Below are 72,089 nucleotides of genomic sequence, written 5' to 3'. Positions count from 1 at the left end.
TCCCCTGCATCGGCAGGTGGACTCTCAACCACTGCGCCACCAGGGAAGCCCCAGAGCTAATCTTTTTGCATGACCACTTTAATGTATAACATAGCACTAGGAATTATGAGAACAATGCATTACATTTATGTATAACCGTAATCACATAATGCAGTTGTACATAGACTATTTTGCTGTTTACAGACAAGTTGTATCTATTTAGTTTTAGAATTTTTGATGCTAGTAAAAGTATCTCTCAAGTCATAAACCATGTTTCTTCCATGTTTTGCTGTTTTACTGTATATATTGAACTTTTAAAAATAGAACTTTATTATGATTTAATTTTAAAATTATCAACGTCCTTATTTAATGTTCCTTGAACATTCATGAGCACAGTAAATATGTGTGTCTCATCACTTACTTTTGTGCTTTTTAGAGTACCTAATAGTGCATCATAAATATGAATAAATAAGTACATCAGTCAAGAATACCTTAAAAAGTTTAGAGTTTCTATAATTCCAAACATACATGTAATATTTTGGTATTACAATGTACTTTTCTGTAACAGATAAAAACATGTTTTGGTAAAGTGCTTTTTAAACCTATAAATAAGGAGTTATCTGTATTTATTAATACTCAATTTGATAAACTGATCGTTATAGGAGACTTTCACTTTGCTGTCCTTCAAGGAATCAAGCTTCCCTGATTGAAACCCTTATGTTGTCCCTTTCCATGTTGACATTGGCCTTGGTCACATGGCTGGTTTTGGCCTAATTGTCTGACATTTACTAATTGCATGAACTAGGAGAAATTACTTAAATTTGCTGAAGTTCAGTTACTCAACTGTTAAAAATAAGTATTTACCTTAGAAGTTTGGCCTAATGATTATATACCTGATAACTCCTAAAACAGTCTAATACTTTTGCCCTCAGTGCCTAAATTACTGGCAGCTATGATGTAGACATTGGGAGCAACTGAGTCCAAACCATTAAAATAAATTATTTTGTTTAGCTTGAAAATAATTAACTTAATGCATAAATATTAATAGATTCAAACATTTAATTTGAATATGCTGAATGTAAGATTATTAGTTTTATGTAATTGTGTAGTATTGGTCTAAGCTCATAAATATGTGTTTCCTGAATGTATATAGTGACTCAGAAAAGTATCTCCATTCTTTCATTCTGTAACTCCACAGGGAATTATATTTGATAACATCATCAGTATGAAATAGGCCTGAAACAGTGACCCTGTCTCATTGACCTTTTAAAGTGAATTCTGAGTTTCTGATTGAAGCCATGGTCCTTGTAAAGACTGCAGGGTTACTGAAAATGACTGCCAAGGTGAAGAATGAGAAAGACAACGTGTTCATCAAATACAGCCTGGCTAAATTTTGGTGGAAGCTAATTGTCAGGAATCTAGTATCATTTTACACTGATACTGGATATATTCTTGGGCTTTTCATTTAAAACTGTCATGCTATCTTGAACCTACTATTAAAAATAAAGCAAGAGATTCCCTGGTGGCACAGTGGTTGAGAGTCTGCCTGCCGATGCAGGGGACGCAGGTTCGTGCCCCGGTCCGGGTGGATCCCACATGCCGCGGAGTGGCTGGGCCCGTGAGCCATGGCCGCTGAGCCTGTGCGTCCGGAGCCTGTGCTCCGCAACGGGAGAGGCCACAACAGTGAGAGTCCTGTGTACCGAAAAAAAAAAAAAAAAAAAAAAGCAAGCATTCTTAGGATGGATAATTGGATGGATGCAACCTTTTATGAGGCATTTAGCACTTTCTACCTGTAATATACCTATTTGTAGGTATGTATCTATATCATCTATTTGTCTTAGTTCAAGCTACTATAACAGAATACTGTAGATCGGATGGCTTCTAATCAACAGAAATTTATTTCTCAGAGTTGTGAAGGCTGAAGTTGAAGATCAGAGTGCCAGCATGGTGGGATTCTTATGAGAGTCAGCTTCTGGGTTGTAGATATTTTTCTCATTGTATTCTCACATGCAGAAAGAAAGCCAGCAAGCTCTCTGGGATCACTTTTTTTTTTTTTTTTTGCGGTATGCATGCCTCTCACTGCTGTGGCCTCTCCCATTGCGGAGCACAGGGTCCGGACGCGCAGGATCAGTGGCCATGGCTCACAGGCCCAGCCGCTCCGCGGCATGTGGGATCCTACCGGACCGGGGCACGAACCCGTGTCCCCTGCATTGGCAGACGGACTCTCAACCACTGCGCCACCAGGGAAGCCCATGGGATCACTTTTTAAAGGCCACTAGTCCTATTCATGAGAACTCTACCCTCTTGACCTAATTACCTCTCAAAGGCCCCATCACTTTATACTATCATATTGGGGGTTAGAATTTAAGCATATGAATTTTAGGGAAATACAGTCAGTCCATACCACTATTTTTTTCATATACCCGACAAGTAACAATCTGAAGGCAGGTGTTATTCATTTTGTAATCTTCTAAGAATTTTAAGTATTGTAGATATCCAGTAACTATTATAAAATATTATGAAAGTAAAAGTGTAAAGAACTAGAAAAGGAAAGTTATGAATGAGGGAAGGCTAGAGGGAAGAAGGAAAGTAATATGCATATATATATTCTTTATATATCAAAATATTCCTAGAATAACAAAGTGGTCCAATTCATTGAATCTTTGAGATCCTGCCTATAGCCGAGCAATTAGGACCAAAACACGTAAATTTAAATTTATGCATATTTTTTGAAAAATTTGCCTTATTTAAAAAGCAATATCCATATCCATTGATCCTATAATGCTACTTCTAGAAATTGACCCTAAGAAAATTGTAAAATATGCATTTAAAGATGCGAGTCCAATAACGTTTATTGTAACATTTTTAAGTAGTGGAGAAAAAAAACAACTACATGCCCAACAATAAGGGATCAATTTAATATGAAAGGGCAAGAAGTATAAAGTTGGGTTCTATGTGGCCATAAAGTCATATATTAGAAGAATATCTAATAATATGGTTAAAAAAAAGACTCGTGACTTAATAGTTGAGGGAAATAAAGGACAGTGAGGTTGGTGAGGTTGAGTAGTTTTAAGGTGACACAATGTGTATATGAAGAACTGGAAATAAAATTAGATTTATTTAATTTTACATGTATGTATGAAAGCAGGATTCAATTGCAAGTATTTTCTACCTACTTGTTTTCAAGTTCACGAATCTTAAATTCACAATGCCCTATGGGAGATAGTTATATATATGTGTGTGTGTGTGTGTGTGTATACACATATAAAATCATATATATATATATATAATCACATTGTACATTTTAAATATATGCAATGACATTTGTCAATTATTCATCAATAAAGTTAAAAAAATACAAAAGAGTAAAAAATTTAATGTAGGAAAAATAAAACCAAGATACTTTGTGTCAAAATGAAATAATGTAAGAATAAGGACATTTTAGTATATAAACTATTCAAATATATATTTTAAATATTGCAAAATTTGGATAATAAAGTTACTTAACAACGTGCAAAAAAAAAAGGCCATATGGAGAAAAATTTAGGAATATAAAATACCAATGAATATGGCTGTTGATGTCATTAGAGAGAAACTGAAGTGACTGAACAAAATCTTCCACATTTTTACATAATAATTTATGTACTTTTAGTGAAAAGTAATGAGGAGAAACAGTAGAGTGATTTTCTTCTTGAATTACAGCCATTCTCTGAGAAAAATTAAGGGCATTACACTGGATATTTGAAAAACAAGAAGAAAAACCTATGGCTGTGTCACTAAATAACACAAAGTTAAAAAGAAGTCCCATATGTCAAACAATTTACTTTTATTTTGATGTCATTTCTTTTTATCAAAAATATTCTCCCACTTGATGTCTCTATGTCTCTATCTTGTGATTTAGAGCTTTCTGCCAAGATGACTTCGGGGTCATCCTGGAATCAAGCCTTGACCTTGTTATACAGGTGAGTTTTGAATTAGAACTTGCTCACAGAAGTGCAAAGGCAGTGTATTGTTTAAGCTATGCTGAGTGAGTAAAGGCTAAGGTTGTAATAACATGGTTGTGTTTCTTCTTATCCTGATGCAATTATCTGCATCTGCTTAGACTTTATTTAGGGTAAACCTGCACTGTGCTGTAATTGTGTCAATATTCTTGATAGTTTTCAATCTTCCAACCTAGTCGTTTACCACCTTCTAGCTATCACAGCTTTAACCTCAGTAATGCATATGTTTTCTTTTTTGAAAGTCAAGTGATATAGGAATCCTTAGGCATACTCTGAAGACTCAGTGTCCCTGGCATGATAATCTGATATAAAACACTAATTTAAATCAGTTTTTGAGTAGTCAGCCCCCAGGTATCATGAGGGAAGACATAATATCCTAGTAATTTTTATTTAGCACCATTTCACATTGTTATTTGTGCTGGTTCCTTGTTCAGGGCCTTGCTGTCAGCAATAAATAAATTACTTCCTAGCTAGTAAATCACAAAACTCTCCTGAGCTTCTCAGAGAAACAAAGCAGAATGATGAAACTGTAGCCCTAAGAGGTTTATTCATAAATATCCATTTTGTTTAAGGCACTTTGGGTCTACTCAATGGAAGATCAGTTTTCTTCCATAAACCACTGGAAAAGTGTTTATCTGGAAAGAAACGTAAATGAAATAGTGTTCATTCTCTGATCTCCATCTAATTTCACGGTTTCCATATGGCATTAATAGTATGGAAAAAAAATGACTTGTTTTTGAGTGGATATTTTAGGTGAGGACAGATATGTAAAAATCAGAAGAAATAAACCCCCTCCCCCAACAAAAATTGAGTCGTCACAGATTTTTTTTTTCTCTTTCAACTTTTCCCACCTTTAAGAAACATTCCTAGATTTTCTGGGAGAGGAATAGCTCTCATTTTTCATATTTGAAGTGAAAAATAGAGAAAGTACTGGTAGTCAGGGCCATATATCTTAAGTGACTCAGATAATAGTTTTAGTAAGTACCTTTTTCTTTAGAGATTCAAGCCCAGACCAGGAGCAACTAAGAGCCTTTCCTCACTGACAATGTCTGAACTCACAAGGGAAATATATTTTGTCACTGTGAACTTATTCGTAAATGGGATAAAATTTTCTGACTAGCATTTAGCTTCTTAAAATTCAGTTGACTAGGTACAGTATTTTATGATTGCAAAGCATAAATCATGTCAGTGAGGCAGCCCTAGGTATTACTATATTAACTATTTTCTAAATTTTTAGGGAGGAGAGACTTGTGGGAAAAAATACAGAAGATATTTTTACGAATAATTTGTTCTAAGTCCATGCTATCTATTGGTATAAATACTTAGAAAGAAATAGCTGGTTGTTTAATATAAAGATGATATGAATTAATTTGTATATTATAGAGCATAGTGACAATCTAGAGCTATCTTTTAGCTCTAGTTTTATCCTGAGCGCTTTTGCACAAGAATACTTAACCAATTAAAATCAATGTATTATTTATGTGATTTTGAAAAAATACCAAATATTAATATTTTATTTCAACTTAGGTTAAAACTGATGTTTCATTTACCTTAGTCAAAAAGGTTAAGAGTCAAAAAAAAAGTCAAAAAGGTGAGAAAGGAAACAAAGAGCTATATGTGACTTTTATTGTGCATATTGAAAGTATTCTAAAGAATGAGGAACACATATGAATTAAGGACAACGATAACCTAGCTTTGGGCCCTTGCAGATGTAATAGATTTTAGTTTCTATCTTCTGTGGTCAGAGTATACTTTGTTCTGGGGAACAATATTGATGAGGCAGTAATTTTGTTCTTATATAAAAAGCATTTTATATTTGCAGAATCCTTGGTTATTTATTTGTTTGATTTCACCTCATAAGGTGAGTGACAAAAGCTATTATTTTCATAAAGAAAAGGCCACTGTCAGCTTTAACTCAAGGTCAGTGTGCTTTATTCATGGTCACTGGGGTTTATATTTCCATTATAGCCTCTGCCTTAGAACATAACTGAGGAAGACATCTCAGAATTGAAATCCCAAAATTCAATTAACCACTTGTAATTCATGTTATATCAAATCATGTCTTTGGAGTATAGGAAATGCCATTCTGGGTCTGACAAAGACCCACTAATATACGCAAAGACATTTTACTGAGCCCTTGAGAAAGTCATAAAATTAACTAGCATACGGTCTTGCCCTCAAGGGGCTTGCCTACAGGGGACTCACACCCTGGCTATATGTTAGAACTGCCTGAATAGCTTATAAAAATTGCTAATGCCCAGCTACTAACAAGGATTCTGGTTTGCCTTGCATGCAAGCTGGGTTGAGAACTGCTGATCTAGAGTGTCTTTACTTTTAGTTCACACGTGAATCATTTGAGGATATGTTTAAAATGGAAAAGCTGTAGGTTTGGGGTGACCCCTGATAGTCTGCATTTCTAGTAAGTTAACATATGATGTTAGTTTAAAAATAAAAGTTATAAAGGTGAATACATATAAATGAATGTCTCAGGCTCCCATTCCAAATACATGTAAGCAAAACTACATCAAATGTAATTGGGTTCTTACCAGTGAAATAATAATTTTTAAAAATACAGGAAGTTCCTTACTGGCCTGTGATTGCTATCAGAATAAAGGGCCACAAAGAGAATCCTAGGTGACCTAAAACAAAAGTCAAAAAAAAAAAAAAAAAGTAGAAAAGGAAGATAAGGAAGTGGGGATTTTTTTTAAAGTATTGGGAATTTACATTAAAAAAAAACCTCAAGTGTAAATTAAAATATTTATCTTTAGTAAAAATGAAGTCAAATTATAAGTAGAAACTTATCTTTAACACAAACAATAAACTAAGAATATTTTGTGGTAGTATTTATTTGACAAAATTTATGATAGTATCATGGATAGAATGGTAAATTTGTATAGTTGATTTTTACAGCTTAATGGCAATTTGATCAGTTTTTAAAAATTATTTCACAGTTTTATCAATGAATTCCTTTAATTTTTTGATAGTCAAACCATCTTCTTTTGAAAAGATATCCTCATTTATATTCATTTTTTCTACTTCAGTTTTTAGCTGGTCTCATCGTTAGATCTTCATTTGCCAAAATCTTGGTGTGGTATAAATCTGTTCTCTCAGATCCTCTGAGCTAATTTCAACTTAGCCCCAAACTTTTTCAGGCATTTGCAGCTTCCTTCTGTAGCAGTTTTCTCTTGGTATACTTTTTTTTTTTTTTCTGTTTCTACAGTTGCTCCAATCAGGTAGAGAATGACCTACACATAAATTATTTGGAAAGTGATGTTATATGTTGATTTAAGTAAGAGGAGAAATGATTGAGAAGTGATTAATTTCATAAATGGTCCAGTTTTTAGTGAATATTTTAGTGCTATGACAGCTTTGATTTCATCAGCACACTGGTACTTGGCATATCACCACTTATGTAATGAAGGCCTTTCTGCTCTAGAGTTCCTTTATTCACATTCATCATTAATCCGACTGCACTGTGAATCTTTTTATGGTATTGAGCCAAGTGGAAGGAACCAGTGCATTAAGACTCTGCCACTTAACAGAAGCTTGAGAGTCAAAAAAGAAAAGGATATTGGCTGGGCCAATGCAGACTTTTTTTTTTTTTGAATTTTATTTTATTTTTTTTTTACACAGCAGATTCTTATTAGTCATCAGTTTTATACACATCAGTGTATACATGTCAATCCCAATCGCCCAGTTCATCACACCCCCACCCCCACCCCACTGCCGCTGTCCCCCCTTGGTGTCCATACATTTGTTCTATGCATCTGTGTGTCAGTTTCTGCCCTGCAAACCAGTTCATCTGTACCATTTTTCTACGTTCCACAATACACGTTAATATACGATATTTGTTTTTCTCTTTCTGACTTCACTCTGTATGACAGTCTCTAGATCCATCCACGTCTCAACAATGACCCAATATCGTTACTTTTTATGGCTGAGTAATATTCCATTGTATATATGTGTCACAACTTCTTTATCCATTCGCCTGTCGGTGGGCATTTAAGTTGCTTCCATGACCTGGCTATTGTAAATAGTGCTGCAGTGAACACTGGGGTGCATGTGTCTTTTTGAATTATCGTTTTCTCTGGCTATATGCCCAGTAGTGGGATTGCTGGATCATATGGTAATTCTATTTTCAGTTTTTTAAGGAACGTCCATACTGTTCTCCATAGTGGCTGTATCAATTTACATTCCCACCAACAGTGCAAGAGGGTTCCCTTTTCTCCACACCCTTTCCAGCATTTGTTGTTTGTAGATTTTCTGACGATGTCCATTCTAACTGGTGTGAGGTGATACCTCATTGTAGTTTTGATTTGCATTTCTCTAATAATTAGTGATGTTGAGCAGCTTTTCATGTGCTTCTTGGCCATCTGTGTGTCTTCTTTGGAGAAATGTCTATTTAGGTCTTCTGCCTATTTTTGGATTGGGTTGTTCATTTTTTTAATATTGAGCTGCATGATCTGTTTATATATTTTGCAGATTAATGCTTTGTCCATTGATTCGTTTGCAAATATTTTCTCCCATTCTGAGGGTTGTCTTTTCGTCTTGCTTATGGTTTCCTTTGCTGTGCAAAAGCTTTGAAGTTTCATTAGGTCCCATTTGTTTATTTTTGTTTTTATTTCCATTACTCTAGGAGGTAGATCAAAACAGATCTTGCTGTGATTTATGTCAAAGAGTGTTCTTCCTATGTTTTCCTCTAAGAGTTTTATAGTGTCTGGTCTTACAGTTTAGGTCTCGAATCCATTTTGAGTTTGTTTTTATATATGGTGTTAGGGAGTGTTCTAATTTCATTCTTTTACACGTAGCTGTCCAGTTTTCCCAGCACAACTTATTGAAGAGACTGTCTTTTCTCCATTATGTATCCTTACCTCCTTTGTCATAGATTAGTTGACCATAGGTGCATGGGTTTATCTTTGGGCTTTCTGTCTTGTTCCATTGATCTATGTTTCTTTTTGTGCCAGTACCATATTGTCTTGATTACTGTAGCTTTGTGGTGTAGGTTGAAGTCAGAGAGTTTGATTCCTCCAGATCCGTTTTTTTCCCTCAAGACTGCTTTGGCTATTCGGGGTCTTCGGTGTCTCCATACAAATTTTAAGATTTTTTTGTTCTGGTTCCGTAAAAAATGCCATTGGTAATTTGATAGGGATTGCACTGAATCTGTAGATTGCTTTGGGTAGTATAGTCATTTTCACAATATTCATTCTTCCAATCCAAGAACATGGTATATCTCTCCATCAGTTGGTATCATCTTTAATTTCTTTCATCAGTGTCTTATAGTTTTCTGCATACAGGTCTTTTGTCTCCCTTGGTAGGTTTATTCCTAGGTATTTTATTTTTTTGTTGCAGTGGTAAATGGGAGTGTTTCCTTAATATCTCTTTCAGATTTTTCATCATTACTGTATAGGAAGGCAAGAGATTTCTGTGCATTAATTTTGTATCCTGAAACTTTACCAAATTCATTGATTAGCTCTAGCAGTTTTCTGGTGGCATCTTTAGGGTCCTCTATGTATATTATCATGTCATCTGCAAACAGTGACAGTTTTACTTCTTCATTTCCAATTTGTATTCCTTTTATTGCTTTTTCTGCTCTGATTGCTGTGGCTAGGACTTCCAAAACTATGTTGAATAATAGTGGTGAGAGTGGACATCCTTGTCTTGTTCCTGATCTTAGCGGAAGTGCTTTCAGTTTTTCACCATTGAGAATGATGTTTGCTGTGGGTTTGTCGTGTATGGCCTTTATTATGTTGAGGTAGCCTCCCTCTGTGCTCACTTTCTGGAGAGTTGTTATCATAAACGGGTGTTGAAGTTTGTCAGAAGCCTTTTCTGCATCTATTGAGATGATCATATGGTTTTTATTCTTCAGTTTGTTAATATGGTGTATCACGTTGATTGATTTGCGTATATTGAAGAATCCTTGCATCCCTGGGATAAATCCCACTTGATCATGGTTTATGATCCTTTTAATGTGTTGTTGGATTCTGTTCGCTAGTATTTTGTTGAGAATTTTGCATCTATATTCATGAGTGATACTGGTCTGTAATTTTCTTTTCTTGTAGTGTCTTTGTCTGGTTTTGGTGTCAGGGTGATGGTGGCCTCCTAGAATCAGTTTGGGAGTATTCCTACCTCCGCAATTTTTTGGAGGAGTTTGAGAAGGATGGGTGTTAGCTCTTCTCTAAATGTTTGATAGAATTCACCTGTGAAGCCATCTGGTCCTGGACTTTTGTTTGTTGGAAGATTTTTAATCACAGTTTCAATTTCATTACTTGGGATTGGTCTGTTCATATTTTCTGTTTCTTCCTGGTTCTGTCTTGGAAGGTTATACCTTTCTAAGAATGTGTCCATTTCTTCCAGGTTGTCCATTTTATTGGCATACAGTTGCTTGTAGTAGTCTCTTAGGATGCTTTGTATTTCTGCAGTGTCTATTGTAACCTCTCCTTTTTCATTTCTAATTTTATTGATTTGGGTCCTCTCCCTCTTTTTCTTGATGAGTCTGGCTATTGGTTTATCAATTTTGTTTATCTTCTCAAAGAACCACCTTTTAGTTTTAATGATCTTTGCTGTTGTTTTCTTTGTTTCTATTTCATTTATTTCTGCTCTGATGTTTATGATTTCTTTCCTTCTGCTAACCTTGGGTTTTGTTTGTTCTTCCTTCTCTAGTTCCTTTAGGTGTAAGGTTAGATTATTTGAGATTTTTCTTGTTTCTTGAGGTAGGCTTGTATAGCTATATACTTCCCTCTTAGAACTGCTTTTGCTGCATCCCATAGATTTTGGATCATTGTGTTTTCATTGTCATTTGCCTCTAGGTTTTTTTTTTTTTTTTGATTTCCTCTTTGATTTCTTCATTGATCTCTTGGTTATTTAGTACCATATTTTTGAGCCTCCATGTGTTTGTGTTTTTTATGGGTTTTTTCCCCGTAATTCACTTCTAATCTCATAGCGTTGTGGTCAGAAAAGATGCTTGATATGATTTCAATTTTCTTAAATTTACTGAGGCTTGATTTGTGACCCAAGAGGTGATCTATCCTGGAGAATGTTCTGTGTGCACTTGAGAAGAAAGTGTAATCTGCTGTTTTTGGATGGAATGTCTTATAAATATCAATTAAATGTATCTGGTCTATTGTGTTATTTAAAGCTTGTGTTTCCTTATTAATTCTCTGTTTGGATGATATGTCCATTGGTGTAAGTGAGGTGTTAAAGCCCCCCACTATTATTGTGTTACTGTCCATTTCCTCTTTTATAGCTGTTAGCAGTTGCCTTATGTATTGAGGTGCTCCTAAGTTAGGTGCATATATATTTATAATTGTTATATCTTCTTCTTGGATTTATTCTTCGATCATTCTGTAGTGTCCTTCCTTGTCTCTTGTAACATTCTTTATTTTAAAGTCTATTTTATCTGCTATGAGTATTGCTACTCCAGCTTTCTTTTCGTTTCCATTTGCATGGAATATCTTTTTCCATCCCCTCACTTTCAGTCTATATGTGTCCCTAGGTCTGAAGTGGGTCTCTTGTAGACAGCCTATATATGGGTCTTGTTTTTGTATCCATTCAGCAAGCCTGTGTCTTATGGTTGTAGCATTCAGTCCATTCACGTTTAAGATAATTATCGATATGTATGTTCCTATGACCATTTTCTTAATTGTTTTGGGTTTGTTTTTATAGGTCCTTTCTTCCCTTGTGTTTCCCACTTAGAGAAGTTCCTTTAGCATTTGTTATGGAGCTATTTTTGTGGTGCTGAATTCTCTTAGCTTTTGCTTGTCTGTAAAGCTTTTGATTTCTCCATCGAATCTGAATGAGATCCTTGCTGGGTAGAGTAATCTTGGTTGTAGGTTCTTCCCTTTCATCCCTCTAAGTATATCATGCCACTCCCTTCTGGCTTGTAGAGTTTCTGCTGAGAAATCAGCTGTTAACTTTATGGGAGTTCCCTTGTATGTTATTTGTCATTTTTCCCTTGCTGCTTTCAATAATTTCTCTTTGTCTTTAATTTTTGCCAGTTTGATTACTCTGTGTCTCTGCGTGTTTCTCCTTGGGTTCATCCTGTATGAGACTCTCTGTGCTTCCTGGACTTGGGTGGCTATTTCCTTTCCCATGTTAGGGAAGTTTTCGGTTATAATCTCTTCAAATATTTTCTCTGTTCCTTTCTCTCTCTCTTCTCCTTCTGGGACCCCTTATAATGTGAATATCATTGCGTTTAATGTTGTCCCAGAGGTCTCTTAGGCTGTCTTCATTTCTTTTCATTCTTTTTTTTTTTAGTTTCTTCTGCAGCAGTGAATCCCACCATTCTATCTTGCAGGTCACTTATCCGTTCTTCTGCCTCAGTTATTCTGCTATTGGTTCCTTCTAGTGTAGTTTTCATTTCAGTTATTGTAGTATTCATCTCTGTTTGTTTGTTCTTTAATTCTTCTAGGTCTTTGTTAAACATTTCTTGCATCTTCTCGATCTTTGCCTCCATTCTTTTTCTGAGGTCCTGGATCATCTTCACTATCATTATTCTGAATTGCTTTTCTGGAAGGTTGCCTATCTCCACTTCATTTAATTGTTTTTCTGGGGTTTTATCTTGTTCCTTCATCTGGTACATAGCCCTCTGCCTTTTCATCTTGTCTGTCTTTCTGTGAATGTGGTTTTTGTTCCACAGACCTCAGGATTGTAGTTCTTCTTGCTTCTGCTGTCTGCCCTCTGGTGGATGAGGCTCTCTAAGAGGCTTGTGGAAGTTTCCTGATGGGAGGCAACCCGATGCAGACTTTTGCTTCTATTTTATTCATCTACCCTGTATTTGCTCTCCTTACACAATCAGGCTTATTTCATAACTCTGTCCTTGCTTTCCATTTCCTGTTGATGTCTTTGCAACTGGGTGAACTTTGACATCTATTCTGCAGATTATACACTCTGGTCTGACAGTGCCTGGATGCCCCTAAAGGCTACTGCTGTCTCAAAGTGAGAGAGATGTTACAGCCAGTTTCTAATGTAATCAGTGAGGCTCACAGAGTCCCCCACTTGCACTTTTTCATAAATGACCATTGCCATGTGCTGTGTACTTCCTTAAAGGGTGAAGATCATTGTTCCTGCATTTTATCCATCCCTGAGCTAGAAATATCTGCAGTCTACCATCTAACACTCTATACTATTTATTCCATTTCAGGATCTCATTCATGGTCATAGCTTGAGAACAGTTACCTATGCTCTCTAAATTACCTAAATTTCTATTTGAATCTGAAAGAGAATAAAGTCTAAAAACATAGCATCAGTGTTTTTATTTATTTATGTTTTTATTTTCTAACCAATGTGTGTGTTGTTATGTTATTGAACCAATAATTTTCACTTTTCTTATCACCTTTAAATGTTGTGAAGACTAACAAACTTGTGTACTGAAGCACTTTATTTAATTTTGTAAACACAGCAGGCTGTTTATAAATGCATTTCTGGAAGAAAATGTACTTAGCTGTACATCTGAATTTCTCTTCATTGTTCTGGGTTTTTGGAAAGTGGGTTCAGTATATGTTTGCATAACCCTGGATTTAAATAATAGAAGAGATTTAGTAAGATAAAGAGTAGTGATACTAAGGAAATATTCAGATATTTCAAGTTTCATAATGGGTTTGGTTTTTACTAACTTCTGTAAACAAACTAAAACTCTTTTCTCTATGCTGAACATTTCCCTGTATCTTCATTTCTACAAAATACCAACATCATATTATACATTTGAGAAGTAATAAATGCATTCTAGAATTTCAGAACAGTATAGATAATCTTTACCTTAAGATACAGTGATAAAAATGAAGTGTTTTGAAGAAAGCAGAAAGACTAGCAATTATCTATAGCTATGTCTGTCCCTAAAGATCAGTTTTGTAATATACCATGAATAGTTTATAAGTAGCATTTTAATAAACCTTTACTAATAGAAGAGTTATATATATTCACATGCAAAAAAAGAAAATAATTACTCAATTTTAAGATACTGGTTACCATTTGAATCATTTGCTTATTATACAATACTTAGACATTTTTTCTCATTTAATTAGGAATAATGATCTCTTTAAGAATATAACTTTTTTCCAAGTGCTACATACAAGGACCAATTTTCCTAAATTTATTTTTACTTTAAAAATGATATTATTTATGAAAAGTGTTTTTATTTGTCCAAATTCAATATATTTAGGTTTCTGTATTCTCCTTTTCTTTTGTTATTAGTTGAGATGACTGCTGAAGTTCTAAGCTTATGAGTTGGGCATATTTCCATTTTATTAGCTGTCTGTCAGTTTTTTTAAAAAATCCACATATCTAAAATTTGCAAGTTTTTATAATACTATGTTTAATTATAGTAGTTGTCTTCTGAATATAACTCTTAGCTTTCACTGAATAACTCAGAGAATTTTTAGCCCTCTGTATTCTGTTTTCTTATTTCATCACTTAAAGAGATTAAATTTTGAATCTTAAACAGTCCCTGAGTTCTCAGAAATACATCAGCAAGCAGAGGCATCTGAATGCAATAGATTGCTTGTTGACTGAATCTCAGGAGTGTCCCTTCATCTCATGGACCTGTTTGTGAGGCCTGCATTTGTTGTTAAGCTATCAATTATATATGTGGTTCTCCATCTTTAAAATTGCAGGAGATGGATTTAGTGTCTGAGAGCCATGATTAGATTCAGAAGTTGGGAGGCAGAGGGTCAAAACAGAGTTCTTGCAGCAGTGAAAGGTAGCTGCTGACTCAGCCACAGTTCATCCACTTTCTCTGCTTGGTTTCATCTAATGCCATTTGGTTTGGGCACAAAGGGATTCCCTTTAGGTGGACTAAGGGAGTAACAAAGTCTCTTTATTCTTTTCAACCTAACTAGGTATTAGGAAATAAACCAAGATGATAGGAGTGATATTTCATTGTAAGCCTTTGATAATTAAAATCATATTGTTTTCAGTTTCCATGGCTACAGTTATATTCCAGTTATGTATGATCAAGTGGAAGAATCTAGATAGATTTGTGCTACTGGTATCCTTTACCGCTATAGTCTTATGCATTAAAATTGGGGCTAAGATTAAAATTATCGACAAGAGGGATATTAGTACTTAAATACAGCTCAGTATTATTATAAGAAATATTGATGTCAATATTTAAAAGGCTGAGTCTTAATCCCAATAACAAAATGAGTCTCTACTCAGGGAAAAGTAATTGGTTAACTTTAAAGTAATCAGTGCCTGAAACACAATTTAAAAGTTTGGGAGGAAAATGCAACAACAACTCTGATAAAGGTCAGGTTTCTATTAATAAGTTTTTGGACTGAGCCTCAAATTATTTTTTGGATGACAGTATCATGGGCCACATTATTTCTGGCATTGGAATAAAAACCAAGTATTATTATTTCACATTTGGAAATGAGAGCTGTAAAAAAAATAGTTTATAATGCATGCAGATTTTTTGAAGTTTTAAAAATAGTGCTTTATTCAAATTCTGTGCTTTTGGTTAGGACCTACATTTATAATGCAAATTCTCTAGATATAAAGATAATTTTCCCTCAACTTTATTTTCACAAAAAGAAAAAGTTGATTAATATTAGTTTTAGGTGATATCACTTGCACATACTGCTTGGTACTACATATTGGGTTTTTTTTGCTTAAAATTGTGTTGTGTAGTATTGATTTATTTGAAATCTGGGTAAACAAAATGGAAACTCATTTCTAATGTTATTTGGATATTTTATTTCAAAATACTTAAATATTTTAATACTAACTTTTACCCTAAGTTGAAATAGCTTAAGCAATCTTCAGTGCTGAGTCAGTTTTCCATTAGGAATGTCACCAAAATTGATTTGATGTAGAAAACTTGATTCTTTTAGGGAACGATTTTTAAGATTGTTGTGTAAAGATGCAATTTTAGCTAAGGGTTAGGGAAATAGTCAAGGATAGGGTTAAGTTTAGAGTTAGGTTTAGTTTTAGGATTGAGTAGGTTAATTTAGTGAACACCCAGTTTTAGTAATGTTTTTTGAGCCTTATTCACATCATCTTAGACCTTTGGGCCTCACTTTCTTTCTCTAAAAAATAAAGAGTAGGATACAATTATTTGTTTACCTCCAATTTATATAATAAAGTGAATTTCAGGAGCCCAAGCTCTTATCAGCATTACAAAATGTAAATTAATAGGATTTAGAGTAAAAAAAATAAAATCTGAATTTGTGTCCTAATTTTTCTGCTTAATCGCTGTTTGAACAAAAGTATGGTCTCTGCTTCTCTGAGTGTCCTCTCCTTCACCTTTAAAATGAGAATAATAAGTGATCTTTCATGAATAATTCTGAGGTTATACTTGATAATGTATTTGGATATATTTTGCACAATTTTAAGTATTATTCCATTTTGGTCCCATTTGGCCTTATTGTGATTTTATCATATGGATATATTTCACCACTTTATGAACAGAAATAATCTTGGTATTTCATATATTAGATAAAAACTCACCCCATTTCAGTTTAAAAATATAAAAACAAATTAATAATAACGGATATGTGAGGAATCAGGATATGTATACAAGGACAGTACTGGTGGACTAAATTATTTCTGGTCCTTAGTGTTGGAAGAAATTAACTGTAGTACATGGAGAGATTTTGAGGGCAAAAAAAGGTTCTTCCCAAGGCACAGCAAAGGGTCCAGTGATTTTTAGTCTGTTTGTTGTATTAAAAGGAAGTAACTTTACTAATCATCACTGGCTAGTTTGAAGCTATTTGAAAGAGCCTAACAGATTGACTTGAGTATTGATGGTAAAAAGTAATGCTAAGGAAGCCTACTAGTAATGATTGACTTAAGGAGACACCTATTAGAAAGAGAGGAAGAGAATTATAGATTATAGTTTAAGTAGGTGCATTTCCACAGAAATAAAACTGTTGAAAGGGTAATAACTAAAATGTATGGTTTTGGATTAATACAATGTTCAATAGAGATAGTGAATAACTTGATGATGGTTGTTGAAAAACTAATTTTTTCCCAGAAGATAAAATGAAAGGAATGTTTAAGAACCCAGAGCAAAGTTGAAGTAGACAATCATACTGGAAAAGATTGAAAGACATTTCCAGAGATAAAACATGCATATTATAGAAATTCCAGAAGAAAAAAGAAATAAATGGAAGAAATAGTATAACTAAATGAGAATTAGAAGAAAGACTACCTAATCAAAAAAGAGTTAAATGGGATTTAATTAGTAAATAGTCTTGGCACAGTTGACTCTCCACCTAAAAGATAGCAAATTCAGAGCTTTATCACACATGGAATTCAAAATTAAATCCCAGTTGAAATAAAGGTTGAAATATAAAGTAAATTTTAAAAAGTTGGACATTAAATTATAACTGAAGTGAGCAAAATGGTTTTAAAGAAGACATTAAAACTATAAAGAAACATAAATGTATTTGAATGTATAAAAAACATTTTTATGACAAAAATTCAGAAGACATACAAAAGTCAAAGTTGAATTTCATAATTAATGACAGAAATAGAGTTAGTGTCTATAAGTGCAGAAATTCTAGAAACTGATAAGATGTCTCTGAGAATTAAGATTTTTACCTTTTGAAATGATATTTTAATATAAATAACAGAAAAAAAGAAATCCTTTTCATAAGTATTCAGCAAAATGTAAATTGGCAAAATTGAGATTTAATTTTAAGTGACCATTTAGGGAATTTCAGTTTGTTGTTGTTGTTTCAGTGATAAAAATCCAATGTGGATTAAATATTAATGTGTTAATGTGGACAAATATTATTTTCAAAAAATGCAATTATGAATGTAAAATGGTATCGTTTTCTGGGAAAATAACCTGGCAAAACCAATTAAAATTTAAAAGGTATATCTGCTAAACTTATCCAGTATCCTTCAGTATATTCTATGAAATTATGTACGATATATTATACATGTTACCTAACCAAACTTGAGTCCACTTGCCCACATGCAATAAAGCCAACCTACTGACACTGGGTTGTGGTGAAGGAAAGCGGAACATTTTTTTGCACGACACCAAGCAAGGAGTCCAGGTAGGCTAGTCCTCAAAAAACCTGAATTCCTGGGTGGGTTTCAGGAAAGCATTTTCAAGGGCCAGGTGAAGGAGGGGAGTCACACGGTATGTCACAGCTCATGCACAATTCTCAGATTTATTAATGGTGAGCTAATAGGGTGGTGTCACATTGTTAATCCTCAGGCTCTAGTAGGTTTGGGGGCTACATGCTCATGGCTATCAGGTTTGAATCTGCACTTTGGAACTCAGGGAAATGTCAAGGAGGCTGAATGAAGCCTGTTTCCTACAAACAAATGGAACTGAGAAAGGATTTGTACCCAGGAGGGCCCCACAGGGTCCTCCTCAATTTCAAGATGTCAAAAAAAATGTTTATATGCCAAAGAAAAATTGCATAGGACAGAGTTAAACAGGCAAGGAAGACCTTATTCAGTGCTACTGAAACAGGGATCAAAACTATTGTAATAGGGAAGAGAGACTGAAGACAACTCCATATACAAAAGGCAGCTGGGGATGTAAAACTAAAAGGCAGGGTGGGATTAAAAATTAAAATAATTCCTGGTACCTTTGATTCACTTAGCAATCCTTTTCAGAACAGCATAGAAATGGGTGCTCTCATGAGGTTAAAAAGCTAACAGGTCTCCTATTGCTAAGAGGGAACAAAACAATTATAGTAAAAATGAACATAACAAAATTTTACCTAATGCATCTTCTGGGGAAACAAAGCTTCATCATTAATGTATATGGACCATGTTGTTTAGTTGTTTTTGAGATTATAGTAGCTATAATTGATAGACACAGGAATGACTCATTTGGGCACTTCATTTATATATGCATACGTGTATGTATGTGTGCATGCATGTGCTGATAGCAATAGGGTCATCATCATTTATAATTTTCCCCCCACTGCTCAGCATGGACACTGAGAAATGCATGATTTTGCCATTCAGCTATGTATTCATTAGCATTACTTTAGTTTTACATGAGGTTCTTGTCCATGAAATGGCTTAATTGTTCATTACAGGAGCTTACAGAATGCTCCATCAACTCCATCAATGGAAAGTATCAACAGATACCATCATGCCCTAACATCATTTGAATATTTCACTTCAAAATCCTCTCTTTGCAGTTTCCACCAATCCCATTGTTGATCAGGATTGATTGCACAATCCTAATCAAATCCACTCTCTTCCTACCATTGAAAGACCTTCCTTAAGCCAAACTTCCCACTTTGAATAAATTCACACCTTGTCTTTCTCCTACCCCTCCCAGACACTGCCACAGCTCTCTAGAGATGACATTCTCCCTTACCACGGTGAGTGATAAGCTCGGCCATGTATTATCAACAGTTATGTTGGGATGTTTGGGTAGCCAGTATTTGACAACCATGTGGCTATCTGCTAAAGAAACCAAAAAGACATTGTAGGATACTTATCTGAGGCCAAAAAAAAAAAAAAAAAAAGAAAAGAAAACAAAGAATATCTGAATCTGAGGAAATAAAGGAAAAAAGTGAACATTTTCCCTAAATGGGAGTATAGACTTCACTGAATATACAACAGAGCTGATTATAAAATATTTATTAACTTACAAGTAGCAAACACAAAGAGCTTTAGAGTATATATTAAGGCCTTAAACATTGTCATATTTTGTTAGTTGCACTTCACTTAGCTCCAGTTTTTATTACCAAAAAATAAGTATATTGATGAACTTAGAAGAGGTGTATTCTTTACTTCAAGTGAACAAGTAGTAAGTATGGAATCCTGAAACATACGAGGAGAGCACTATGTGAAAATTTAATTGCTCTCCCTGATTTGGTTGTTTTTAAATCACATGAAGCCTGTGAGGTGTTTCTGTTTACCAAAATATTAAGCATTGGTTATACCATATAGTAGCATTTTCTCAGGTATTTAATTATAAAGCTTTCATTAAAAGAACATCTCTCCATGGGTGCATAATTTAAAATGACTGACCAACAAGTTATAATATAAATAAGTTTTTACAGAAGTTTTCTAATTCATTTGTTCCTTGTTTTGATTAACTCTATTTTTAAATATAGAATCATACAAAACACCTGTGCTACTTCCGGGAGTGCCTTTATCATAGGGAAATAGAGTGAGCAAATTCACAAGTGATATTCACAGAAATATGGTAGGAGGTTTTGGGATGAGAAGCAAGAGCCTTAGTTTTATCACTGACAATTAGTAGGCATTGTGAATTGAGGCTACACAGTTAATGCTTTTTTGTTCTCAGGAAATTACAGCTCAGAAGGAATGCTGGCATTTTGGGTTTGCTAATCTACATGGCTTTGTGTGCTCTAGTCTTTCAGTCACAATCAAATAATCATTTCCTCTTGTTTGTCTTCATTTATTTCCTGCCCCCTCCTTGCATTTAACTATCAAATGTCCTTTGCTTTTGACCAGAGGCTCTTCAACAAAAGCCCTGTAGTTCCTGACATCATTCTTTTGTAAAAAAGAGTGCTTGGGCATATACTAACATAAATAGTTCTTTTTTGTTGGTCAAAAGCAACTGTTCAACTTATTGTACTGGTATTCTTATACAATATAAGACTTCATTCCAATACACTATCATAAAGGGATTTAGGAAAACAGGAGCTGTGAACAGAAACTTGCATTGTGAATAATGTTGTTTTGACATTGAATCTGAAATCTTCATTTGATTTTAGGGTTTTTGTTTGTTTATTTATTTCAGAACAAGCCATGAAGTATAAAGGTTATCTATCTGTCATCTATGAATCTATCTTCTATGTCTATCTCTCATCAGTCATTTTAACATTACCATTTTTATTAAGGCTTTTTGTTGGTAGCAGGGTTTTTGTTCTACAAATACCCACTTCCTACCAAGTCACAGTGCCTCCCAAGACAACAATCTATAAGACAGAAAAGGGTGCATTTTAAAAGTGCTGTGTAGGAGGTATTAGAACAAATGCTGCTATACACGAAGAGAATTTTTGCATGTAACTCCCTCGCAGTTCTTTCATATAAAAATATCCCTTTCATATAAAAATATCTGCTTGGAAGCTAACAAGCAAGAAGAAAAAAACATTTTTGCCTTTCTAGGTGCTGTCTTGTCAATGCAACTCAAATTGATGTTTCAGGTTACTTACCCCAGGAAAATCTGCAGGAGTCCCAAGATTATGTGTCTGTGTTAAGGGTTTTAGAATATGCCACTCCAAAATAAGTCACTTTGGCATATTGAAAATTTTGAGCTGAAGACACTTGAGAAACAACAGATGCAGGAAGGACTCCCTGACCTTCTCCTTTGTACTTAAAAGTAGGTCATAAAATTTCCCATGAGAAAGTTGTTCTTCCTGCACGAGGAAGACAAGAATATTCCTATTACTGGAGATTGGAGGTCAGTGCTGAAACGGATGTGTACAAACAAGCCTTTATCTTCCATAAGTTTTCCCCAAATATTTCTTAGTCACTTTCTCAGAATTTATTTCCCCTAGAAGTATAATCCCCTTTTCTTTCGTACTGTCACTTTTCCACAATTTTATCATTCTTTGTTAAAAAGGTATATAAACTCTTGGCCCTAACTGCTTCTTTGAGTCTTCATTTTTCCTGTAAAAGCTCTTGTATGCATGTAAAAATGTTAAATACAATGTGTGTGTTTTTCTCCTGTTAATGTGTCATTTGTAATTTCAATCCATAGGACCCAGGACCTAAGGAGATGGAGAACATTTTTCTTTCATCCCCTACCATAATGGTGATGAGGATGGGATATCATTAGCTGGGATTCCCTACACACTTCAGAGACTGTAGCTAAGATTTGGGATACACCTGAAATAGCCAGAAAAAGGTAAGTGACTTTTATGCTTTTTGCTTTGTGTATTCTTTGTTTTGATTGATCTTTTCCCTCCCAGAGATCAGAATTGTTTTCCTTTCTCTCTGTCTTGTGTCATTTTCATAAGGAGGATAAGCACAGCATAGAACACAGCCATGGGTCTTATAAGCCTGTTGTTTGAGGTGGTCTCATAGATCAGTGAGTTTATGGTTCTCGCTGGACTGGAGTCTGTTTGGACAAGCTTTGCTGTGGTTCACCAATAAAAATACTGGGTGAGATTCTCCTTTCACCTTGTTTTGTGTTCTGAGAGCATGCCTTATAACCTGCCTTTTGTCAACCAGGAGGTATAGATTGTTGGACCTGCATCAGGTAGCTAGCCATCAGACCAGGAACCCAAGACACAGAGTGTGCTTGCAGCATTTTCTGTGTCTGACTGTGCCAGCTCTAGGGGACTTTGTCATAATAAGGGGTCTCAGCCTTTAAGGGGCTTTTGTTATCTCTACCTTTATTGCCTTCTTAGTGCTGGAAAAGTGGCATATCAGTATCAGCTGCCCAGTATCAGATTATTAAGTCTGTGATTGGAGGTGTCTTACTTTTGTGAGAGACTGGTGATACAAGTTCTCACAAACACTATTCTTAACCATTTGTGACAACAAGGGTCTTTGCTTTCTTTTTAAAAAATTGAGGTATAGTTTATTTACAATATTAGTTTCAGGTGTGTACAACATAGTGTTTCAAAAATATTACAGATTTTTTTTTCTATTTAGAGCTATTATAAAATATTGGCTATATTCCCTGTGCTGTATAATATATCCTTGTAGTTTATGTATTTTATACATAGTAGTTTGTACCTCTTAATCCCTTAATCCTATATTGCCCCTCGCCATTTCCCTCTCCTCACTGGTAACCACTAGTTTGTTCTCTGTATCTCTGAGTCTGTTTCCGTTTTGTTATATATATTCTCTTGTTTTATTTTTTAGATTCCACATATAAGTGATAACATACAGTACGTGTATTTCTGTCTGACTTATTTCACTAAGCACGTTGCCCTTCAGGTCCAACCATATTGTTGCAAATGGCAAATTTTCATTCTTTTTTATGGCTGAGTAGTATTCCATTGTATATATACCACATCTTCTTTATCTATTGATGGACACTTAGGTTGCTTCCATATTTTGGTGATAATAAGTAATGCTGCTGTGAACATTGGAGTGCATGTATCTTTTAAATTAGTGTTTTCATTTTCTTCAAATATATACTGAAGAATGGAATTGCTGGATCATATGGTAGTTCTATTTTTAGTTTTTTGAGAAATCTCCATACTCTTTTCCACAGTGGCTGCACCAATTTACATTCTGACCAAGAGTGTACTGAGGTTGCCTTTTCTCCATATCCTCACCAACATTTGCTCTTTGTGGTATTTTTTGATGATAGGCATTCTTACAGGTATGAGGTGATATCTCATCGTGGTTTTGATTTATATTTCTCTGATAATTAGCGATGTTGAGCATTTTTTCATATGTCTGTTGACCATCTGTATGTCCTCTGTGGAAAAATGTTTATTCAGGTCTTCTGCCCATTTTTCAATAAGGTTGTTTGTTTTTTTGATATTGAGTTGTATGAACTGTTTATATATGTTGGATATTAATCCTTTATTGGTCATGTCATTTGTAAATGTCTTCTCTCATTCAGTAGGTTGTCTTTTCATTTTGTCAGTGGTTTCCTTTGTTGAGCAGAAAAAGCTTTTAAGTTTACTTAGGGCCCATTTGTTTATTTCTGCTTTTTTTCCCTTTGCTTTAGGAGACAGATCCAAAAAAAATATTGCTACAATTTATGTCAAAGAGTATTCCACCTATGTTTTCTTCTAGGAGTTTTATGGTTCCAGTTTTACACTTAGGTCTTTAATCCATTTTGAATTTATTTTGTATATGGTGTGAGAAAGGTTCTAATTTCATTCTTTTACATGTAGCTGTCCAGTTTTCCCAGCACCACTTACTGAAGAGATTGTCTTTTCTTGTTTATTTATTCTTCCATTGTTGTAGATTAATTGATCGTAAATGTATGGGTTTATTTCTGAGATCTCTATTCTGTTCCGTTGATCTATGTGTCTGTTTCTTTTCCACACCATACTGTTTGGACTACTGTAGCTTTGTAGTATCTTAAGCTACCTTTATGAGTGGCTTTTTGAATCATGTGGGCTGTACCCACACCAGTGGTGTCTCTTGCATCCATGATAAAAAAAATTATTCGAAGTCTAAAAAATTACCTCTAGGTCTTTCTATGGAAAGGCTTATTGGATTTAATCACAGTTAAAAGGGGTATAACTTTAAAGAGTCTGCTTGTCAATGGCCAGATGATGGATCCTTTGATTTGAAAAAAAAAAAAAAACTTTTATATTTGAAAGAAATGTTAAAGAGCTCTTATCCTAAACAAATGTCCTATTGGTATCTGTGGAATGATTAAATTGAAAGGACACAAAAGAGCATTATGGCTAGCCTATGGACACTTTTAACAAGACTAAAGAATGGAAATGAAAACAAAAGTTAAATTCCACACCCACAGTGAATTCCCCTTCCCTCTGCTCCTATACCCTTGTTTATAACTAACTCCCTGTCTGTGACCCTCCAGAAGATCTTCTGGATCTCGTGACCCCTGGCTCAAATCCTCCTCCCCAAATCCAAGCCTACCTCCTCAACAAATACCTTTAATCCCTGAAACTCCTTTGATTTGCCCAGAAAATTTCTTAAATACCCAACTGACCACTTTCTTCTCTTACCCTGCAAGAATTATAGAAAATAATCCAGCCTGATGGCCAGGACTGGGCATACAGGTTACTTACGGTAAATACTGATGGCCAAGAAATAACCTTGGCAGAGGTTCAGGACCATGCAGTAGGGCTCGTTTTGCTGTCCCGTAGAATTTTACCTACCTTCTGGGTATCTTTCTAACCTTCCTATGCAATGTCCTTTGTGGATATATCCTGGACCCCCACCACAAAAATACATGTCCCTTGGACAGCACCAGATCCTTTAAGCTACAAAGCCCTTTACTCCCACTTTTGAAAGATTCCACCAGATTTAGAGAGGAGTTAGAAGACTTGGTGGCCATTCACAGACCCACTCATAGGGACCTCAACAGGCTACTAAGAGGTGTTCTTTCCACCCATGCTTATACTGTAGTTATAAGACAAGCCAGACGGCCCCCCAGGAAATGTCCCCTTACCTAACAGAGAAAACACATGGTTAGAACTTCTCCCAGGCCTCTTCCAGTGATCAGAGAATGGATCATCTGGATGCTGATATTTAAGGCCTGATAGAAGCAATTGTAGATACCTTTCCCCCAAGGTGAATTGGTCGAAGGTTGAGTTGTGCACTCAGAAAGAAGGGGAGCCCAAGGTCTTGAATGCTTTTATACACACTTTCCAAAAGCACACTGCATTAAACCCTGAAACCCCAGAACATAGAAATCTTTTAATTTCCTCCTTAGTGAGAAATCTCCCTAATATAGGAAGACAAATCCAAAATGGTGTGGTTGGCTGTGCAGGACAATCTCTCAATGTTATTATTGAAGTTGTTGTTTATCAATGTTATTATTGAAGTTGCTATTTAATTCTTTGAAAATAGCTTGCAGGAAAGCAGGAGAAAAAAGGTATTGAAATCAACAATCCTTGCCTTGCAAATTGAGTCTTTAAAAAACAGAAGTAAGAATCTAAGTGTAACTTAATACCCACCCATTTTTCTTGCCAACCACAGAGCCTTCCCTATCCATCTCAAGATATTTGCAGATATTGTAAAAGGGCAGGGCATTGGAAAGGCAATTGTCCTGCATATAAAACAGAGGTAAGCTTAAATATACAGTATCCCTAGATCTCAGCAGCCTCAGAGAGTCTGTTTTTCCCCTTCTGTGGGACAGTTTCGCATAGATTGATGGGGTCAGTCAATCCTCAGCTGTACCTCAGAACCCAGCATTAAACTTAAAATAGAATATTAGGAACGGTACTTCTTAACTGATACCAGTGGAACTTTCTCTACCATTGACTTAGAGGATTTATATTTGTTCGTCACCTCTAATTCTGTTCAAGCTGTTGGAGTCTCTGGGCAGCAACCTATTTTATTGTCATATCTCAGGCCACTGCAAAATCCTTAGGCCCTCTAACCACCCATCATATCTTTCTAGTTTCTGGTTCTTCATCAGCAAACCTTTTAGGTAGAGGCTTGTTATGTAAATTTAATGCCACCATACAATGTAATGAGAAAAGTATTTTTATTTCCCTGCTCTCAGACCAAATCGCAAGCTTCCTACTTTCCCCAATGGAGACCTATCTCACTTTAAAATCCTCTGAAGAGAGTGCAGCCTTAAGAGATGTACTAGTTAGTCTCTGGTCCTCACATGCAAATGAGGTTGGATTGCTCCTCAGTGCAGTGCCCATGCACATTTTCTGGAAAAGGAATAAACCTGTCCCAGCAGAAGCCCAACACCCTCTTTTTCAAAAAGCAAAAAAAAAAAAAAAGGAATTATACTTATAATAGAGCCAAGTGTTCTTATATTTACTTCCTCACTCTGCGATACCTCAATCTTGTCAGTAAGAAGGAACATTTGATTCAGATGGGAATCAAATTGTTGATTGGTACAAAATGGAAGAGCCAATAAATGTTTTTGTAATTCCTCATCACACTATAGTCTCTAGTCCAACTACTATTCTTACCTCAATTCCTGCTGACATAGCTTGATTTACAGTCACTGACTCCTGCACAGCTTTCTAATGCCATTGCACACGTTCTCTTTGTATTTGCATTTCGAGGAAGACAATTAACATGGACTTGTATACCTTTGAGATATTGTGAGTCTCCCTCAATATTTTCCCAGGTTCTTAAAGCTTAGATTCTAGTTTTTACCCAAGGCTCCCCTCTCGTTCAGTATGTTGATAGCCTCTTACTTTGTAATCAAACTAAGGAAGGTGTTTTTATAGATTCCCTCATTCTCTTAATGGCACTAACTGAGCAAGGCTATAAAGCCTCCCAATATAGACTTCAATGGGTACAGACAACTGTTAACTACTTAGAACATGAGGTATCTCAGGGCAGTCAAAACTCATACCAAAATGCCTTGGGTTAATATTGTCCATCCCTTTTCTGAAAACAAAAACACAACTATGTAAATTTGGGGGGGCAGCTGCTATTGTTGCCAACAAATTCCTAATTCTGCTGCCCTTGCTCTTGGCTTACCCAGTTTTGATAAACATTTTCACCTATGTTTGTCAATTTGTCACCAAGACAATAATGGAATTGCTGCAGTATTTTAGTACAACCATTTATTCTTAGATAAGTCCTATGGCATATTTCTCATGTCAGTTAGATGTTGTGGCATCAGACATGCTCCCATGCCTGTGTGTCCATAACTGCCACCCTAATTGACAAAACCATTGCTCTTACATTAGGCTACCATTCACCTCTATGTTCCTCATACTGTTTCTGTTCCCTTACGAGTTGATAAGACATAGCTCCTCTCTCTACATGGAGGCAGACCACCTATGAACAAGCCCTATTCACCAATCCCTCCCTCATCTTACACTGCTGTAGCACCTTAAATTTAGCTCTTCTAACCCCTCCCAGTTGATGGACCGCCCCACTCCATTCCACATGATTGCCTTGCAACTCTAGAAATAATTTCAAAGACACACACGAACATCTCTTAGATATCCCCTTAGACAACCCAGAATGACTTCAATTTTGTGATGGCTCTTTTAAACAAAATTTCCAGGAAAACATAACTCCTTACAACATAGTTTTCCTACATGAAACTCCTGAGGCATACTATTTACACACTGTAAAATCAGCCCAAGCTGCTGAACTCACAGCTTACATGTTGGCAAAAAAGAAAACTGCCACTATTTACACTAACTCCAGATATGCCTTTGGAGTCTTCCATGCTGTTGGTACAATCTGTAAATCCTGTAGATTCTTAACCTCTGCTGATACTGCTGTTGCCAATGGGCATATAATTGTTACTCTATTACAGGCTATTCATCTCCCTACTACAGTGACTATTGTTCACACTCCAGCCCATTGTAAGGAGACTGATACTGTATCTCTAGGGAATGAGAGGGCTGCCAAGACAGCTAAATACAAAACTGAGTTCACCTACCCTTACTCTATCCACTTTATCAACCTGCCTTTATCCCTGACTGATATCCTTTGACATGCCACCCCACAATATGCCACTTTGCCATATTGACAATTTTGAGTTGAAGACACTTGACAAACAACAGCTGTAGGAAGGGCTCCCTGGCCTCCCCCTTCTACCTAAAAGCAGGGCATACAATTTCTTATGAGAAAGGTGCTTTCCCTACACTGGGGAGAGAGGAACATTTTTATCACCAGAGACGGGGAGTTGAGGCTGAGATGAATCTGTACAAACAGACATACTAAAATAACCCTTTTCTTCCTTAGTTTCCTCCATATATTTCTGAGTCACTTTTCCACAATTTGTCACCTCTAGAGATGTAACACACTTTTCCTTTGTCTTGTCACTTCTCCTCAAACTTATCTTTCTTTGTTAAGAAGCATATCAGCTCTCAGTCCTAACTGCTTCTTTGGATTTTTACTTTTTCCTATGAATGCTCTTATGTGTATATAAAAATATTAAATAAAATTTGTATGCTTTGCTCTTGTTAATCTGTCTTTTGTCAGTTCGATAGATAGATCCCAGCCACAGAACCTAAGAGGGTGGAGGAAAGTTTTTTTACATCCCCCACGTATGCTTGTTTATATCATATTTTATTAGATATAAAATGAAAATTAGATAAAAGAATAAGTGCAAATATATACTATCTTTCTTCTGTTTTTATTGAGATATAATTGACATACAACAGTATATAAGTTTAAGGTGTAAAGCATAATGATTTGACTTGCACGCATCATGAAATGACTGTCACAATAAGTTTAGTGAACATTCATCATCTCATATAGATACAGAATTAAAGAAATAGAAAAAATGTTTTGTTTGTGATGAGAACTCAGGATTTACTCCCTTAACAGTTTTTGTGTATAACATACGACAGTGTTAATTATATTTATCATTATACACTAAATGCCTAGTACTCATTTATCTTATAATGGTAGTTTTCCACTATCTTTGTTCATTTCCCCTCCCCACCGCTCCCCGCCTCTGGGAACCACAAATGAGATCTCTTTTTCTATGAGTTTGTTGGTTTTTGAAGTATAAATGACCTACAACACTTGTTAGTTCCTATTACACAACATAGTGAGTTTTTTCTACACATTTCAAAATGATTACCACAATAAATCAGTTTACTATATACAGACTATGTACAAAGATATTCCTTAGGTATTGACTATATTCCCCACACTGTACATTTTATACCCGTGACGGGATTTATTTTGCAACTGGAAATTTGTACTTCTTAAACTCCCTCACCTATTTCCTTCCTCCCCACAAACCCCTCTCCTCTGGTAACCACCTGTTTGTTCTCTGTATCTAAAACTCTTTCTTTTTTGTTTAACATCTATATTGGTGTATACTTTCTTTACAATGGTGTGTTAGTTTCTGCTTTATAACAAAGTGAATCAGTTATACGTATACATATATCCCCATATCTCTTCCCTCTTGTGTCTCCCTTCCTCCCACCCTCCTTATCCCACCCCTCTAGGTGGTCACAAAGCACCGAGCTGATCTCCCTGTGCTATGTGGCTGCTTCCCACTAGCTATCTGTTTTACATTTGGTAGTGTATATATGTCCATGCCACTCTCTCACTTTGTCCCAGCTAACCCTCCCCATATCCTCAAATCCATTCTCTAGTAGGTCTGCATCTTTATTCCCATCTTGCCCCTAGGTTCTTCATGACGATTTTATTTTTCTTTTTTAGATTCCACATATATGTGTTAACATACAGTATTTGTTTTTCTCTTTCTGACTGACTTCACTCTGTATGACAGACCCTAGGTGCATCCACCTCAAGACAAATGACTCAATTTCGTTTCTTTTTATGGCTGAGTAATATTCCATTGTATACATGTGCCATATCTTCTTTATCCATTCATCTGTTGATGGACACTTAAGTTGCTTCTATGTCCTGGCTATTGTAAATAGAGCTGCAATGAACATTTTGGTACATGACTCTTTTTGAATTATGGTTTTCTCAGGGTGTATGCCCAGAAGTGGGATTGCTGGGTCGTATGGTAGTTCTATTTTTAGTTTTTTAGTAACCTCCATACTGTTCTCCATAGTAGCTGTATCAGTTTACGTCCCCACTGACAGTGCAAGAGTGTTCCCTTTTCTCCACACCCTCTCCAGCATTTATTGTTTGTAGATTTTTTGATGATGGCCATTCTGAGCGGTGTGAGATGATATCTCATTGTAGTTTTGATTTGCATTTCTCTAATGATTAGTGATGTTGAGCATTCTTTCATGTGTTTGTTGGCAATCTGTATATCCTCTTTGGAGAAATATCTATTTAGGTCTTCAGCCCATTTTTGGATTGGATTGTTTGGTTTTTGATATTGAGCTCCATGAGCTGCTTATAAATTTTGAAGATTAATCCTTTGTCAGTTGCTTCATTTGCAAATATCTTTTGGTCTTGTTTATGGTTTCCTTTGCTGCGCAAAAGCTTTTAAGTTTCATAAGGTCCCATTTGTTTATTTTTGTTTTTATTTCCATTTCTCTAGGAGGTAGGCCAAAAAGATCTTGCTGTGATTTATGTCATAGAGTGTTCTGCCTATGTTTTCCTCTAAGAGTTTTATAGAGTCTGGCCTTACGTTTAGGTCTTGAATCCATTTTGAGCTTATTTTTGTGTATGGTGTCAGGGAGTGTTCTAATTTCATTCATTTACATGTAGCTGTCCGGTTTTCCCAGCACCACTTATTGAAGAGGCTGTCTTTTCTCCACTGTAAATGCTTGCCTCCTTTATCAAACATAAGGTGACCATATGTGTGTGGGTTTATCTCTGGGCTTTCTATCCTGTTCCATTGACCTACATTTCTGTTTTTGTGCCAGTACCGTAGTGTCTTGATTACTGTAGCTTTGTAGTGTAGTCTTAAGTCAGGGAGCCTGATTCCTCCAGCTCCGTTATTCTTTCTCAAGATTGCTTTGGCTATTTGGGGTCGTTTGTGTTTCCATACAATTTGTGAAATTTTTGTTCTAGTTCTATGAAAAATGCCAGTGGTAGTTTGATAGGGATTGCATTGAATCTGTAGATTGCTTTGGGTAGAGTAGTCATTTTCACAGTGTTGATTCTTCAATCCAAGAACATGGTATATCTCTCGATCTCTTTGTATCATCTTTAATTTCCTTCATCAGTGTCTTATAATTTTCTGCATATAGGTGTTTTGTCTCCTTAGGTAAGTTTATTCCTAGATATTTTATTCTTTTTGTTGCAATGGTAAATGGGAGTGTTTTCTTAATTTCACTTTCAGATTTTTCATCATTAGTGTATAGGAATGCAAGAGATTTCTGTGCATTAATTTTGTATCCTGCTATTTTACCAAATTCATTGATTTGCTCTAGTAGTTTTCTGGTAGCATCTTTAGGATACTCTATGTATAGTATCATGTCACCTGCAAAAGTGACAGCTTTACTTCTTCCTTTCGGATTTGGATTCCTTTTATTTCTTTTTCTTCTCTGATTGCTGTGGCTAAAACTTCCATAACTATGTTGAATAATAGTGGTGAGAGTGGGCAACCTTGTCTTTTTCCTGATCTTAGTGGAAATGCTTTCAGTTTTTCACCATTGAGAACGAAGTTGACTGTGGGATGTCATGTATGGCCTTTATTATGTTGAGATAAGTTCCCTCTAAGCCTACTTTCTGGAGGGTTTTTATCATAAATGGGTGTTGAATTTTGTCCAAAGCTTTCTCTGCATCTATTGAGATGATCATATGGTTTTTCTCCTTCAATTTGTTAATATGGTGTATCACATTGATTGATTTGCATATATTGAAGAATCCTTACATTCCTAGGATAAACCCCACTTGATCATGGTGTATGATCCTTTTAATGTGCTGTTGGATTCTGTTTGCTAGTACTTTGTTGAGGATTTTTGCATCTATGTTCATCAGTGATATTGGCCTGTAGTTTTCTTTCTTTGTGACATCTTTGTCTGGTTTTGGTATCAGGGTGATGGCCTCATAGAATGAGTTTGGGAGTGTTCCTCCCTCTGCTATATTTTGAAAGAGTTTGAGAAGGATAGGTGTTAGCTCTTCCCTAAATGTTTGACAGAATTTGCCTGTGAAGCCATATGGTCCTGGGCTTTTGTTTGTTGGAAGATTTTTAATCACTGTTTTAATTTCAGTGCTTGTGATTGGTCTGCTCATATTTTCTATTTCTTCCTGGTTCAGTTTCGGAAGGTTGTGCATTTCTAAGAATGTGTCCATTTCTTCCAGGTTGTCCATTTTATTGGCATAGAGTTGCTTGTAGTAATCTCTCATGATCCTTTGTATTTCTGCAGTGTCAGTTGTTACTTCTCCTTTTTCATTTCTAATTCTATTGATTCGAGTCTTCTCCCTTTTTTTCTTGATGAGTCTGGCTAATGATTTTTCAATTTTGTTTATCTTCTCAAAGAAAGAGCTTTTAGTTTTATTCGTCTTTGCTATTGTTTTCTTCATTTCTTTTTTGTTTATTTCTGATCTGATCTTTATGATTTCTTTCCTTCTGCTAACTTTGGGGGTTTTTTGTTCTTCTTTTTCTAATTGCTTTAGGTGTAAGGTTAGGTTGTTTGTTTGAGACGGTTCTTGTTTCTTAAGGTGGGATTGTATTGCTAGGCAGTTCCCTCTTAAAACTGCTTTTGCTCCATCCCATAGGTTTTGGGTCGTGTTTTCATTGTAATTGTTTCGAGGTATTTTTTGATTTCCTCTTTGATTTCTTCAGTGATGTCTTGGTTATTAAGTAGTATATTATTTAGCCTCCGTGTGTTTGTTTTTTTACAGATTTTCCCTGTAATTGATATCTAGTCTCATAGCATTGTGGTGGGAAAAGATACTTGATATGATTTCAATTTTCTTAAATTTACTGAGGCTTGATTTGTGACCCAAGAGGTGATCTATCCTGGAGAATGTTCTGTGTGCACTTGAGAAGAAAGTTTATTCTGTTGTTTTTGGATGGAATGTCCTATAAAAATCAATTAAGTCCATCTTCTTTAATGTATCATTTAAAGCTTGTGTTTCCTTATTTATTTTCACTTTGGATGATGTGTCCATTGGTGAAAGTGGGGTGTTAAAGTCCCCTACGATGAATGTGTTACTGTCGATTTCTCCTTTTATGGCTGTTAGTATTTGTGTTATATATTGAGGTGCTCCTTTGTTGGGTGCATAAATATTTACAATTGTTATATCTTCTTCTTGGATTGATCCCTTGATCATTATGTAGTGTCCTTCTTTGTCTCTTGTAATAGTCTTTGTTTTAAAGTCTATTTTGTGTGATATGAGAATTGCTACTCCAGCTTTCTTTTGATTTCCATTTGCATGGAATATCTTTTTCCATCCCCTCACTTTCAATCTGTATGTGTCCCTAAGTCTGAAGTGGGTCTCTTGTAGACAGCATATATACGGGTCTTGTTTTTGTATCCATTCAGCCAGTCTATGTCTTTTGCTTGGAGCATTTAATCCATTTACATTTTAGGTAATTATCAATATGTATGTTCCTATTACCATTTTCTTAATGTTTAGGGTTTGTTATTGTAGGTCTTTTCCTTCTCTTGTGTTTCCTGCCTAGAGAAGTTCCTTCAGCATTTGTTGTAAAAGTGCTTTGGTGGTGCTGAATTCTTTTAGCTTTTGCTAGTCTGTAAAGGTTTTAATTTCTCCATCGAATCTGAATGTCATCCTTGCTGGGTAGAGTAATCTTGGTTGTAAGTTTTTCCTCTTCATCACTTTAAATGTGTCCTGCCACTCCCTTCGGCTTGCAGAGTTTCTGCTGATAGATCAGCTGTTAACCTTATGGGGATTCCCTTGTGTGTTATTTGTTTCTGTTCCCTGGCTGCTTTTAATATTTTTCCTTTGTATTTAATTTTTATTGTTTGATTAATGTGTGTCTTGGCGTGTTTCTCCTTGGATTTATCCTGTATGGGACTCTCTGTGATTCCTGGAGTTGATTAATTATTTCCTTTCCCATATTAGGGAAGTTTTCAACTATAATCTCTTCAAATATTTTCTCAGTCCCTTTCTTTTTCTCTTCTTCTTCTGGAACCCCTATAATTCGAATATTGGTGCATTTAATTTTGTCCCAGAGGTCTCTGAGACTGTCCTCAATTCTTTTTATTCTTTTTTCTTTATTCTGCTCTGCAGTAGTTGTTTCCACTATTTTATCTTACAGGTCGCTTATCCGTTCTTTTGCCTTAGTTATCAGTCCCTTCTAGAGTATGTTTAATTTCATTTATTGTGTTGTTCATCACTGTTTCCTCTTTACTTCTTCTAGGTCCTTGTTAAATGTTTCTTGTATTTTCTCCATTCTGTTTCCCAGATTTTGGATCATCTTTCCTATCGTTATTCTGAATTCTTTTTCAGGTAGACTGCCTATTTCCTCTTCATTTGTTAGGTCTGGTGTGTTTATACGTTGCTCCTTCATCTGTTGTGTGTTTCTCTGTCTTCTCATTTTGCTTGACTTACTGTGTTTGGGGTCTCCTTTTTGCATGCTGCAAGTTTGTAGTTCCTGTTGCTTTGGTGTCTGCCCCGAGTGGGTAAGGTTGGTTCAGTGGATTGTGTAGGCTTCCTGGTGGAGGGAACTAGTGCCTGTGTTGTGGTGGATGCGGCTGGATCTTGTGTTTCTGGTGGGTAGGTGCACGTCTTGTGGTATGTTTTGGGCTATCTGTGGCCTTATTATGATTTTAGGCAGCCTCTCTGCTAACAAATGGGGTTGTGTTCCTGTTTTGTTAGTTGTTTGGCATAGGGTGTCCAGCACTGTAGCTTGCTGGTCATTGAGTGGAGCTGAGTCTTGGCATTGAGATGGAGATCTCTTGAAGATTTTCGTCATTTGATATTATGTGGAGCTGGGAGGTCTCTTGTGGACCAGTGTCCTGAACTTGGCTCTCCCACGTCTGAGGCACAGCCCTGACACCTAGCTGGAGCACCAAGAGCCTGTCATCCACACAGATCAGAATGAGAGGGAGAAAAAGAAACAAAAAGATAAAATAAAATAAAATAAAAGTTGTTAAAATAAAAAATAATTATTAAAAAAAATTTTTTAAGTAATAAAAAAAGGAAAGAAAGAGAGAGCAACCAAACCAAAAAACAAATCCACCAATGATAACAAGTGCTAAAAACTATACTAAAAAAAGCGCAAAAAAAAAAAAAAAACCGGACAGACAGAATCCTAGCACAAATGGTAAAAGCAAAGCTATACAGAAAAAATCACACACAGAAGCATACACCTACACACTCATAAAAAGTGAAAAAGGGGAAAACATATATATATCGTTGCTCCCAAAGTCCACCTCCTCAATTTAGGATGATTCGTTGTCTGTTCAGGTATTCCACAGATGCAGGGTAAATCAAGTTGATTGTGGAGATTTAATCCACTGCTCCTGAGGCTGCTGGGAGAAATTTCCCTTTCTCTTCTTTGTTCCCACGGCTCCTGGGTTTCAGCATTGGATTTGCCTCCTCCTCTGCGTGTAGGTCGCCTGAGGGCATCTGCTCCCGCCCAGACAGGACGAGCTTAATAAAGGAGCAGTTGATTCGGGGGCTTTGGCTCACTCAGGCCGGGGGGAGGGTGGGGTACGGAATGCTGAGCGAGCCTGCGGCGGCAGAGGCCAGCATGATGTTGCAACAGCCTGAGGCGCACCGTGTGTTCTCCCAGAGAAGTTGTCCCTGGATCACGGGACGCTGGTAGTGGCAGGCTGCACAGTCTCCTGGGAGGGGAGGTGTGGATAATGACCTGTGCTCGCACACAGGCTTCTTGGTGGCTGCAGCAGCAGCCTTAGTGTCTCATGCCCGTCTCTGGGGTTTGCGCTGATAGTCGCGGCTGGCGCTCTTCTCTGGAGCTTCTTTAAGCGGTGCTCTTAATCCGCTCTCCTCACGCACCGGGAAACAAAGATGCAAGAAAAAGTCTCTTGCCTCTTAGGCAGCTCCAGACTTTTTCCTGAACTCCCTCCTGGCTAGCTGTGGCTCACTGGCCCCTTCAGGCTGTGTTCACACAGCCAACCCCAGTCCTCTCCCTGGGGTCTGACCTCTGAAGCCCGAGCCTCAGCTTCCAGCCCCCACCTGCCCTGTCGGGTGAGCAGACAAGCCTCGTGGGTTGGTGAGTGCTGGTCGGCAACTATCCCCTGTGTGGGAATCTCTCCGTTTTGCCCTCTGCACCCCTGTTGCTGTGCTCTCCTCCGTGGAAGCTTCCCCCTTCCACCTCCCTCAGTCTCCGCCTGTGAAGGGCCTTCCTAGTGTGTGGAAACCTTTCCTCCTTCACAGCTTCCTCCCACTGGTGCAGATCCCGTCCCTATTCTTTTGTCTCTGTTCATTCTTTTTTCTTTTGCCCTACCCAGGTACGTGGGGGTTTTCTTGCCTTTTGGGAGGTCTGAGGTCTTCTGCCAGTGTTCAGTAGGGGTTCTGTAGGAGTTGTTCCACATGTAGGTGTATTTCTGATGTATTTGTGCAGAGGAAGGTGATCGCCACATCTTACTCTTCCGCCATCTTGAAGCTCCCCCACTGTTTCTGTTTTGGTATGCTGTTCATTTGTCATTTAGTTTCCACATATAAGTGAAATCATATAGTATTTGTCTATGACTGTTTGACTTATTTTACTTAGTGGAATGCCCTGTAGCTTTATCCATGTTGTTGCAAATGGCAAGATTTCACTCTGTTATATGGTTGGGTAATATTCTACTGTGTGTGTGTGTGTGTGTATATATATATATATATATATGTTTATATATATACTACATCTTCTTTAAACATTTATTTGTCGATGGGCACTTAGTTTTCTTCCATATCTTGGCTATTGCAAATAATGTTATGAACGTTGTGGTGCACATAGCTTTTTGAATTAGTGTTTTCATGTTTTTGGATATATACGCAGGAGTTTAAGTAATAAACAAAAAAAGGAAAGAAAGAGAGAGCAGCCAAACCAAAAAACAAATCATATGGTAGTTTTAGTTTTAATTTTTTTAAGGAATTTCCATATTGTTTTCCATAGTGGCTACACCAATTTACATTCCCACCAACAGTGCACAAGAGTTCCCTTTTCTCCACATCCTTGCCAACACCTGTTATTTGTTGTCTTTGATGATAGCCATTCTTACAGGTATGAGGTGATATCTCATTATGGTTTTGATTTGCATTTCCCTGGTGGTTAGTGATGTTGAGCATCTCTTCATGTGTCTGTTGGCCACTTATATATCTTCTTTGGAAAAATGTCTGTTCATACTCTGCCATTTTTTAATTGAGTTATTTGTTTTTTGGATGTTGAATTGTATGTGTTCTTTGTGTGTTTTGGATATTAACCCCTTATCAGATAAATCCTTTGCAAATATCTTCTCCCATTCAGTAGGTGGCTTTTTCATTTTGTTGATAGCTTTCTTCATTGTGCAAAAGCTTTTTAGTTTAATATGGTCCCATTTTTTTTTTTTTGCTTATGCCTTGTCTGAGGAGAAAGACCCCCCAAATATTATAAAGACTGATGTTAAAGACAGTAGCGCTTGTATTTTTCTTCTAGAAATTTTATGGTTTCAGGTTTTAACATTTAACATTTTAACCCCATTTGAGTTTATTTTTGTGCATGATATAAGGGAGTAGTCCAGTTTGATTCTTTTGTGTGTAGATGTCCAGTTTTCCTAACACCATTTATTTAAGAGGCACTTTTCCCCATTGTATATTCTTGCCTCCTTTGTCTATATTAATTGACCATATAATTGTGGTTCATTTCTGGGATCTGTATTCTGTTCCATTTATCTGTGTGTCTGTTTTTGTGTCAGTACCATACTGTTTTGATGACTGTAGCTTTGCAGTTTGAAATCAGGGAGCGTGATACCTCCAGCTTTGTTCTTTTTTCTCAAGATTGTTTGGCTATTTGGGGTTCTTTATGTTTCCATAAAAAATTTAGAATTATTTTTTCTAGGTTCGTGAGAAATGTCATTGGTACTTTTGTAGGGATTGCGTTGAATCTGTAGATTGCCTTGGGTAGTATGATCATTTTAACAATATTAAGTCTTCCAGTCAGTGAACATGGTGTGTCTTTCTATCGGTGTCATCTTCAGTTTCTTTTATCAGTGTCTTATAGTTTTGCAAGTACAAGTATTTTATCTCTTTAGTTAGATTGTTTCCTAGACATTTTATTCTTTTTGATGTAATTGCAAATGAGATTATTTTCTTAACTTCTCTTTCTGATAGTTCATTGTTAGTGTATAGAAATGCAACAGATTTCTGTGTATTAATTCTGTATCCTGAAATTTTACTGAATTCATTGATGAGCTCTAGTAGTTTTTTTGCTGGCCCCCCAGTGGGTGGATCTGGATCCCAGGGCCTCTGGCTGCAGGGCCCTGGGGATCCTGGGGCTAGCACTGGCACACTGTTGTATGAGGCTGGGTCTTGGGCCCTTTGGTGGACAGGGCCAGATCCTAGGGCAGCTGTGGGCTCAGGGGTCTTAGGGCAGCAGATCTGGTGATGGGTTGGGCCACGTCTCTACCCAGCTAGCTACTTGGCCTGATGCTTCCCAGTACTGGTGCTGAGAGACTGGTTGGCAGGGCCATGTGCCGGAGCTAATAAGTTAAGATAGGATTTCAAAGTGGTGCTTGCCTGCACCAGTGTCCATGTGGTAAAACAAGCTCCCCAAAATGGCTCGCATCAGTATATGTGTCCCCAGGGTAAGCCCCAGCTGCTTTCTGCCTCTCTGAGAGGCTCTCCAAGATCAGCAGGTGGATCTGACCCAGGCTTCTTTCAAATTACTTCTGTACTGTGTCTTGGAGTGTGTGAGATTTTTGTGTGCACCCTTTAGGAATAGAGTCTCTATTTCCCACAGCCCTCTGGCTCTCTGAAAAGTAAGCCCTGTTGGCCTTCAAAGCCAAATGTTCTGGGGGCTCATCTTCCATGAGCAGGAGCCCCAGGCTGGTGAGCCTGATGTGGGGCTCAGACCACTCGCTCCTCGAAGAGAACTTCTGCAGTTGTAATTGTCCTCCTGTCTCTGGGTCACCCCCCCTGGGGGTATTGGTCTTGACTATCTTTCCTCCTAGTCTTCTGGTTTTTTCTCATCAATGGTTTATTTGCAAATAGTTGTAATTTTGGTGTGCCCACGGGAGGAGGTGAGCTCAGGGCCTTCCTGCTTCACTGTCTTGGCCCCCAAGGTCTGTACCATCTTTTATTCACACAAAAATATTTCCTTGGCATTTTCTTGTATCATATCTTATAATATTTTTAAATTAATTAATTAATTAATTGAATAGCAACTATAGCATTTCATATATTTTAGGCCATGAGAAAACATTTATTTTCTTCCTTTTGAAATTCCTTTGGGAAATTAAGACATTTAACCATGATATAAATCAGTTTAATCTTTTGTGTGTTATGAGAGTCTCAGAGGAAACATATTTGGAAATATTTGCCAAAGATATTTCAGTTTTTAACAATAAAAGAGATTAGAATATGAGAGAACATTTATAGGATAGCACACAGGCCATGGTGTATGTGTCCAAAACAGTAGGTTTCAGTGTTGAAAAAGAATGATCTAGATTATCTCTTACTACTCTGTGTAATACTGTTAATGTGAAAGTATAATCTAGCTGATATTAACAGAAAATGAACAAGGTATTTGCCAGCTAAATAAAAGAGGTTTAAAATAACCCTATAGCAATACAACAAATGGTAGACAATTTTGTAACTAACAAAATTTAGATATAGACATTTAAGTATAAGCCATATTATAAATCAAAATTAGCCTTGCCGTGATCAAATGACTGAGGTATAGAATCTTTTAAAAGCTAATATTCAAAATAAAAGAAAAATCTCAAATGATCAGTGTGGTAAGGTGAAAAATGACTCTCCAAAAGATACCTACATCAAATCCCTGGAATCTGTGAATGTTACCTTATTTGGAGAAAGGCTATTTGAAGATATAATTAAGTTTAGGGTCTTGAGATGAAGTCATCCTAGATTCTAAGGGTGGGTTCTGAATCCAGTGATATGTACCCTTATAAGAACATAGAGGAGAACAGAAACAGAGCAGAAGGTGATATGAAAACAGAGGTAGAGTTTGGGGTCATATGGCCACAAGTCAAAGAAAGAATGCTGACAGCCACTGGAAGCTGGGAGATGCTGGGAAGCATTCTCCCCTAGAGCCTCTAGAGAAAGTGCAGTTCCACTGACATGTTGATTCTGGACTTCTGGCCTCCAGAATGATATAAGGATAAATTTCTGCTGTCTGAAGCCACTTCATTGTGGTTGTTTGTTACGGCAGCCACAAGAAGTTAATACAATCAGAGAGGCTGACTTAGGATGACTAAAATTCATTTAAATATAATCTGTAGACATTTTTGGCAGGGTTTCTAGTTTTCTGGGGCTCTCCATCCTAAAATTCCTTGATATTTATTAGCTGGAAATGATATACTCGTGTTTATTCTTATTGTTTATTTTCATTATAATTTTTATTTTGTATTGGAGTATAGTTGATTAACAATGCTGTGTTAGTTTCAGGTGTACAGCAAAGTGATTCAGCCATACATATACATGTATTTATTCTTTTTTCAAATACCCCTCCCACCTACGTCACCAAAGAGTATTGAGCAGAGTTCCCCATGCTATACAGTATGTCTTTGTTGGTTATCTGTTTTAAATATAGCAGTATGTACATGTCAATCCCAAACTCCCAGTCTGTCCCTCCCCCCCACCCTTTCCCCTGTTAACCATAAGTTTGTTCTCTAAGTATGGTTAATATAATGATGAACAAACATTAACCATAATTTATAAATTAGTGATTCTCACAACACAAAAGTACTGTTACTAGTTTTGTCCTTTCTCTTATGCTTGAGTTTTTGGATAGGAAATAAGACTTGGAAATGCTTGCTTTCTTTCTTTTATTCTTTTTTTCTTTTTGGCCCACACCATGCAGCTTGTGGGATCTTAGTTCCCCAGCCAGGGATTGAATCCACATCCTCAGCAGTGGAAGCACAGAGTCCTAACTCCTTGTCCACCAGGGAAGTCCCTGCACATGCTTTCTATGGGTAGAAAAGGTGCTCACTTTGTCTTGAATAGATGTTTCCAAATGCAGGTAACAAGATATGAGGAAGCATTTACCAGATCATGAAATGCCTCTTACACAAATGCTTTCCTGACGCATCTTGGGGGTGCTGGTCCTGAACTCCCCAGACTCAATTAGGAGCAGTGATGTGGTATATATTCTGTATCCCCTTTCATACATATATTTTATTACTTTCTTTCTATCAGAAAATGGTAGAAAGGGGGATGGTGTGAAGGGAAAATAAGAAAAGTAGTTGTTGAAGCTATTTTTCAGCTTTTCCAGAACATTACAAGTTTAGTGAAATGAGGTTAAGCAAAGGCTTTTCGACCTTGGTACTGTGGGCATATACCAGTTATTACATGAATTTGGATGGCACAAGTCTTCATGTGTGGGTTATCTATGCATTGTAATATGTTTAGCAGAATTCCTGTCCTTTACTCGCTAGATGCCAGCAGTGTCTCTCCCTCCCATTGTGATCATCAAAAATGTCTCCTGACATTGCCAACTACCCCTTGGGGAGGACATCCCTAATAAAAAAATACTTGGTTTAAGCGTACTGTTTTCATTCCTGTGTGAAAATTGAATTTTCACAGTGACTATTTTTAGGAGATCATTTGTGTTTCACTTTTATATTGTTACATCCTGGGGGAAATAGTGGTGAGTAAGTCATCTCTAGTTCCTGACTTAATGGAGCTTAGAGTCTTAGTGGAAAAGACACACAGAAATCAAATTACTATAAAAATAGATGTATGCTAGTATTGATGGCAAACACAGTTCATTGCTAATTCATAGCTGTTTCTCTCATCTTTACTAAGAGAACTTGACTTTGTTCTGGGTGACAAAATACTCAGTTAGATGGTGATGCATATTGCTCTTTGCCAGAAGCTCACTTTGTGTACTCCCTTGTATCTGTTGAATGCAAGCATAGTCACTGTTGAATTCTGTGGAATGAAGTGAAAGAAGTTGTTTTCTGGGTGTTTTATAGAAAATATTCTTATCTCTGCTATAAAGAAAGCTAATTTTTTCTGCCCAAACCTCCACCTCTTTTTCCCCAACCTTTGGAATTGTAAAAGGATGTGAGGCTCAGTTGCAAGAGCCATCTTGTTACACTGAAGGATAAACCAAGAGAATCAAAGCAATGTTGAGCTAGAGGCTGGAATAATTGGAATGCTAAGCCAATAATAATAATAGTGGTTGTGTTATAACCACTATTATAACACAACTCAAGGCTTGTGAAAGTTGCTTTCAATCAGCTATCGTATCTCATGAAGCAAAAATATTCCTGTTTTGCAAATTGCTGATATTTGTGGTGAAATGTGAGATATAAGTAGGCATTAATTAAGGGAAAATTATGGTGCGGTACAGTATACTGGTCAGAGAAAGGATGGTGCAAAGGCTCTGAAGCATTATTCCAAAAATTGAAAGATGATCTTAGCAGAGTTTGAACAACAAGGGTGAGAAAGATGTGGCATTGGCTGGAAAGCTAGTCAGGCTTGTAGGACATCAAACACAGAAGAGCAAAGCAAAAGCAGATGAAGAGATATCAGTTTGAAAGATGTTATAAGCAGTCATGATGGTGAGGCAGGTAGCTGAGACTAGCGGACTGGCATTGGCAATGGAGCTCACCTTTGTTTTTGATCTGAAAAACGTATCTTGTTTAAAAATTAAGCCTCATATTGGGGAGAATTTTTATGCAGAGCCACTTTTGTGTAACTTGTATAGTCACATGCTAGTATAAAGAAAGTTACTGAAACAGAAAATTCAAGTTTATGTTGGCAGTTGGTTAAGAATCTTTGATTTATTTTTTAAGGTAAAGAAATCTTGTTGCACAATGCCATTCTGTCTAATATTTACCTCACACCTCAATTTCATGAAGATTGTGTCTGTCTTTTCATCACTCTCTCCACATATTTCTTGAGCATAAAATAGGCAACAAATAGACAAAATTAAATTAATAATAATACAAATTATTAAAGTTATTAATGAAAAGACAACAAAAATGTTTGGAGACTTAAAAAAAAAACTTTGTGGAGGTTAAATTTACATACCAAAAATACATTAATTTTAATTGCACAGCTCAATGATTTTTAGTAGATTTATTCAGACTCCCATTAAAAAAGGTTGTCAGATTGCTATTTTCCCACAGACCTCTGAGGCTCTGTTCATTTTTCTTTAAATTTTTTCTCTCTGTTCTTCAGATAGCATAATTTATATTCTTTCTTCAATTTTCTGATTCTTCTGCCCTCTCAAGTTGTGTTTCAGCCCACCTAGTGAAGTTGTCATTTGTTACTATACTTTTCAATTCTAGAGTCTGTTTTTTCATTTTTATTTGTTTACTGAGATTCTCCCTTTGTTGTATCATCATATTTTCTTTTCAATGTTTAAATAGTTGCTATAAATCCTTGAATATATATATATGTGTGTGTGTGTGTGTGTGTGTGTGTGTATATATATATATATATATATATTTTTTTTTTTTTTTTTTTTTTTGCGGTACGCGGGCCTCTCACTGTTGTGGCCTCTCCCGTTGCGGAAAACAGGCTCCGGACGCGCAGGCTCAGCGGCCATGGCTCACGGGCTCAGCCGCTCTGCGGCATGTGGGGTCTTCCCAGACCGGGGCACAAACCCATGTCCCCTGCATCGGCAGGCGGACTCTCAACCACTGCGCCACCAGGGAAGCCCCCCCTTGAATATATTTATAGTAGCTTCCTTGAAGTCCTTGTTTGCTAAATCCAACATCTGGACCCAGAGTCAGTTTATATTGACTGCTTTTTTTTTTTCTCACAATTGCCTGGAGTTTTTTCTTTGTGTGGATTCCTTGTAATTTTTGTTGAAATTTGGATATTTTAATTTGAGTTGGTTATACTGTGGCAAATCTGGGTTATGATTTCTTTTTAATTTGCCTGGTGTTAATCTCTGGAATATATCTCCTCTGTAGTCAGTTATGTCTATGCTCAGATTTGTATTTCTTATTTTTATTTTTTTAGCTTAGCATCCTAAGGAGTGTCCTGTGCCTGCATAACTTAATAGTCAGCCAGCGATTTAGGCAGAGGTTGTGCTCAAACAGTGTGAGCCTATAAAGCTTCCACCCTTTGCTGATCTATCTGTCTGTGGGCTGGGAAGCCTTTCATATTTCAGCCAGGTCTCAAGTATGTCTTGACTTTTACTTTCCACTGGACCCTTTGGTTCCTCCATGGATGTAACTTCCTAGTCAAACAGAGATGTGTGGAGAGATTATAAAGCTAACCCTTTTGGGCTCTCTCATTTTCAGAATCTCCGATTTGACTGATTTCACTCTTCACCCCAATACGGACAGAAACTTTAGGCTAACGGGGAGCTACGTATTTTGTCCATCCTTTCGTGTAGTATTTTCTACTTTTATTGAAAATTCTGCCAGTCATGGGTTCTTTTGCCTTCTATTCCAAATCAAGTCTGTCCCTCTGGCAGTAACATTGTCGGTTTTCACAGCAAAACCATGAACCTACTGCAACAATTGAGTTTGGGTGGACTGCAGTAGCCTAGCAAGAAGGCTGCAGAGTCAGCATTTTTCCCACAAAGTTCTAACACTTTTTTAACTTGTTGATTTCTTTTCATCAATATCCAAAGCCGTGAAATGAATTTGGATGGCAATTTTGCCGTGTGTGTTTGTTTTGGAAAAGAAGATGTACCAACCTCATCATGCACTATCAAGTGGTTGCTTTTTAATAGTCTGCCTCATATGCATACACATTCTTGAATGGCCTATTTAGTGTATCCATAATAATAGGATGAAAGGTAGTATTCTCCTTTGAATTTTTATATAGAGTGCCTTGAATTTATTTGTTTTGTAGGCAAAAGGTTTTTTGACCACTGCATGAGTGATACTAATTTTTAATACTAAGAAAATGACCTATTACTCTTCCGGGAATACTTATGTTTTCCTATTAGTTTAAATTATTTTTCCTACCGTAGCTGAAGTTTTTGACATTATCACTGAGTTAAAAATCTACATGACCAGTTCAAAGGCTATTCTTCCTCTTGTGATACCACTTATGTCTTTGTCTGTTTCTGTATTTTTATCTTTCCATTTGAACTGGCAATAATGGACTTGTGCTTTGATACACCCCAGGGCTCCAGATAATAATGAATGTAGCAGACACTGGCCATTTTATTACTGTCCTACAACTGAATATATATATATTTCAATGGAATCCTCCACTGTGTGAGTCTTGACAGAAAGCAAGATTTAGCTCTAATTCTTAAAAACTAAGGCATATGCGTCAGTCCTGGACTCTGCTGATTTTCCGTTTTCATCTAAGAACTTGAATCTAGAGGAGTGACACAAAGATGCAAGGAGATTTAAAAGTTATTTATTGCAGAGTCTGGTAATGAAGTATTCAATGTGAAAAATGACAGTGATCACATGATCAAATTGATATAGTGGGACTTTCCTTGTTGCCTAACGTTTTTGTTTTATGCCCATTTTATGAGTCTAGTTCTTTAAATTCCTAACAATTCTATGAACCAACTAATATCCTTCTAATGAAATGTAAGTTAGCCATAGTTTGGACTAATGTGAAAAGTAGTTTTGAGATATTCTGTGTGGAGCCATACTGGAACCTGAGGCAAAGGGAAAACTCAGTAATACTGATAATGTATTTTGTTCACCATGCATCTTTACATTAATTTTCTTTCTTAAAACTTTTTTATTAAGATATTATTAATATTGTTTATTTGAGTTTTTTCGTGGATCCTTAACACTTGTGCCCACAACAGGTGCTTCATCTCACCCTAGGCCCAGCACTGGTGAGATCCGCTAAACACCAATAATGCAGGATACAAGAGGCCTAAGGATGTTGAATGAGCATGTCAAAGAATGATCTATAACAAATTTAATGTAGTTGTAGAGCCTTGGAGATTGTTACACACCAAAACATGGAAATACAAAATAGTGACTATCCTTTGGCTTAGTGTATATTATTATGCCAATGCCCATTTCTTATTCTAAATTTATTATTAATTTAATTGTAGTAGAAATTAAGACCTACTCTCTGTGTAATATTTTTGTCATTTGAAGGGAATTAATCTATTTTTAGTGGTCCCCAGACAAAATATCACAAAATTATTATATTGCCCCAACTTGTGACAATAGCAGGAAACATCCTAATCTCATAATATTCTTGGTAGAATCTTGATTTAAAGGTTTGAAAAAAGTTTGCAGTGGCATGTTTAATAAACACAGGCTATAGAGTGTTTTTAGTATGAATTTAACATCGATTCTTTTTACATTTTAGTCATTTTAGGGACACTGACTCAAATATATTTCAACATGAAAAGTGTTCACAGTGGAATAAGATATGGCCTCACCAGAAGACATATAACAGACTCTCCCAAGAGAACTCAAAGATGAGCAATTTACACACACACACACACACACACACACACACACACACACACAGAATGCTAATTTATTAACTTTCAGTGAGAAATATTATTGTCACGGGGACTGTTACCAATGTAGACTACCAGGCAAATCATATTGAGAACGTTGTCTGTAATCATGAGTCACACCCCACCCCCACCACCAAGTCCCTCCACACCAGGCCAGAAGACAGGTGGTTGATTACCAATGGGTTGAGAGTACACAAAGTTAATAAGTTCCCTCTCTCCAGGTTAGTGATTGGATGGGCACAGGCAACATTTAACTTCGATTATTTTTCATTCTGTGTGTGAAAGACTGATAAGCTTCTTATCTGACTCATACCATCTTTATTCATATGGGATAATGTGTTCATTTTGGTCTCAGGCAAGTTTTGCTGGCCAGGACGTATTTAGGTCTCTCTAAATTGACTTTACCTGGTTTTTGTCATATGTAAGGAGAAACCTTTTAATGTTTTGGGAAAAAGCTACATTGTAACAACTATGATTTGAAAATATAAAATAAGCAGTAGACTTGTATTATATTTTCAGAAAACAATTTGTAAGAGGATTACCTAAAATTATATATTGTGTGCAAAGCTAAGTATAAAAACTTTCTTGTTGGGCTTCCCTGGTGGCGCAGTGGTTGAGAGTCCGCCTGCTGATGCAGGGTTTGTGCCCCGGTCCGGGAAGATCCCACGTGCCGCGGAACGGCTGGGCCTGTGAGCCATGGCCGCTGAGCCTGCGCTCCGGGGCCTGTGCTCCGCAACGGGAGAGGCCACAACAGTGAGAGGCCTACGTACCACAAAAACAAAACCAAAAACTTTCTTGTTTATCATGTTGTTTATAGTTTTTAAGAAAATAGATCTCCTTTCTGGTTATCAACAGGAAATTATTAGTTTTAAAAAAGGTTTTACATGTGGTGTAATTTCAGGGAAAATCCAATTAGCTTATCACTTTTTTTTTTTTAAGCTCATCGCACTGTAAAGCTGGTTTCTTTTAGTTTTTTCCCTTAAAGATAAAATTTTACACCAAACCTCAAATCGCTTCATGTTGCTATTCAATACTTCTAGTATTTCAGAATCATATTCTAAAAACATCAGTGACTTCTGTTTAGATTATCTAGTAGGAAGCTGGATCACATGCATTCTTGAGTCATACTTCTCTCCTTCCTCCTTCCCTCCCTCCCTCCCTCCCTTCCTTCCTTCTCTCTTCCCTCTTTCTTTTTTCTTTCTTTCCTTCTCTCTCCTTTTGTACTCTGCAAGATACCACTGTAACTCAGTAACCTCCTATCTGTACACAACTTTTCTTATGTTTGTGCCATAGTTCCTTGGGCTATTTATGTTGGCTGGAGTGAGTATGCAAGTGTTATTATACTACAGTGTATCCTTAACTATAATATTTTTCTTCTTAAAAATGGAATACTTTTTAAACAAATTTGAGTCTAAATGCAATGCATAAAACAATAAAATGGTTTTATTTTATAAATTTCTGACTTAAAAAGGAAAACTTTGTATGTTTATCACCTGACAGCTAAAAATCAAGGTGTCAAATTATAGAATCAGGGCTACGGTCAATGATCTCTTCCCTCTTCCTACAGATAAAACACAAATTGCAGTTTCAATTCGGTTATTTAGTTTCATCCTCATTAGGATAGGTTCTGAGTAGAAGTTTTTGAAAGTAGTGCAACTTTTATATTATTTCAGGGATGTGATGCTTTTAAAAATAAAAATGGGCTTTCTGGGGGCATCTCGACACAGTATACAATAGAGATGAGTTCTAGTCCCTAACCTGGTGTATAAACTCTTGGGTTAGACTCCTTTTTCAGCCATGTAGTAAGGAATGATAATTAGGACTTGCATAACATTATCTACCTTATGATGAAAACAGTAGCTACCATTTATAACATGCCAGGCCATGTGCTTAGTTATTTGTATGTAATTTTTAATTCACTTTAGTTTTCCTGTGAGTAGGATAGAATATTATTATTGCTATTGCAGGGAAAAGGAACCTAAGATTTAGTGGCTTAGGTAAATTACTGAAGGTAATATGGCAAGGAAAGGGACCAATACTTGAATTTAAGTTTGAATTCAAATGCAATGGTATTACTCCTCTGGTGGAGAAAAGCTATTAACTGTATGTTCCTCTGGAATGCAGTAACTTAGTGCTTAACAGTTGATGTGGAATAAAGAAAGACTTCATTTAATGTCCTAGTGGAGATATGAAATATGTCAATATGCTCTTCAACTGTGTCTTCTTTAGAATGAAATTTCATGATAAAAAATATTCACAAACAAGTTTAATTCCTGCCACTAAATAGGTTTGGTTCCCAAAGAATAGACTATCCTCTTTTAACCTAGGATAAGATGTCATTGGATGAAGTCCTGATTAATAACCCTCATAGTAATCATTCATTCCTCTCTTTAAGAATGTCTCAAGGTAACCTCTTCACCAAGGAGTACATAATTCTTTTAAACCAAGAAAGTCTTAGTGTGAAGTGTCAGGAAAGATCTCTTGGGGTTTGTTTAATGCAGATACTTTTGGTTTATTAGTTTGTTAATCTTGTCCATTAAGCTTTCCCAACAGCTAAGGGAAAAGGTAAGAGTGCTTTGAACAAATTTCTTATTCAGTACAACTGTTACCCTGGCATAAACATTAAATAACAATTAAATAATTGCCTATGGTATTAGTAATCATACATTTACTCTGCTCACAACTTCTAATCAGTTTCTTGGTGAAATACAAATATGGCCTAATGTTTGCTATCAGCTTTTAATAAATGGTCTCAAACTTGGAGAGTATGATAAATATAACCCAATTTGAATACTGTGATACACGTAACCAAAATTCCTAATCATTGCTGTTAAGTACTTAACCTTCTTCATTTATGTAAGTCCTGGTCATCCTTCTTCATTTATATAAGTCCTAGCCCTTAATTTTATCATTTTTGGTGACTTCATGCTTCAGTTGAATCACTTAGCTTCCAACTTCTTCACTTCTTCTGTAGTGACCTTTCCTTCTAATTTATCTTATATATCTACTTAATATAGTTAAATCTTGGATCTAGTCACCAGAAACAACAGAATTTAAAAACAACAATTTGAAAACTCTGCTCTCCTACTATAGTGTTTTATCCTTTGGACACATTTACTACAATAACTGATTGCCATAACATCAAAACCTTTAATGCATTGAAACCACCAAATTCTCATTATCCATAGCCTCTTTCTGGCTGATTTTTATTTGTCCAGCTAGAATTTCATAATATATTATTGTTATTATCATTCTATACATTGGAATACACTCAATTCCTTTCTCCATTCTCTCTCCATCCTACTTTTCTGGCAATATAAAATCCTAGAAGCATAAACAATTTTCACATATTTGCATTGGAGCAGCTAATTATGCTTGGAAAGAGAGATTATACAAATAATCCCATATCCTTCTCAAATCGATTTCAGATTTTCATGTGCTTCCACAACAAATTTTCTTACATATGTTATCTGTGTATCCTGTCTCCTCTTCCTCACTTTATACTTCAAACTTATTTCATCCCAATGGGACTTCTATTTCTACAGCTCTACTACCCTGTCAAGGTCTCAGAGGCTTTATGCTGCTAAATCTCTGTTTTTAGTTTACTTGCATTCAACCCTTTACTTAGAATGAAATTCAACCTTCTTTTCCTGGCTTGCCAAGCCCTACATAGTCAGGGTCCTACCTTCTCATGCAATATTATCTTAGTCAGTATTCAGTCTTAACACTGTTTCCAATTATTCACCCACATTAGTCTTCATTTCTCAAAAAACTTAAAGCCTTTTCCATGTTAGGAACTTAATATATACGTTTCCTTTCTGCTAACTTGCTGACTTCTCGTATTCAGATTATGGCTTAAATGTTATCTTTTCAGAAAAGGCTTCCCTGAACATCAAACCTGAGGTATCAGTCACTCTTTGTAATATCAAATAATTTTAATTTTACAGATAGCATAGAGTTCTCTTGGCTATTTGTTGGTTAAGTATTTTCTGTCTTAGCAAAAATAGAAGATCCATGAAAACAGATATTTATCTTACTGATACTTTATACCCAGCATCTAGTACATAGGAGGCCCAATACGAGTTGAGACCATGAGATAATTCTCCAAATATCCTCATATTTTCTTTCTTTTTATTTTTTTTTGCAAATTGGCATTCTTTGCTACTCATTTTTTAAAAATTATATTTTTTGTAATATAGTTGATTTACAGTATTGTATTGGTTTCTAGTATACAACAATATTTTTATAGATTATACTCCATTTAAAGTTATTATAAACTATTGTCTATATTCTCTGTGCTGTATATTACATCATTCTGTCTTATTTATATTATACCTAGTAGTTTGTATCTCTTAATCCCCTATGCCTATTTTGCTCCTTCCCTCTTTCCTCTCCTCTTCCTACAGTATGTGTCTTTCTCTGTCTGACATACTTCGCCAAGAAAAACACCCTCCAGGTACATCCATGTTGTAGCAAATGGCAAAATTTCATTCTTTTTTATGGCTGAGTAATATTCCACTTATAGTGTACAGAAAAGCAACAGATTTCTGTATATTAATACTATATCCTACAACTTTGCTGAATTCAGTTTTTAGCTCTAATGGCTTGTGGGGTGGAGACTTTAGGGTTTTCTATATATAGTACCATGTCATCTGCAAATGGTCCTATATAAATGACAGTTTTACTTCTTCCCTTCCAATTTGGATGATTTTATTTCTTTTTCTTGTCTGATTGCTGTAGCTAGGATGTCAAATACTACATTAAATAGAAGTGGTAAGAGTGGGCATCCTTGTCTTGTTCCTTATTTTAGAGGAAAACTTTTAGGTTTCATCATTGCTTATGATGTTAGCTGTGGGTTTGTCATAAATGGTTTTTATTATGTTGAGATGTGTTCCCTCTATACCAATCTTGATGAGAGTTTTTACCACAAATGGATGTTGAATTTTGTCAAATGCTTTTTATACATCTGTAGGAGATGATCATATAATTTTTATCCTTTGTTTTGTTAATGTCATATATCACATTGGTTGATTTGCAGATATTGAACTGTCCTTGTATCCCAGAAATAAATTCCAGTTGATCATGGTGTATGGTCCTTTTTATATATTGTTGAATTTATCAGATATATTGCTCTGTAATTTTTTTTTTTTTTTTTGGTAGTGCTTTGTCTGGTTTTGGTATTGAGGTAATGGAGGCCTCATACAGTGAATTTTGGGGAGTGTTTTCTCTTCTTCAATTTTCTGAGACAGTTTTAAAAGGATAAGTATTAACTCTTCTTTGTTTGGTAGAATTCCCCTCTAAAGCTTTTCAGTCCTGGACTTCTGATTTTGGGAGTCTTTGGATTACTGATTCAATTTTAATAGTAGTGATTGGTCTGTTCTAATTATCTATATCTTCTAGATTCAGTTTTGGAAGACTATATGTTTCTAAGAATTTATCCATTTCCTGTAGGTTGTCCAATTTGTTTGCTTATAACTGTTCATAGTATTCTCTTATGACTGTTTGTGTGTCTAATACATAAGTTGTAATTTATTCTCTTTCATTTCTTATTTTATTTGGGTCCTCTCTTTTTCCTAATGAGCCTGGCTAATGGCTTATCAATTTTGTTTATCTTTCAAAAAAAAAACCAGCTCTTGATTTCTTGACCTTTTCTATTGTTCTTTGGGCTCCATTTTATTGATTTCCTTTCTGATCTTTATTATTTCATGCCTTCTGCTGACTTTGGGCTTTGTTCTTTTTCCTTTAGATGGTAGGTTAGGTTGTTTTTTGAGATTTTTCTTGATTCTTGCGGTAGGCCTGTATTGTTATGAACTTTCCTCTTAGATCTGCTTTTTCTTCATCCCATAGGTTTTGGAAAGTTGTGTTTTTTGGTTTTTTTTTGGTTTTTTGCTTGTCTCAAGGTATTTTCTGATTTCCTCTTTGATTTCTTAATTGACCCTTTTTTTTGTAGCATGTTGTTTAATCTCCACATTTTTTTGTTTTTCCTGTTTTTTTGTAATTGATTTCTATTTTCATATCGTTGTGATAGGAATGGATGTTTGATATAATCTCTGTTCTCTTAAATTTGTTGAGACTTATTTGTAGCCTAGCATGTGATCTGTCCTGGAGAATTTTCCATGTACACTTGCAAAGAGTGTGTACTCTGCAGTTTTTGGATGGAATGTCCTGTAGATACCCATTAATTCCAACTGGTCTAATGTGTTATATAAGGTCACTGTTTCCTCATTGACTTTCTGTGTGGATGATCTGTCCATTGATGTAAGTGGAGTGTTAAAGCCTCCTATTATTATTGTATTCTTGTCAACTTCTCCCTTTATATCTGTTAATATTTGCTTTATATATTTAGATTCTCCTATCTTATGTGCATATATGTCTATAAACATTATATTTTCTTATATTGATCCTTTTATCATTATAATGCCCTTCTTTGTCCTTTATTATAAACTTTGTTTTAATGTCTACTTTGTCTGATATGAGTGTTGCTATCCCAGCTTTCTTTTCATTTCCATTTGCATGGAGTATCTTTTTTCATCCCTTACTTTCAGTCTGTGTGTGTCTTTAGCTTCAAAGTAAGTCTCTTGTAGGCAGCATATACATGGGCCTTGTTTTCTTTACCCAATCGGCCACCCTATGTCTTTTGATTGGAGTATTTAGTCCATTTATATTTAAAGTGATTATTGAGAGATATTTATTGCCATTTTTAAAATTTTTTCTGTTTTTTTATTAGTTCTCTGTTCTTTTCTTCTTTGTAGATGCACAATGCTATATATAGTCTCTTTCCTTGTGAGTTGATTATTTTATTTGGTGTTATGCTTGTGTTCCTTTCTCTCTAGTTTTTCTTTTTCTATTATAGGTTTTTGATTTGTGGTTACCATGGCGTTCATATATGTTGACCTATAGCTATATCTACTTGTTTCAAACTGATAGTCACTTAAGTTCAAGCACATTCTAAAAGTTCTACATGTAGTTCCTCCCCTCCCCCATGTTTTGTGTTTTTGATGTCATATTTTACATCTTTGTCTATCCCTTAACTGTTTATTTTAGTTATAGTTGATTTTACAATTTTTATCTTTCAACCTTTGTACTAGCTTATAGCTTATTTAAATGGTTGGGCACAGCCTTTATTGTATATTTGCCTAATATGTGACTTGAACCCCTCACTCCTCAGGGAGGATCTCTGAGCCCATGATATTCCCCTTCTCTTCTGGGTCCTCTACCAGGGATGCAGGTCCCAACCAGATCACTTCTTTTCTACCAAACTCTGAGATCTTTCTTTACAGTCTTGGCTGTATAGGAGCCTTTCTGCAGTCTCCAGGTTGTTTTCAGTGAGAATTGCTCCACACATAGTTGTATTTTTGATGTGTTTGTGGGGAGATGTGAGTTCAGCAGCCTCCTTTACTGCCATCTTTATTTCTTCTCTGTATTTTCAATTTTTAAGACACTGGTCTTTTTTCACTTTCTTGAACCTGCCAAGATTTGGTATATTAGGTCTTCTTCATATACTATCCCATCTGCCCCAGAATGTTCTTCTCTTTCTAAAAGATATCCCATTATCAACTTCTAGGATTCTCTTTATATATTACCATCTCAGAAAGAGCTGGTCATCCTACCAGTGTAGAGTTGCTCTTCCTCAAAACGTTCATTCTTTTATCTCTTCCTTTGTTTCATTCTTACCACTGATCACAACCTATAGTTTTTGGATTTTTTTCTCATTTATATTTGTTCATGTTATTGTAAGTTTCCGTCAAAGCATTGACCACATTTATCTGTCAACTTTTAAAATTGTGGTATAAACACATATAAAATTTACCAACATTCTCAAGTGTACACTTCAGTAATTAGCTAAACTTTTTGATCACCTTTTTCTAGATTGTTGCCTAGCACAGAGGAGTTACTCAATAAATTAGTACTGAAATAATGAATAAAACATTTCACAACTGGACCAGATCCTTGTCTGTTTTTGAATTTAGTATTTTGAACATCCCTAAATCTCAGTTTTTTCGGACTGCTCAAATAGAATAAGTTAGCCAGTTTGTCTAATCCCTTTTGGATTCTTGAATTTAGTCCCTGGGTCAGTCTGTGTTCATCTATTCTATTATTGTAAAAAATTCCTTGGATCCCATGTCTCTCTATTTTCTAGGCCAGGCTTATAAACTCTGAGAAGACAAAACAAGTTTTGTGGTGTTTGTTTTTCTTCACTTTAAATTTTTTTCTGAGTCAAATTCATGTTTTCTTTTGTGCCTCAAATTTTTTTTATTGGAGTATAGTTGATTTACAATGTTGTGTCAGTTTCTGCTCTACAGCAAAGTGAATCAGTTATACATATATATCCACTCTTTTTAAGATTCTATCCCCATATAGGTCATTACAGAGTATTGAGTAGAGCTCCCTATGCTATACAGTAGGTTCTTATTAGTTATCTATTTTATATATAGTAGTGTGTATATGTCAATCCCAGTCTCCCAGTTTATCCCTCCCCTACCTTTCCCCTTTGGTAACCATAAGTTTGTTTTCTACATCTGTGACTCTATTTCTGTTTTGTAAATAGGTTCATTTGTACCATTTTTTTAGGTTCCACATATAAGCAGTATCATATGATGTTTGTCTTCCTTTGTCTGACTTACTTCACTCAGCATGACAATCTCTGGGTCTATCCATGTTGCTGCAAATGGCATTATTTCATTCTTTTTTATGGCTGAGTAATATTCCATTGTATATATGTACCACATCTTCTTTATCCATTCCTATGTCAGTGAACATTTAGGTTGCTTCCATGTCCTGGCTATTGTCAGTTGTGTGGCGATGAACATTGGGGTGCATGTATCTTTTAAAACTATGGTTTTCTCCAGATATATGCCTAGGAGTGGGATTGCTGGATCATATGGTAGCTCTATTTTTTAGTTTTTTAAGGAACCTCCATACTGTCCTCCATAGTGACTGCACCAATTTACATTCCCACCAACAGGGTAGGAGGGTTCCTTTTTCTCCATACCCTCTTCAGCATGTATTGTTTGTAGATTTTTTGATGATGGCCATTCTGACCGGTGTGAGGTGATACCTCATTGTACTTTTGATTTGCATTTCTCTAATAATTAGTGATGTTGAGCATCTTTTCATGTGGCTGTTGGCTTCTTTGGAGAAATATCTGTTTAGATCTGCTCATTTTTGATTGGGTTATTTGTTTTTTTGATATTGAGCTGCATGAGCTGTGTGTATATTTGATTTGAATATGAAGTAGAGAAAATAATCATAACTACCCTTTATGATTATATTCTAAGTGCCATTCCATAGAAGGACAACAACCTTATTAGGTAGATACTATTAATTCAGCCATTGATCTAATACATATATATTGATTACTTACTATGTGGTGGGTTCTGGGTATATGTTGTCAAACAAGGCGCAGTACCTAAAAACAGGAGCATTTTTTTTTCTGGTAGTGGTTGCAGAGAAATAAATGAGTAGTTGTATAGCAGTGTGGCACATTTTGTGATAAAACATAAACCCAGGGCTATGTTGAAACATACAGGAGGAAAAGTTACTGATTCTTATAACTCCATTTGACAGATAAGTAACGCTCAGTGAAGTTAAATACCATGTTGAATGTATTAAACGATTCTAAAAGGTGGCAAAGCCAGAATTTAAATCTTACTTTGTCTGATTCCATAATTTAATTAATAATGCTATCATATTGCCTTCCCATATGTACTGAGTACCTGTTTCAGATACTAAATTTTACATACATTGTCTTATTTAAATGTCAAAAAACACACTTTGAAGGAGGTAGGGTTATAGTTTTTATCAACTTTTATACTAGCGTACTTACCTTTATGGAGGATACATATAATGCCCAAAGTGATAAAATGCAGGGATGACTGGAACCCAGATTTTTCTGTCTTCAAAATACATGGTTTTAAAAATTGCTATTAAAACAGAATATTTCATAATACTTACCGTTTTCTCAAGCTCAGTTACAATATTAGTTCACTATATCTTGAAATTCAGTGACTTTTTATTCAGAAGCATTACAGCAAATTGTGTGAGCACCATTGGATTTATATTCAACAGATGTATATATTCTATAGTTACATATTTATTGATGCCCATATTTATTTTATATATATGCATTAACTGGTATTTTATTCTCATTCTCCTACTTAATTTTGGAATTCCTTAGTGGTTGGATCATGTTACTCTAGCTCATTTTTCTCTCCTTTATATTTCTCAATAAAGCGTTTTATGGTCAGCAGGTGTTCTGACTGCTGCATGCGCGCGCGTCCACGTATCATACTATGTTCAAGGATTGAATCTGTGAAAATGGGTATAATTTAGGCAAGGAATTCTGGCTGCATGTTAATTCACTCGTCTATTTTTAGGGCATTTTACTTGAAAAGATTTGTAGAGAGGTCTGTGTGTTTTACGTTTCATCCATATTTTCCACCACATGTATGACTGGGCATCCATCTAGGCTCAGCCTTGGTCTCTTTGGGGTCACTATGAGGAGATACTAACTTAATGCAGAAGGAGATGAAAAGAGTTTTGTTTCTGAGGAATTGGTAACCATAGTATATGTTTATTATCTGGGGCATAGTGTGTTGCTCATGTAAAAGGACACTGAGACTGAGTATCTCTGAACCAGTGGTCTTATTTGCCATCTTTCCTCAGAAGAGAGTGGCTACATTTTTATTCTCAATGTGAGAAAGAAACCTTAGGGAGAGGAAAAAACTGTGCTGGAATAGCAATGAAGAAGTAGTTGCTCTACATGACATTTTATTTCTGGATGGCTAAAAAGATCAATGTACTTGCCTTCAGCTCATGAATTAATATCCTCAGGTATCGAGGAATGAGACATTGTGCACAGCAACTTGTTCTTCATTGCTAACTTCTTGTCATAAGTAAAATAATAATAAGGTGGCTTCAGAATAGGTATCACCCTTGGGATATAGCATTACTATATCTTACAAATCACTAATAACTGTAATGCATGGACTTGACTTACATTTTCTGTATAAATGAGATAATTTCTATTAGGCATATGAAAAGCAGAGGCTCTGAGTAATTCAGCCTTTAAGAGATGTGTTATTATTTCAGAGGTCATCATAGTTCCATCTGGTTCAGTGAAGACTGGGCTGGGGTTCTTGAATGTGAATTTCACTATTACCTTACTATGGTAAACAATTAGTTTGTGATTCTGATGAATCATTTTTAGAATTTCAATAGTAATATCTTTAACAACAATAAAATTATGTATTGAGGACAATTCCATTAACTTATATATTTATTCACAAATATTCATTAAATGTTTATTAAATGTTTTATTATTAACTGTTAAAATGTGCTGGTCATTATATATGTAAATTTAATTTTAGAGGTTAGTAGGTATTGTGGCAATAAAAATATTTCTGTGTGATAAATACAGTGAGAAAATACAAGTCACAAATTGGAGAAAATATAGAGTTTTGGTTTCACAAAAGTAAAACCAGATCCTTTAAAAACCAAGATAAAGGTCCATGATTTGTAACTAAATAACATCTTGGAAGTGTAAAGTTTGTGGGACCTCATAAACAGGATGGTACTCTAGGCATATGAATTTGTCTAAAATCCTTTCTGAGACCACAATGGTACAATGATTTAAAATGAAAGGCTACTGAAAATTTCAATAACTTTGTTGAAGAATAAACCGTAAGAGGGGTTGAAGGAAGCAGATGGAGCAGTAACAGTCTTGAATATGGTATGAAGGTGCCTCAGAGAAGGATTAATTATTCTACACTTTACAGAATAATGTATCTGAATAGTTTCCCAATGGTAAGATACTTTCTTATTATTGTCTCCTTAAATTGTCACAGTAGTTTTGTAAGGTGAGGAAAATTGTTCCATTTTAAAAGTGTGAAATCTGAAGATCTGAGATTTAAGGCCATCTAAATTAGTGAGGAGAAAGTTCAGAGATGAGTGGAAATCATCTGTCACTTATTTAACTTTTCCTTTATTCAAAAAAATGTTTGTTGAGCACTGACAACATCACAGACACTGTTCTACACAGTGGAGATGTTATGGTGAGTAAGATACATACTATTTCTCCTCTCATTGGGTTTATAATTTTCTGACTTTAACTTAAATATTTATTACAAAGTGGAAGTAAGGAAGAGAGAGAAGAAATGATCAAGATAAATTGATAAGTGTAAACATTTACAGTATAAACATTTATAGTATAAAATCCACACAGATTTCACTACATCCCAACCGATAGCCTTATAGAACGATTATATTGGAAATGAAGAAAACACTGTGTCTAACACATAGTAGATTTTCACCACATCCCATTTAGGTTAAAGACAATATGGACATATATTTGCAAGACCAAATTTGTTTGTACATGATATCACCATATTTGGTTATTGTTAGCCTCATTTGCATTTATAGATTAGATTAAACTCAGTAACTAAAAGAGGAGATCTATGTAATTTTAGATGACATTATTTGGATTTGTTGACTATATTTGTGACCTTCAATTTCTTTCCTTCCATTTTCTCTTGGACCTTGTTCAGTCAGATATTTGCTCCCACCATTCCACTGAACCTATTCTTAAAAAGTTTATCAGTGATCTCATTGTGACTTAAGGAAAGTCATTCCACGCTCCTCATCTTAACCTGTCTTTAAGCTTTTGATACAGTTAGTGGTGCAGTTCTCCTTAAGACACTTGACTTCCAGGGCACAGTTCATGCCTGATTTCCTCCTACCGCTCAGACCACTCTTTTCTCAGCCGCCTTTTCTGGCTCTTTCTTGTATCTATCATCTCTAATACTGGAGGGGTCCAAAGTTCAGTGATTTGACCTTACCTTTTTTCTGAATATCTTAGTCATCTGGTCCCATGGCTTCACTACAGTCTACATGCTGATAATTCCCATATTTGTCAAGATACCCTGGAACTCTCCCCTGAATTCCTTTTGACTCTCTCCTTCACATCCTCACATGATGTGTAATAGACTTCTCACACTTACCATGTCCAAAAGGTAGCTCTTGATATCTCCCTTTCAAATGTGCTCTACCCCTGGAGATCTGCATTACTTGTGTCCTCAGCCCTGTATTAGTTCCCTATGGCTGCTCTAACAAATTACTACAAATTTAGTGGCTTAACAATACAAATTTATTTTGCCACCATTCTGAAGGCCATAAATCTGAAATCAGTTTCACTGGGCTAAAATTGAAGTGTCCATAGTACTGTGATTCCTCTGGAGGTTCTAGGGTAGAGTCCATTCCTTGCCTCTTGTAGCTTCTGGTGTCTACTGGCATTCCTTGGCTTGTGGGCACATTATATTAGTCTCTGCCTCTGTGATTACATTGCTTTCTCTTCTGTTTATGGGTAAAATCTCTTCTCCTTCTCTTACGTAACCATATTTAGCATTTAGGGCCCAACTGGATAATCCAGGATAACCTTGCCATCTCAAAATCCTTAATTTTATAATACCTGCAAAGACTTTTTTTTCCCTTTCTTTTTTTCCATATAAGGTGACAATCATAGTTTTCAGGTATTAGGATATTTTGGGGAGGGAGTCACTTTTCAGCCTACAACAGCCTCCTTCCGATCTTTACTGAAATATCAATGCCTTTGCAATTCCCTCCCAGTCCACCTTATTTAAAATCCCCCTCTCACTACCATCAATGTTTCCACCCTCACTATCCCTCTTTCCTTTATTTTTTGTCCTCATAGTCTTTATCACCATATAAAATAATTATATATTTATCAAAGAATTAAAGTTTTATATATATATATATAAAATGTGTGTGTGTAGATATATATAATTTAATTATTGGATACTTAGTTCTATTTTTTTACTACAATCACAAACTCAGTGGGGATAAGCATTTGTGTTACACATCTTTGCCAGTAGAGATTAATACCTTGTACATTGTAGCTCAGTAAATATTTGGAGAACTAATTTGTTGAAAGATTTGCTGTTATCAACTAGTTTATACTAATAGGTTTTTTTGTACTAGTGTTACATTTCTGTGAGTAGCAATTTCATTCTTTGCTTTTCAGATCAATGAGTTAGATAGATCTCTAGCATTATTAGAAAATGTTTGTGATACCCACAGAAATATTCTCACCTGAATACTTATCTAAATAATAGGTGAAGATTACTCTTTAACTTTAGTCATGTTTCTGATTTATCTTGAAATAAATTACAGTAAAAAAACTTATATTTATATTAGAGGGCAGGGATAATACATTGGAGTAAAACTGATACTATTTTACTACAGTTATTCCAACTGACTGCATTATAGTGAGATGGAAATAAATTTCAGAATAGTTTAAAAACAGTTAAAAATCTTCTCTAAGAGGCCTTCTTTGGATGGTATGTCTGTGCAAATAATTGATTAAACCACAACTTTATATATATAATTGTTTTCTTTTTTATTTATCTTAACTAATTAAATATGTATATCATATCTATCTTCTAATTTATCTTTGAAACTGCCATTATTAGGTTTCAGTCAACAACAAACCTAAAAGATGTGCTTTTTTAAATTTTAATTGTTGCTGCCAGACTATTTTCCTAGATGGTTGTAATTCATATTCCCACCAGCAGTGTGTAAAAATAAGTTTTTACCCACATTATCATGACGTTTTATTATGCTCTTTAATTTGAGCCATATTAATATTTTTGTGTACTTTTTTATATTTTAGTCTTTGTCATCATTCCCCAAAGATTTTCTAAACAGTCTTTCTTGTTAATTGTGGTTGTCCCAAGTTGGAAAGGACACTCTTGGTAGCTCTTAAGCATTGCTAAATTTTGGATGCTTATCTCATAGAACTTCATTACCAGTCTTCCGTTCTTGTTGTTTATTTATCATCCCCAAGTGTTTTTTCCACACTACGTTGAAAAAGAGTTCATTACTTTGCTTTCTACTTCCTTCTACAAAATACTACAAGAACAGTATTATTTTTAATTGAGTCCCATCCTGCAAAAGTCTGTCCCCTATGTTATTTGTCATCATCATATTATCTTTCATCACCATCATCAAAAGTTTGCTGAACACATATTTTAAAACATTTAAAAACCATAACAACTGAACTACAGTACTTTGCATGATCTACACTAAACCAGAAATGATGTAACAAACCTCTGTCAGTTGTTGACCTATCCAGTTGCACTCATTTTATTGTCTATTATTGCTTATCATTGTTCCAGTGACAGTAAACTCTTACTTCTTCTGAACTTTCCTATAATTCTCTCCTAAGAGATAGGCAGTGTGTGGGTGGAAAGTATGAAATATAAATGAAGAGAGATGAAACTGCATGCCAAATCTGAGATTTCCTTTAAGGAAAAGAAAATAAGGTTGGATCTAGAAGCAATACGGAAATTCTCATGTGAAAGTTTCAGAATTCTGTATTCTGCATTTTCAGGTTTATAGCCTCTTGCATGGTTCTAAACTGATGGAAAATTGAGCCTTTCCATCTTACAGAGCAGAACTTTCCTATTCTAAATTTATACTTCCTTTGTCCTTTGGTGCTGATTTCATTTTTTACTAAGAACTGGTGAATAAAATTCCTCTTGTTGGTAAATATAGATAAATTCCCATTTTAAAATAACATTTAAGTAAGTCTATGTGCCCCCAGAAAATGAGTAGGAGAGTGTTTTTGCTAGGTCTTAGCTTTCACATAAACACAGAATGAACATTATCAGTCACCACGTTCTTATGTATACACTAAAAAAAGACCGTCAAATGAAATAAAGTGAAATCTGCTGTATAAAGAATGTTATTTAATCTTCACAATCTGTTTGCCCATCCATCGAGAGATAATCATATAAATGCATTAAACTAAGTAAAATTGACTTTTACAGCTTACATTTTAAATCAGTACTATAAATTAGTTTCTCAACTTTGGCGCTATTAGTATTGTGGGCTAGATAATTATTTACTGGGGGAGAGGGGTTTGTCCTTTGTATTGTAGGATATTTAGGAGCCTAAACCTCCTGGCCTCAGCCCACTAGTTGCTACTAGTGATCCCCACCCCTTCCACAATCATGATAACGTCCTAGACATTGCCAGCTGTCTCCTGGGCTGAGGTGGGGAGGGAGAGATTACTTTTTTAAATTATTATCTGAGGTCATATTAGTTTCCTATATACCACTAGATTACTCAGATATGTAAATTATTAAAATAATACACCTCATATTAACTGCCAGAATTAAGGATAAATATATCTGCAATAGATACCATAAACTGTGGAGTATTTTTATAATCCTGTCAAAGAATATCTCACAAGCATTATTTCACTCTGTCTTCGATGTTTCCATAAAGCATAGCTTCCCTCTTATTTAGATATGAATAAAATTCAACTAATAGATTACTTGTACAATCACTGGTAACTCATTATGGCTTGTAAATGTTTAATGAGTCTAGAATATGTGTTATATATGTTTCATGACTTAGCACATGGTTAAATGAAGATGTCACTCTGTAATAACATTTCACTATTCTACATCTGCAATTTATTAAACAGGAAAGGGTATTTTCTCTGCTGTGTTCATTTTAAATTTGGGTATTTGTATCTTCATTAGAATTCTATTTTAATATCTTGATTATTAATAATTTAAATACTGTTGCTTCTGGGTATGCTGCAGTAGATTATGAAGCAAGTCCATAACAAAAAATCTAGTGCAAGATAATATGTAAAGAGTTATAGTATGAGTAACTTGTAGCTGATTTGATTCAGAATAAGTAAACAATACATAGTGAAATGAAATTGTAATTTAATATCAACTTCATGTTATTTTTTCTTTCAGTTCTTTCTGCTTACATTGAACAGAGCTGCTTCTTTAACATTACTTTAAGACCTTCTTTTTCATCCACTCCCCTTCTCGCTTTATTCCAATTCATTCTGATGTGACCAGAGTGATTACCCTTAAGTACAATTTGATTTTATCGCACTTTTTAGTAGAAGCACTTCAATGAGTCCCAGTTGTCTAATCATATTGACTTTCAAGCTGGATCATTTGAAACTCCCAGAGTTCTTTGTAGAATGCTAGTTCATACCAGTAAATTATATTTTTAAAAACCTTAAATTAAACATAGGCCATCGTGTATGAGATTCTTTGGCTACTGAAAACATACACACAAAATCACAGGATAAAAAATAAAAATAAAAAAATAATGAGATAATGTCATTTATACTCTGTGGAGAATTGATAAAGTCTCTACATTGTTCTAAGTGGTGAGACACATTAGTCTAGTTTTCTGCAGAAACACAGAATCACTGACTTTTAAGATGAACCAAAAACTTCCCTAACCTTAGTTTTTCATACATAATTTATCTTAGTCTTATTCGTAAATGTATAATATCCTCAAGTCAAATATCTTAAATTCCTAGGAAATTTCCTTTTTGGCTTCCCATTCTTTCCTCTTGATCTCTCTGAAACCCTGTCTCTGCCAGCTTCTTCATCTCAACTGTTGAATCTCACTTGTTCATTCATGACTGGAGTTAGAGCTGCCCCCACTAGTTATTGGAGACTTTCTCCCTCCTGTACTCTAGTATGACATTTTTTACCAGCTTCCTTAGAATACCACTCACAGTCTTTAACAGGTCATAACTAAATGTTTTCATGTGTCATCTAGATTATAAACTTCTTAGTACAAAAAGCATGTTTGTTCATATTTTCAACCTTCTCTTACTACCCTGCACATAGTAAATGTTCAATAAATATTTATTGAGTGAAGAAACAACCTTACTTAACAGTTAGATCATCTTATTTTCTGAAAAAAATAATCAGAAGATATTTTATAAAGTATGTCTTTCTAATATGTGAATTTCTTTGTATAAGCATGTCTGACAAAGATTTTAAGTATGTCTGTTATTTAAAAAAATTAACTTTGTTAAAAATAACATGATATGAAATCACAACCATCTTATTTTTTTAATTTTTATTTTATGTTAGAGTACAGTTGATTAACAATGTTGTGTTAGTTTCAGGTGTACAGCAAAGTGATTCAGTTATGCATATACATGTATCTATTCTCAATACTCTGCAATAACCTAAATGGGAAAAGAACTTGAAAAAGAACAACCGTCTTAGAGAACGCTAAATATATATAATCCTGCTAACTGTAGGAAGCTGATCTCTCTTTTCTCTGTTGCCAATTCTCACTTGTTAAAAAAATTTATATTTTATTTAATCTAGAACTTTTATTTTTCTTTACCTCAGATGAAGACAAAATATATATTTAATAAGAGGCTCTTGTTAAGTATGCTAATAACGCTTTATTGTTATAAGAGTGAACCATTTTCATTAAAGGAAGGAATTAAATGTTAAGAAAAAGTACCCAAAACAAGGAAATGAGGAAAAAGAAAGTCTGTGTACCCTTTCAATAACATTCCAGAACATTGTCTAACAGGCCCACTTAAAAGATTTTTTTCAGGAAAATTTAGTTTTGTTTAACAAGCTATTTACTGTTTAGCAGCCATATGCTATGCAGTGGAATCTCATCAATATGCAAATGATTTCTGTCTAGAATTAAAAATAACCCCAACAGTTATGGTTATATTTCCCTGAAGGTATTAAATGCTTCTTATACTCTAACATAGTGATCTCCTTCTAACATTCTTTCTTGGATAAGTAAATATTTTTCAAGCAGTCTTTGACCAAGTCTTGCCATCCTTTAGTTGTAATGTCAAAAGTTATACTTTTATGATGCTTACCTTTGTCATAAGATTCCAAAAATGTTTCACAGGTACTGATACCCCTAACTCTACTGGCCTAAGAAACAGCTTCATACTAGACTAATTTGGTTGTAAATTATATTGTTGAAGAAAGTACTGAAGGAACATTTTTAAAAGGGTTTTGGTTCCTGAGAGGAATGTGGGTCAATTAATATTGATATGGATAGGGAGAGGGAAAGGAGAGGATGTGTGGGGAGGGAGAAGACCAGAGACTAGGGTTTATTTTATAATTTTTACAGGGATAGATTCTGATAAAGTTAAACTTAAAAAAAGCAAAAAAATAAATCACTGGAATTTATGTGGCTTCAATTTGCTCATATATGTTAGGTCAAACTTTAGAAAAAATAATCAAGATTCAATAGATATAAAAACCCTCTTATACCCCTCCTGAGGGAAGAAATTGCTTGTAAGTGTGAGAAAAATATTCATACTTAGAACATTTATCTATTTACAGTTCCCACTTTGGGGAAGATCTGACTTAAACAGTAGAAAATATTTTGTGTACTTAGTTTAAGATTTCAAGGACGTATTTGTGCCTTATATTTGTGAAAGAAATGTAATTTCTCTAGCAGTATTGAATGAAACCCAAGTTAAGCATTTTAATGCACAACAATTTAGAGCTATTATGAGAGCAAACTGCTGGAAAAAATAAAAAGATCAAGAACCAAAAGGCACCTAGTTGAAAAATTCTCCCTTGTGCAATAGGGTCTGGATAATTTAGAGATCTTATAATGGCTTAATAAAGTTTTAAAAAGCCACCACTTAGCTTAGAAATTTGAACCTTATACTTTATATTTTGAGTCCCATTAATGAAGAAAAAAACCACTTTACAATGATTTTGTTAGTAGTATTTGTTCAATGGCCTATATTCACCTATAATTCAGACTCTCGATTGGGTATGAATATGAGGAGGTTGATAGTAGAAATAATAAAAATTATATTCTCCATATCCACAAACTTTGCATTAAACTGGTTTCTCTAGGTAGGGTTCCTGAGTAAATTAGCAGAGTGCTACATGTGCCTCTGAGCTTCCAGCACAGAGCCACAGTCATGGTACATAGTAGGGAGTAGTATTGCAGTGAGTATTTGACTCAGATTCTCCACTTACCTCTTTATGGCTCAGAACATTGCTGAAATACTTCAGCACTGCCATCCTCTTTCTTTCTTCTGTGGTTAGGCTTTCCCTGCTGGACTCCAGATAGGAATAGTATACGGAGGGCACCAAAATTCCTTGTGTGGCTCTGACACTAATACCACTACCCTCCTATCAGTACTGTCCCTATTCAGGGCAATGCTGTTCCATTCATAAGTGCCTTCTGCTTTGAACAAGGAGCAGGATACCCTCAGAGCTACACAATTTAGGCACAGTGAGTGATTGCCAGGATAGAGGTGCATGAGATCTGTTGGCACAGTGCCAAATATTTAGGGCTTTTGAACATTATCCACAACTATTATGTATTAATGTTCTAACTAGAGCCTAAGGGATTATCTCTTAAAAAAAAATCTAAGAACCGAGATGTATTTATACTGTTGCCAAGCAGAAACTATCATAACAGGTTTCCTGTGAATAGTGATTTTCTAAGCAAAGACAAATCACACTGAATTATGAAACCAAATGATGGTAAAATGTCATGAAATGGTAGTTACTAGAGTTTAATAGGGTACAGTGCCATCTAGATCTGGATAAGATAAGCCTCATTCCTCATTACTTCTACCGTAATTTAAATAGACAATAAAAATATATTTGTCACAGCCTCACATCCTCATTTACCCACTTTTTCTAAGAAAACCATTGTTAATTTGGATCACAGCATAGTCAGGCATATAGAAATGATCAAATTATATAAAGAACCTTTCTATTTGTGGGAAAATGGACACAGAGAAGCAGCAGAGCAGGACATTGAAGAGCATAGATTCCAGAGCCAGACCGCCTGTTTTAGAATTCTGGGTCACCGCCTACTGGTGTGTGCCTTTGCACACGGATCACCAAAACTCAGCTACAATTCTGTCTGTCATCCATAAGCTGACAGTAATAATAGTACGCACACCATAGGGTTGTTGTGAGAATTAAATGAGTTAATGTATGTATGCAAAACATTTAGAACACTGTAAGTCCTTTGTGAATGTTTGATATCATTACTATTGTCATTAAGCATTTTGGTTTGCATATTGAAGGGTATTATGGTTCAATATAAATATGTATTCTCTCTCGCTCCCTTTCTCTCAACCTCTCTCTCTCTCTCTAAGAGAGACTGAGAAGTTCCCTCTAGTACCGTCTCCCTTTCTTCCTTCTAGTAATACAACTTCTCCCCTGCCTAATCAAATTTTATTGGAGAACAAGCTGTTAAGTACATTTTTTTTGTTGTTGTTGTTGGTACGCGGGCCTCTCACTGCTGTGGCCTCTCCCGTTGTGGAGCACAGGCTCCAGACGCGCAGGCTTAGCGGCCATTGGTTCACGGGCCCAGCCGCTCCGCGGCACGTGGGATCTTCCCTGACCGGGGCACGAACCCGTGTCCCATGCATCGGCAGGCGGACTCTCAACCACTGCGCCACCAGGGAAGCCCTGTTAAGTACATTTTTTAGACTCCCTTACCAATAGGTAATGTCTGAAACTTTGGGGTCACTTTCTTTGAGGCTTGCCCTCTCTCAGTATTTTCCCATTTCCTTGGGCTGGAGTGTAGGTATGGTACTAGTGAGCTAGCTTCAGCCATGCAAATAAAGGCAGCACTAGGGGACTGCAGAGAAATAAGAGAGAAGGAAACTTACTCTCTTGATGATTTTGTGAATCTGAGCCATCTATCTGATCCATCTACTAACTCTTGATCACCCATCTACATTTTGCCTGTGACATGAAAGAGAAATAGACTTCTATCTTATCTAAGCCACTGCATTTTGGATATTTTTCACAGTAACTTAGGCTAGACCTTAACAGAAGGAGCGTCTCTTTCTGCTTCCACTTTTCCAATAGTAGATTAAAGATAATTAGTGTACTTGTAGGGCTGTTATCAAAAGAATAAATAAGAAAAATGTTTAAGATATAAACTGGTGTATTATGTTAACTTTCTTTTGTGAATATAGAAACATTCATATTGTCATTACATTATTTATTTGACTCTTGCTATATATAAAAGATTTTGCATATTTGCTTTCTTTTCGTCAGGCTTTTCAGTTATTCAAATGGAATCTCCAAAACTGGGGTGAATAAAATTGTCCACTATATCATATGTGATGTGATGTTGTATCAGTTTGAAGGATCATTTAATCCATTTCTCATAAATGGTTTTTTAAAAAGAAACTTTTTTGGTCAAATAAGCTTAGAACATTTTATAAACACTTTGCCCCACCCTCTCCCTTTTGAAATTTGCAGGTCTCATTAACATATTAAGGTCTGGAAAATTCCTGCAAAAAGAAACCTAATTTACTGTTTGATACATTATGCATCAAACATAATGCTTGACCTAAGAACATTTTTTCTTTTTGTAACACAAATGAACACCACACAGGAGAATATTATTAGGTACGCAGTTTACGAAATGATTATTCAGTCCAGTAGACATTTGGAAATGTGTGGAAACATTTCATTTTTCTGTTTGTCACAGTGACTGGGTAGTTGCAATGACATTTAGTGGGTGAGAGTCAGGGACCCCTAACATACTGTAAGAGGGACATTCCCTTATAACAACCCTCTCATCCCCAATATTGTGTCCATTGAGAAACATTGATTTTTTTTTTTTTTTTTTGGTCCACTTCTTTTAGGAAGTTTGTGGACAGTTGAAGGGCATGTTATTAATTAAAGGCATGTGTTGGACCTTGAGATTGAACCCAGATCAGACTCCTTATATGATTCTCTGGGGTGAGATTTTCTGATTTAGATATTGTGATGCTAAGTAATCATGAGCACATTCAAAGATTCCTCATGATACGCCTTCACATTTTACAAAGTTCTGATAACCTGCATTAGGATTTTCCTTAGTATTTATTTTGAGAAATAATATTAACCATAAGGTCAGATATTAAAGTTACAGATGAAATCAGAGGAAGCAAAAAAATCTCAAATGTTATTCTGTTGCCTCTCACTACCAGAGACATTTCAAGGCAATATGCTTCTAAGTGCTCAGAAATCTGTATTTTCTTTGTTTTTTAGCTGTTGCTAACTGAGTTTGAATGCCTCAGTTTATCTAAGCACACTGTAAACATGATAGAATTCAGCATGCTCAAGTTTCAGGACTGAGTGTCAGAAAGTCTGTGAGGCTCAAGTGTTCAGTATTTAGGAAGATGTTGAAGACCTCATAGTATTGATTGGCTACATATCTATGGCAAGATCCTGGAACCTCTCAGCTCTGTGCAAAGGGGACAACAGAAAACTGTCATTTATTGTTCTTCTTGCCTGGGAATGCTTTCCCTCAGTATTACCTGTGCTTATTCTATTCTCATCATTCAAATTTCGGCTAAATGTTATGTTGGAAAGATCTTCCATGAATACAGTCCCTTCCTCCCCACTCACTTTCTATGTCAGGATGCTTTTTTATTTCTTCCTTATGGCACGTTACCCTATTTATAATATATCTGATTAAAGTATTACCTAAATGTGTTTTTCACTACCTGCTGTAATGTGATAAGATAGCTCAATGAAAGCAGCCTTATTCCTAGTTCTTTTTACCAAAATGAATGCTCTCTCTTCTAAATATTTTTCTGAAAGAATGAGTGTCTCACATGATAGGTTTTATGTATAATATTAGTAAATATGATACATTTTCTTGTAATATTAGAACTCATAAAAGTTTGGTGAAAACATCTCTTGCTATTCCATGTTTGTTCAGGGGCTTTACTTCTCAAGGTATTGAAAGAATGCTATGCGTATATTCTATCAATAGTATCTATGATTCTATGCCCAACAGTTGCTATATCCTGATTCTTTGTTGCTGTTGTTGTAATGTTCTTTAGTATTCCAAAAGTTTTGCCTACTGCTGGAAGGAGAGAGGATTTGAGCAGGGGGAGGCAAGACTATGTTCAGTTTAGCTATAACCAGTTTTGCTACCGAATGCGAGTTCCTGTGCCCGATGGGCCAAACAAATCAAAATGCTTGAGTTTAGAGCAGAGGAACATTTTTTGCAGGGCTAAGCAAGGAGATCAAGTGGCTTGTGCTTAAAAAACCCCCTAACTCCCAGAAAGTTTCTTTTTAAATTTAATTTAATTTTTATTTTATATTGGAGTATAGTAGATTTACAATGTTGTGTTAGTTTCAGGTGTACAGCAAAGTGATTCAGTTATACATATATCCACTCTTTCTCAGGTTCTTTTCCCATATAGGTTATTACAGAATATTGAATAGAGTTCCCTGTGCTATACAGTAGGTCCTTGTTGATTATTTTATATATAGTAGTGTATATATGTTAATCCCAAATTCCTAATTTATCCCTCCCCCCGACCTTTCCCCTTTGGTAACCATAAGTTTGTTTTCAAAATCTGTGAGTCTGTTTCTGTTTTGTAAATAAGTTCATTTGGGGCTTCCCTGGTGGCACAGTGGTTGAGAGTCCACCTGCCGATGCAGGGGACACGGGTTCATGCCCCGGTCTGGGAAGATCCCGCATGCCGCGGAGCGGCTAGGCCCCATGAGCCATGGCTGCTGAGCCTGCGCGTCTAGAGCCTGTGCTCCGCAATGGGATAGGCCACAACAGTGAGAGGCCCGCGTACTGCAAAAAATAAAAAAAAAATAAGTTCATTTGTATCATTTTTTTTTAAGATCCCACACGTGAGTGATATCATATGATATCTGTCTTCCTCTATCTGACGTACTTCACTTAATTTGATAATCTCTAGGTCCTTCCATGTTGATGCAAATGGCATTATTTCATTCTTTTTTATGACTGAGTAATATTCCATTGTGTACGTGTACCACAGCTTCTTTATCCATTCCTCTGTCAATGGACATTTAGGTTGCTTCTATGTCTTGGTTATTGTAAATAGTGCTGCAGTGAACACTGGGGTGCATGTATCTTTTCAAATTATGGTTTTCTCCAGATATATGCCCAGGAGTGGGATTGCTGGATCATATGGTAGTTCTAATTTTAGCTACCAGAAGGGTTATAGCAAAGCAATTTTAAAGGCAAGGTGAGGGAAGGGCATCCCAGGGTATGTGATCAGCTCATGCACAATTCTTTGATTGGTTGATGGTTATCAATCCTTAGGTGACAGAAAGTCTGGGGGGCTACTGATCATCAAATAGTTAATTTCTTCCATTTAGTGGTGGTTTTAGCATCTGAAACACTCAGGATATATGCATCAGATACTAGTATCTAGGTACTTTCAGAAAGGAGCTAAAGCAAAGGATATTGGGGAGGGGTCTGTCCCGGAAGACCCTATAGCAGCAGTCCCCAACCTTTTTGGCACCAGGGACCGGTTTCATGGAAGACAGTTTTTCCAAGGAACCGGGCTGTGGGGGTGGGGTGGGGATGGTTCCGGCGGTAATGCAAGCGATGGGGAGCGATGGGGAGGGATGGGAAGCGATGGGGAGGGATGGGGAGCGATGGGGAGCGATGGGGAGCGATGAGGAGTGATTGGGAGAGATGGGAGCAGCAGAGGAAGCTTCGCTTGCTCGCCTGCTGCTCACCTCCTGCTGTGTGGCCTGGTTCCTAACAGGCCACGGACTGGTACTGGTCCCCGGCCACGGGATTGGGGACCCCTGCCCTATAGCGTCCTGCTCCGTTACATTTTCACCAACCAACAGTAATGTCAAATAATGAAAAATTTGACCATAATATTCCTAATTTTGCAGACAAAATTAAAATTAATGTACATACGTTATTTTTTAATGGAACAAAATACATATTTGCATTTAATTTCCCTTGTATGATACAATTATAGAAACTGATAGTAACATTTATATATAAACAGTTTTATAAAACCTGAGATGGCAAATGATAGCTTCACAATAATTCCTCAGATAGCAGTGACTTCTCTATGACTCAATGATAAAATGAAATGGCTTTTTGGATGAAGCATCATAGATTCTTCA

The sequence above is a fragment of the Grampus griseus genome, assembly GCF_964374135.1.
Source record: "Grampus griseus genome assembly, chromosome: 11".
In the NCBI taxonomy this organism is placed as follows: Eukaryota; Metazoa; Chordata; class Mammalia; order Artiodactyla; family Delphinidae; genus Grampus; species Grampus griseus.
Note: the sequence above shows the minus strand (reverse complement) of the source record.